General features: G+C 34.4%; 1 protein-coding gene across 1 annotated transcript; it reads right to left on the bottom strand.

Annotated features, from left to right (window-relative positions):
* Nucleotides 1-8,212: 8,212 nt before the first annotated feature.
* On the bottom strand, nucleotides 8,213-40,678 carry LOC125679960 (tyrosine-protein kinase transmembrane receptor Ror-like; the record flags this gene model as incomplete). The annotated part of the gene is made up of 6 exons (XM_048919412.2): nucleotides 8,213-8,425; nucleotides 11,175-11,333; nucleotides 13,822-13,995; nucleotides 39,477-39,595; nucleotides 39,754-39,918; nucleotides 40,294-40,678. Coding segments are annotated over 6 exons (1,215 nt in total), but the record flags the coding sequence as incomplete, so codon positions are not given.
* Between the last annotated feature and the right edge of the window lie 31,411 nt (nucleotides 40,679-72,089).

The raw sequence follows: 72,089 nt of genomic DNA on the forward strand, positions 1-72,089 counted from the left end.
AAAATGGCTAGGTGCAATGTAGCTAGTACTGTATGCAATGGTGTCCCCCCAATATCTTGGGCCTGTTGTTCAATTATGATATTTCATATGTTGGTTGGTTATGAATAGTAGATGACCCTAATGATTTCCAGGTCAAAGGTCAGCAAATACAAGGCAGTACAATGAACAATTTATTGGTATCTGCCCAATGTCTTGAGAAGACTTTTTTTTTTATAGTTATTGATAATAGTTTACATGGCAATAGAGTACATGTAATATAGCTCGTTTATGGAAATGATTGCAAAATCTACTTGGTGCTTGGGGAGGGAGGGTACTACTGGATTACAGTTTATGTTTACATGGGTTTTTTTTAATCACTCTAACTAATTTTTATTAATATGTTAAACTTCTCCATGTTTATTTTTTGAAATATCAATTGCTCATATTGTTCATTTTAACAATATTGATCAAATCTACAGTTTTCGTACTACAATAGATCAATTGTACTACGTTTCACCATTAATCTTTTTATATACATTAGGAGTCTTTGATATGGACATCCTTTGATGACAGTTGATTATGCTGTATGTATTTTCCAAATTATCTAAATTCATGAACGAAATCCAACAAAAAATCCCTATTTGGCAAAATGCCCAAATCTACAGTTTTCGTGCTACAATAAATCTATTGCACTACGTTTCACCATTAATCTTTTTATATACATTAAGAGTCTTTGATATGGACATCCTTTAATGACAGTTGATTATGCTGTATATATTTTCCAAATTATTTAAATTCATCAACGAAATCCAACAAAAAATCCCTATTTGGCAAAATGCCCAAATCTACAGTTTTCGTGCTACAATAGATCTATTGCACTACGTTTCACCATTAATCTTTTTATATACATTAGGAGTCTTTGATATGGACATCCTTTGATGACAGTTGATTATGCTGTATGTATTTTCCAAATTATTTAAATTCATCAACGAAATCCAACAAAAAATCCCTTTTTGGCAAAATGCCCAAATCTACAGTTTTCGTGTTTCAATAGATCTATTGCACTACGTTTCACCATTAATCTTTTTATATATATTAAAAGTCTTTGATATGGACATCCTTTGATGACAGTTGATTATGCTGTATGTATTTTCCAAATTATTTAAATTCATCAACGAAATCCAACAAAAAATCCCTATTTGGCAAAATGCCCAAAATCTACAGTTTTCGTGCTACTACAGATCAATTGCACTACGTTTCACCATTAATCTTTTTATATATATTAAGAGTCTTTGATGTGGACATCCTTTGATGGCAGTTGATTATGCTGTATGTATTTTCGAAATTATCTAAATTCATCAATGAAATCCAACAAAAAATCACTTTTTGGCAAAGTGCCAAATTATAATACATTGGTACAGCGGTAAGTAACACACTCTTTACCATAGGTGGATATAGATATCATAAATAAGGAGGGAATTTTATGGGGAATCGAGATTTATGGAGAAAATTAGTTGTCTTTTTTATTTTATTATATACCACAAGGACAAAACATGGGCAAAACGGGCTGAATTTTGCAGTTCAATTAGCCCTCATTGACTGCTGTCGGTTTCCATGGCAACGGATGGTAGAAATTTGGTGGTGGGGTTGAAATTATGTAAGATGGTGCAAGTAAAGTCAATACTGTGAAAATCAAAGAAATCTGTGACATTGAGTGGCCAGACCCTATCTGATTTCTTTGATTTTTACATAGAATTGATCTAAAAAAATCTTTACAGGATTTGGGTTCTGGGGTCAACTGAGGGTCCACAGTTCTTTTTTAGCATCGGTATTTCCTTCCAATCAATTTTCAAATGTTTCAAAATGGCCGCCATTAAACAAAATGGCGGGAAATATCAAGTCCGTCGGATTTCAGCCAAATTTAGTTTCTAGGGTTCTTTGAGGATCATGAGTGCATATCTGGCATCAAAAATAATTTCTGACATGGGGAGGTGTTCGGAGACATTTGTGTTGGCATCCCAACACAGTTATAGCTCGTTATTATTATTTTCTTCTTCTTATTCTCATTATTCCTCTTCTTTAGTGAGAAATTTGTCCGACCGATTTTGTGAAAGTGCTTCGACAGATCCACTTCAAACTTTGTGAGCTGATAGGGGGTCACTAGGAGGGGTGCATTCAACTTTTCAAATTTTCAAAATGGCCGCCGTTTCAAGGTGGCGGCCAAAAAACGTCAAAAACTCAACGTTGTCGGATTTCAACCAAATTCAATTTCTAGGGGAATTTAGTGACGCCGAGTCCATCTCCACCATCAAATTTTTTTTGAGCCGCCATTTTCAAAATGGCCGCCATATACCGAAATATTTGAAAGTGTTAAAATCTCTACAACGTTTGGGTTCTGGGATAAATGGAGGGTCCACAGTTATTTTCTAGTATCCGTCGTCAAAAACTCAAGGTTGTCGGATTTCAACCAAATTCTATTGTTAGGGTAAATTGGTGACCCCGAGTCCATTTCCACCATCAAACTTTTTTGAACCGCCGTTTTCAAAATGGCCGTCATATTCCGAAATATTTGAAAGTGTTAAAATCTCTACAACATTTGGGTTCTGGGGTAAATGGAGGGTCCACAATTCATTTCTAGCATCAGTATTTCCTTCCAATCAATTTTCAAATGTTTCAAAATGGCCGCTATTGAAGAAAATGGCGGCCAAAAATCAGATACGTCGGATTTCAACCAAATTTACTTTATAGGGTTTTTTGAGGATCCTGAGTGCATATCTGGCATCAAAAACCATTTCTGACATGGGGAGGTGTTCGGAGACATTTGTGTTGGCATCCCAACACAGTTATAGTTCGTTATTATTTTCTTCTTGTTTTTCCTCTTCTTTAGTGAGAAATTTGTCCGCGCGATTACATGAACCTGCTTTGACAAATCAACTTCAAACTTTGTGAGCCGATAGGGGGTCATAAGGAGGGGTGCAATCAACTTTCCAAATTTTCAAAATGGCCGCCGTTTCAAAATGGCGGCCAAAAACGTCAAAAAATCAAAGTTGTCGGATTTCAACCAAAATTTATTTCTAAAGTAATATTGTGACCCCGAGTCCATTTCCACCATCACATTTTTTTTTGAGCCCCTATTTTCAAAATGGCCGCCTTATACCAAAATACATCAAAGTGTTAAAATCTCTATAACATTTGGGTTCTGGGGTCAATTGAGGGTCCACAGTTCATTTCTAGTATCCGTTTTTCCTTCCAATCAATTTTCAAATGTTTCAAAATGGTCGATATTGAAGAAAATGGTGGCCAAAAATTGAGTCCCTCGGATTTCAACCATATTTAGTTTCTAGGGTTTTTTAAGGATCCTGAGTGAATATCTGGCATCAAAAAACATTTCTGACATGGGGAGGTGTTCGGAGACATTTGTGTTGGCATCCCAACACAGTTATAGCTCGTTTTATTATTCTTTTCTTCTTATTTTTCCTCTTCTTTTGTGAAAAATTTGTCCGCGCGATTATATGAAAGGGCTTCGACTGATCAACTTCAAACTCTGTGAGCTGATACGGGTTCATAAGGAGGGGCGCAATCAAGTTTTGAAATTTTCAAAATGGCCGCCGTTTCAAAATGGCTGCCAAAAAATCAAAGTTGTCGGATTTCAACCAAATTCAATTTCTAGGGTAATATTGTGACCCCGAGTGCATTTCCACAATCAAAATGTTTTTTTGAGCCGCCATTTTCAAAATGGCTGATACTGAAACATTTGAAAGTGTTAAAATCTTTAGAACATTTGGGGTCTGGAGTCACTTGAGGGTCCACAGTTTTTTTTCTAGCATCAGTGTTTCCTTCCTGTCTATTTTTGAATGTTTCAAAATGGCTGCCATTGAAGAAAATGGCGGTCAAAAATGAAGTCCGTCGGATTTCAACCAAATATAGTTTCTAGGGTTTTTGGAGGATCCTGAGTGCATATCTGGCATCAAAAACCATTTCTGACATGGGGAGGTATTCGGAGACATTTGTGTTGGCATCCCAACACAGTTATAGCTCGTTATCATTATTTTCTTCTTCTTATTCTTATTATTCCTCTTCTTTAGTGAGAAATTTGTCCGTGCGATTTTATGAAAGTTCTTTGACAAATCCACTTCAAACTTTGTGAGCTGATAAGGGGTCATGAGGAGGGGTGCAATCAACTTTCCAAATTTTCAAAATGGCCGCCGCTTCAAAATGGCGGCCAAAAACGTCAAAAAATCAAGGTTGTCGGATTTCAACCAAACTCTATTTCTAGGATAATTTGATTACCCCAAGTGCATTTCTAACATCAAATTTTTTTTTGAGTTGCCATTTTCAAAATAGCCGCCAATAGGTTTTCCGTTTATCGTGAAAATCGTTTATGTGTAGCTTCGGAAACTATCGGGATTATATATTAAATTTAATGAAAATGTAAGCTACTTTTCGAAAGCTTTATTCGTTTTGTTAAAGAAGCTATTTTTAGAAATCGAGAAAAGACATTATATTCGAAGGAGAACATAAAGTTGTCGATGTTAAGGCAGAAGAAGAGCTATTTGTCTGTTCAGAGAGGGTGAAAATTTATCACAATTTCATTCTAAGTAGTATGAAAAGTAGGCAGTGGTTTGCCGAGCAAAACGGGGACAGTAAATCTGAAAGCTCCTTCATCTGAAGTTCATAAACATTTGCTTGTCTAGAGACAATTATTTGTAATAAACACTAATAGAGAAATATGAAGTTCCGATTTGAAAGAAAAAATCAGTAAATTACATTGTTTATTACATACATTTTAATAAAGGTTCTTTTTCTTTCGATTTTTTTCCACCTGTGTTCTATTTATATACCCACTACTGAACTTGTGCGCGTCTGTGTATCACCCGTGTTTTGACTGCAAACATTCTCAGGGACATTGTATTTCACACATTTAGGAGATTAAGTTTTCAAAGGGTGCAATGGTATTGCATCTCCCAAAAGTCTGCCCAACTGGGCACGACTCAGCTGTCACCGTTGCTTTTTATTTTTCTTTTTTTTATTATTATACTTGTACTTGTACACTTGTACGAGTAGATACTTGAAATTAATGCCGGTTTTGGTGATTATTTGAATTGTTTTTACATACTAAACACAAAATTTTTTAAGCGTTTCAAAATTGTGAATTTAAAAAAGCCGTGTTTTGTTAATATATTTTTTTCTTCATATTTTATTTATTTTTGCTATTAAGATATCAATTCAAATACCTATGTTCCAATTGCTTATGAATATCAATTATCACCCATAGTGTAGAAATATCTAACGTATGAAGAGTTGGGGTAATGCAGTGGATCTTTTTTAAAGCAGTCATGATGAAAATAATTGTAATTGTTGAATGACCCCTTCCTCGCTACCCACAAAATATTACTTGGTTTTATTTCACATTCAAGATAATAGACATTAGAATAAGAGAGCTACTGAAGCATGATATCACTACATTATATTATATTTAGTTAATTCCCTGTATAATTTATATATTAAACATTAGGTGACAATATAATTTTAGAATCATTGGCTGGGAAAATTCATATAGATATCAAATAATGAATTAAATACCGTATATAGTTTAGTTTTCTGATTTTAGCTGTGATGGAGCAAAAATTGAAATGAATTTTTTTTTTAAAGTACCAATGTGTATTAAAGAAATTATACGTTTTAGGTGTATAAAGAATATATAAATCCTTCAGTATTATTATCAACATAATGTATAAATTGCTTCTAAATTGACAACATTTCTATCAGGTTTTCCGTTTATCGTAAAGAACGTTTATCTTGTTGTGCGTTTATCAGGCCTATCATGAAGATTGTTTATCAGGTTTTGCGTTTATCAGGTTTATCTTGTATCCTATCATATCGTGCGTGTATCCTATCGTATCATGCGTGTATCCTATCCTATCGTGCGTGTATCGTGTTCTATCGTTTATGATGTCAAGAATAACGTTTCAAGTACTGTAAAACTAGAGATTTAAAACTTACAAAGATAATAGATTTGTGAATGTGCAAGAAGGTAATTATGTCAACGTGGATCCCCGTCATTTCTGGTGCAGATAAAGTGTTCAAAATACGAGATATTATATTCTCATTTTCTCGGAAATGAAAAATGATACACACTCAAAACTTGCAGTTTGTCAAAATTGGAATTGAGTTGTCATAGAAAACGGAAGACCTTCTTATTGCTCTGTGTTTAGTTGTACTGAACTATTCCTATATTATATGTGGGGCAGAAATGACAAGAAAAATTACATCTTTATATTAGAGACTAACGATACAAAAGTTTCAAATTTGGGGAAAGGAGTCGGTATTATCTATTGACAACGTCTTTCATAAATAATAGGCGTAAAATAATCAGAAATACTTGTCAAATCTGTTTGACATCTGGGCACGAATGTGCATTAAAATGTTGGCATCAGGTTAAGGAATAAAATTGACTTGTCTAAAAATTTTGTCAAGTGAGACAAAATAAAATATAATAGATTGTGCTTTTGCCCAAACTTGAAAATGTTAACTGATACTGTGGAATCGTCATTGTTTGTGGTGGATTGATATTCGTGGATTTCGTGGGGTGACATCGTGTCACTTACCTACGAAATTATGTCACCACAAACAAGCAAAAGTTTGCCTACCCACGAACATTGGCCCCACTGATTAAATTGATTCCACAGTACTTCGGGGAGGGGGATGAGGTATTTATTAACTGAAACTGCTTCATTCTTATACATGTACATGTACAAACGCTCGTTCTTCACTGAATCTACATGTATAACGATTGAATTCATAACTGCGGGCTTTTACATTTTTCTCTCATTTAGAACTTCTCTCAATTTTTAGCCAAACGATAGTTATGTTTTGTAATAATAAAACTGATTTATTATATTCTTTCATATTGGTGAGTGGTCTGCAGTTTTCCTTGAATTTTCGCAGTTGATAATCCTAACATTTGTACTTTATAAATTAAATTTCTGACATAATTAGAAAGTTTACTTTCAATATTACGCACACGTTCCTTTTTATACGTATTATGGTATGGCGTCGTCCGTCTGTCTGTCCGTCTGTCTTGTCTGTCCGGACATTGTGGGCAGGATACAGACTGAACCATAAGCCTAGGACTTTACAACTTGGTACATTTGATCACCATGATAAGAGGAAGATGCCTATTGTTTTTCAAGGTCAAAAGTCAAGATCATAGTATCACTTATTAGGAAAACCTTGTGGGCAGGATACAAACCGAACCGTAAGCTCCAGGATATTATAACTTGGTATATATGATCACCATGATGAGAGGAAGATGCCTATTATTTTTCAAGGTCAAAGGTCAAGGTCGTAGTATCACTTTTTAGGAAAACCTTGTGGGCAGGATACAAACCGAACCGTAAGCTCCAGGATATTATAACTTGGTATATTTGATCATCATGATGAGAGGAAGGTGCCTATTGTTTTTCAAGGTCAGAGGTCAAAGGTCAAGGTCGTAGTATCACTTATTAGAAAAACCTTGTGGGCAGGATACAAACCGAACCGTTAGCATATTTATGAAGTAGCGCATTCTAAGGCTATCCCTCTTTATATCTTGATATCCATTTCTACAAGCATAATAATGAATTAGCTCACAGAGGACAGTGCTAACTTCACTAAAATATGAATCCCACCAAAATATGTTTTCCTTGAGCAAAATCTACGGGCGTATTATGCCACGTTGGCGTTGCTCTTGTTCATTTTTGTCTTACTATGAAAATCGGATCGATTTCACGTTAGTGATTCGAATGACAGTAAACCATGAATGCACAGTGAACGCTTTGTGAACGGTGAGCGCAAAACTGTAAACGGAGAGCGCACGGAGAACGAACAGAAAAAAATGGTAAAGTAGAACGTTTCAAGGAATATATATATATATATATATATATATATATATATATATAGTGTGTGTGTGTGTGTGTGTGTGTGTGTGTGTGTGTCATTGATTACAACGTCGGGTAGATGACGAGATTAACGTCATAACCGTGCACTTATTGTGCCAAAACAATAGCACAAAGTATATGATAATAATAAATGATAATTAATAATGTACATAGAATAAATGCATTCAAAACCTACTTACAATTAAGTTTTCGTTTTCAGCAATGACCATTAAATCTGTTTAATCAAAACAGCTTAATTATGAATTTAAATTGATGCAGAGAAAAATTTCTCTGTTTGTATGGCAAAGAAAATTTTAACAGACATTTTCTGTCGCTGATAAATCTATGCTACAGTTGGAACTTTTCAATATTTCCTTGTTGAAGTCTGTCAGATGCTTGTGTATTCTGAAGAAAGAATGCCTGTCTTTTGGATCAGTCTTCCAGCAACTTAACATGATGTGGTAGAGGATATACGGGCATTCTTCTGGTCGTTGCAAAAGTATACCTTCGTCCAGGAATCGAACAACCTTTAATATGAAGATATACTTATGTTGAAAGGTCCTAAATACAGAGAACCTCGGTCTTTCATTGGCGACAGAACTTCATCTCTGTTATGAATTCTGTAGAAGATTATGCCAAGCGATGGGCTAAATATGAAAAGAACTTGGTACATTGTCAGAATGGATTAAAAGTATCAAAGGCATATTAAAATTTCGCAGTAGACACATCAAAACAAAATTACGTACCATTTATCATTCTATGTTTAGTCAATCAGAAGTGAAAAAGAATTAGATAGGTTACATAAAGAATTTGTTTTGGTTCTAGCTGACAAAGCTTGTAACAACATTCTTTTCGTATGTAAAGCTCATTATCACAACTAGATTTTAAACGAACTTGGCATTAATTTCACTTTTGGTAATCGTACTCCAATTTCCCTTTCAAAAGATGAAATTCTTCAAAACCATGCTTCAGTTTTAGACACATTAAATATGAGTTACCGTACCTATACTGGATTCCTAAACTTCATAAAAACCCTTACAAAGATACGGTAAATGTTCTACCAAGCACCTATCGATGCTCCTCACGAAAATATTAACACCTGTGAAAGAGAACCTTCAAACGTAAAATTGTGCCACTACATATGCCAGAAGTGGTGTAAATCAAATGTGGATTATATTAAAGATTTTTTTTAGTATATTTGAAATCGCAAAACTTTTCTAAATTCAACAATATCAAAACGTTTTACTTTTTTATAATTCACACTTGATTTACACCATTTTAAGAGAATATTACAATGTAACTGTTTGTAGATTTCATTCTAGAAATGAAGTTATAAACAGACGGCATTGGAGTTATTAGGAAGGTACACGTTTTTCAGGATTTAGGCTGTGTGTATGCGTGCTTTCGTTTGATGTGTGTCATTACATGATAATATGATAACATAACGCATTTTACCTCGGAGGTTGACAAAACACGGACAGTCACGGACGCACGGAAATAGATAAAAATAGTACAAATCACGGATTCATTTTGCACGTATGATAAAAATTTCCGTGCATTTTTTAAATATAGAATATGCTATTGATTTGTGACTTCGAACATACATTGAATTTTTTTTATGCATGTAGGTAGGGGATATATGTAGGTAGAATCTACTAGTCACGGATATTTTCCGTGCATTGTGACGTCATTGTAATTGTTATAAACATGCGAAAATTACAATAAATTACAAACAGAAGACTATATTTCTTTCATAATACAAGAATGATATTTTATTTTAATCGTAATTTCTTATAATTCTTCAATAAGAACAATTTACAGAATTTCCGTAACTTTGGAACCCGTGACTAAAAAAATCCGTCCGTGATTTTAAAATCGTCCGTGAATCCGTCACTTAAAAATCGTCCGTGACTTTTTGTTTTTGTTTATGCAATTTCCGTGATTTTATGTGTTTACGAATGTAATAAATAATAATAAATGTGTTTCTAGTTTTCAGTTTTATTGATCCGTAAATTTTGTTAAAAACGGAATGTCAATTTCATATCTTTATCTGTAAAATTTTATGACAGTGCAATGTCAAATTCGATTTCGTCCGCTGTTCAAATGAGCATTGCAAATATAATGCATTCTCCGGAACAACATATTACTGTTCACTTTATGAATTCAGATGTTCAGAAAAATGGAAGTGACTGTGGTGTTTATGCAATTGCAATCGCAGTGGAGTTGTATTTTGGTGGACTCCCAGAACAGTACACATTACGTTTAGTACAGAAGCAATGATACTCCATTTAATGGATTTCATAAACAACAAAATTTTCCGTAAATTCCCTTCATGTTTCACCCACGATGTCAAAATTCAACACTTAGTACTAAACAAATTAGGAAGTCAAATACAAGTCAGTACACATGTAATACATTTTTTTTTTATTTATGGAAATTATCATCATCCGTGCAAAATGAATCTGTGATTTGTATTATTTATCAAATCACGGACAGATATTTTTTTTCAGTCACGGATACCAAAGTTTACGGAAATTCTGTAAATTGAAGAATTTATATGAAATAATGATAAAATACTTGTATTATGAAAAAATATATAGTTTTTACATGTTTATTATAATATAATTCCAATCTTATTTATTACAATTGTTTTGATTGGACAAAAATAAAGCTGAACAAGAGTTTACACATCAATAAATCCGAAAACGCGATGTATTCATACACGCCTGAAAACAAACAACATAGTGCGGGTAACTATTCAAATTTTTGCAATTGTTAATAAAGTCAATGAATTGGAATTATAAGAATCAAACATTCTTTTTGAAGAATTTATCGATGTGTAAACTCCGGACATTTTAATCACAAACTTAACATAAAAGTGCTTCGCACTTTTATTCAGTTTGTGAGTAAAATGTCCGGAGTTTACACATCGATAAATTCTTCCAAAAGAATGTTTAATCCTATAGTAATGAAGGAATCACGGAAATATTGCATACAAATCACGGACAAATGTTTGTGACGAAACAATTACGGTGACGTCACAATGCACTGAAAATTTCCGTGACTGGTAGATTCTAACTATACATATTCCCTGGGGTGTACACAAAACAATTCAAAGTATATTCGAAGTCACAAATCAACTGATTTTATAAATTTAAAACTGCACGGACAATTTTATTATCCGTGCAAAATGAATCCGTGTTTTTGTACTATTTTTTCTATTTCCGTGCATCCGTGCGTCCGTGACTTGTCCGTGTTTTGTAAATGGCGTTTTACCTCTTCGTTTGAGTGTCCATAGTAAGGCTGTCGACCATAACTATAAATCTCCCAGAGAACAACACCGTAAGCCCAGATATCCGACTCGTTGGTGAAGCAGCCGTACTTTACACTCTCTGGAGACATCCACCGGACTGGAAGCATTCTTGAACCTCCGATCTGGTAGAAAATCAAATTTTTGTAAAGTTTTTTACCTATGATTTTAATATATATATATATATATATATATATATATATAGAGAGAGAGAGAGAGAGAGAGAGAGAGAGAGAGAGAGAGAGCTCTAAACACTTTGTAGAAATATTTCGACCGTGTTACCAGTCTTCTTCAGTCGTGTTTATCTCTCATAGTAACGTAACGCACGACTACATGCACGAAAGTACTATGACGTCACAGTAAGTATTATAAACGTCAAAGTTGATATTGCGCGAAAAATATTTGAGAAAGGTAAGAGTCTAATAATAATATGAACAATACTCACCCGACCTCATGGACACATCCTAAAATACGACTATGCGTACAATTAAATAGTTGGTATTAGTAATGAAATAGAATTTTAGAATTGTTTGTTCACAAAGCAGTCAACTACTGGCCTAAGTGAATACAAACAAGAAATATTATAGTAAGTAGTTAATCGTAAATACATCAACATTGTTATAATCAGTTATTATAACACGTTCTTTGCATACAAGTCTTACAAGACATTAATCATTAAAGACAAAAATGTTCCCTTTTGTTTATTCCGTGTGGTACATAAGTATTTAATTTTTTCTTCCATAAATTGTCTCTAAAGCGACGATAAATGTCATCTTTGTAAAGTTTTCCAATTCCTATTATAGAATAATCGTCAATACTATGAGAATCCGTATAGAAATGAATAGCAACAGGGTCATCAGTTTCGTCTAATAAATGACAAATTCAAAAGATGCCTTTGGTATAAAGTTACCCCAGTTTCTCCCACATCTATAATTTTGTTGCATTTTTTTGCAAAACACTCCATAAACTACATTGCTGGATTTACAATTGATGTAATTTTTGATATGATATTTGTTACCGTTGCAGTCCTCAAATTGATTGGTTTTAATGACATATTGACATAAAGTACACTTTTTAGCACCACACGGCTCGCATAAATTTTCTTTTCTAAAAAATAGATTATTGTCCCAGAATGTCTTTTAATTTTTTGTCTCTTTTAAAAGCCACTATGGGCATATCTCTAAAAACGTTTTTGAGGCGGTCAGAATTTTCAAGAATTTTTTGACGGTTTTTTAAAATCTTATGAATATTGGGAAGCCCTTTAGAATAGTCTACCACAAAGGGAATACGGTTACCCTGCTTCATCTTTTTTCTGTAGTTTAGGAGATTTGAGCGGTTGAGTTTATTTACTTTCTTAAGTTCATTTTCTACATCATTATCTAAATAACCGCGTTTTCTTAGATTTTTCTTTATTTCCTTCCGCTGATTTTGATATTTTTCTTCTGTGGAACAAATTCTACGCGCACGGAGCCCAAGTCCAAAGGGAATAGATTTTTTTGTATAAATAAGAATATATATATATATATATATATATAAAGCACTAAAAATGATTAACGACACGAACAGTGAATTTTCAAATTTTCAGGACAACCTGTCCCTTCCTCAGAAAGATAGAATATTTAAATAGAAAAGAAAACTGAATAGAAAAGGAAACTAAAACTACAACTAAACTACAAAAGCTGATAACAAACAAAACGTCTACATATAAAAGATATTGAGTGTAATATGTGGCAATAGAAAAATCGAGCGTCTAGACTGATCTGAACTGACTAGTCCTACGCTGGATCAAGTCAAAAACAAAGCTTTGTGTTGTTGGATTACACACACACACACACACACACACACACACACACACACACATACATATATATATATATATATATATATATATATATAAAAGTCTCTTTTTTTCAAAGTAAAATATATAAAAAAAAAAAGACGACCCGTAACACAGTCGAAATATTTCTACAAAGTGTATATATATATATATATATATATATATATATATATATATATATATATGTATACATACATGCTATTACAGATTATGCTATACTGGAATATGCTATTACAGTTATGTCCTTTGTAACGTATTGCTGCCGCTTCGTCCGTATAATAAAGTATAACAAATACATTCATTTGAAAATGTGTCAGGAAATCTCAATCTTTATATATATAATGTATCATTAACGAGGGTGTTAAAGAGGTAGTAAAGCTCATTTCGGTGAAAAAAATTCTAACACCAAACATGTTATCCCTTTTTACATTGTAACATCAACAACAAAAAAAGAATGGTATTTATCAACTTTGAAATGATTGTATGTGCGTCAAAATTTACACTAGGAGCCAATCTACATAGCAGATTAATTTTTTTCCAGGAAGCCAAAATTCAGGGAATGCAATGTGAAGATTATAATTGTTTTAAATTTAGAATTAAATGCATAAAATTGTCACTATTTACAGAAAATGACTTGTTTGAGTCAATTTGACACATTTTCATCTTTTAGAATATTTTAAACAAACCGACCTTTACTTTCTATAGAGTATTTCCCACATTTTAACACCCTATTCAAAATTCTTAATTGAAAAACCAATTACACTCTCAAAAATCACCTTGTAATAATCGTGAGTATACACATCTCTTGCCATTCCAAAATCGGATATTTTGACAGTAAGACCGTTTCCAACTAGACAATTCCTGGTGGCTAAATCTCTGTGCACAAAATGCTGTGACGTAAGATACTTCATTCCATTGGCTATTTGCAATGCTACATCAATGAGGTCAGTCTGAAAAAAGGACGGGTGAAATTAGAATGAAATGTTTTGTTAATGTGAATCTGGAACTTTTGTGAGGCCTTTCCCCTGTTTGTGAAATAATATACAAAAGTCAGTTTCCTCTGCATTACCCATCTACTGATTGTTTTGTCCGGTCTTTAAAATGCAATCAACAACGACCTGTTACAATTTTCTATATGAAAATTCTCGTTTTCACAATATATCGTGCGACCTTTCCACAAGGGATTGATATAAATTGAAGTGAATTTGAACTACCGTGGTGTGATGTTTGCTAGCGCCCTCGGGCGATAGCATATACGTTATTGTTTTTGCAGTTAATGCAAATGCTTGGGTGCCATAGTTTGGCATTCTGGAAGTTATAAAATCTCGATTTCTATTTTACATTTGAATCCCTTACTATATCAAAACTCTTTACACAAGTAATAATTCTAAAAAAAAAAAAAATGTTAAAAAAAAAATTTACAGGTGCCTATCTGACTTTTGTTTTGCGGGCTAATTATATACATGTAATGCACAGGTTCCATGTAATGATATTGGCACAATAAGTAGCCTGAAAAAATCTTTATTCGTTTTACATGATGACATCATTGATAAAGCTTATACTTGTATTATTTTAGATACAACATTAACAGTAATTAATGCAGCTAGTCTTCAGATTTAAACTGCATTCGCGATACACGTCTCAATATGATTGAAAAATTCTCGATGGAACGTAAAACAAATAAACAATCAATAATTCGCTATACAACCAGCAGACAACACACATGTCACGCTTGTCCGATCAATCGATACATTCTCGACTAAAATAACTGCAGGCTATACACAATACACGCGTGTTACATGTAGCCTGGACTAAAAATAACTTCTTTCCTATGACGATGCGCAGGAAAATTACTGTTCTCAGCAGTTTTCGTAAAGTCACGTGGTAAAAATTCTTCCTTCGCATTGACTGACTTTTCTGTGAAAACAAAGCATAACTTTGATTTTGGATCTTTCCGTGACATTGCGCGGGAAAAATACTGTCCTCGTAAGTTTCGTTCGTCAACAGAAATGATGAAAGAAATCGCAAATTTCAAAAATTTTCTTTTTAATTTGAAACCTATACCAGTTTAGCATCTCTCTATCAAAGTTTCAAAAAATGTTGATCCCACCAGAAGTTGAAACTTCAACTTCTGGTTGTTTCCCAATTTTATTTTCTTCATTTTCATGATATGCTGGATAAATTTTGTTAATTTTTGGCAAGATTTAAATTCTTTTTATGATGTTTTATATAAACAAAGTTTATTGAAATATCTACTTCCCGTCCGGAGATATCTTTGATTTTCGTTTTTAAAAATCCACGGGAAATCTCACTAAAAACTGAAGATAATCTAATAGAAGTTTCAGCGATATTAGATCTATCAAATATTTATGCTTTTTTTTTTATATAGTTTTGTTTGTCGGCGTCACTTCCACTAATCACAGGAAGTGATTAAAAAATTCGCTTTCAACCTATCAAAAGACTAAAAATTACACCTTAACCTTTTTCTTTTGAATTCTATACCATTTTATTAGGCCTCTTTCGAAGTATCTACACATGTTGACCCCACCGGAAGTTGAAACGTTAACTTCCGCCCCCCCCAAAAAAAATTACCATTTCATTTTTGTGAGCTCAATTTCTCAGAAATGTTTGGATAGATTTTAATAATCTATGGGATGAGTATAGGCCTATATATAAAGTTTATATAATAAGCCGATCTTATGAACAATTCACTTCCGGTTAGGATATAGCGTCGATTTTTCTTTTTTCAAAATTAACATTTATTTTATCAATTTTTATCAATAATGACGATAGAAAACAAATGAAGCTTTCAGAAATATTATATCTCTCAATTGTATAATGGTTTTTGTAATTTTGTTTGTCGGCATCACTTCTGGTCGTCACCGGAAGTGATAAAAGAAATCGCAAATTTCGAATTTTTTTTTTTTTACATTGAATTCTGTACAAGTTTGATACATATAGGTAAACCTTATAGTGATTGTACTGTTTATTAAGTTCTTCCGTTTCAGACGGACGACCTTATAGTGATTGTACATTCTCTCACCAGAGGTCGCGTTACGCAAGCTTCACATACACTTCTGTCAACGCTTGGAATCACGTGACAATATAATCACATGATATAAACATCCTTTCCGTTTAAAAGTTCTGGTAACAGGTGATGACATCAGGCTCTTTTCATAGCCCACTGGCACTTTGATAAGTACATATTTACTAATTATAGCTGTTTGTCTTTTATCTTTTATCAGTTATTAGACTGTAACCCTCCGTTCTGAAATTTATTGATCCGAAACTAATTTCACATGGTATTTAATCAACTTCGGATATGTACTTTGTGCTTACTCCACCCCCCCCCCCCTTTCCAACTTTTAAAACTTTGTATCAGTCAAGCCCAAAGCCTACATCAAAGGGGAGGCGAATTTTATTTATATGTGGTAACTTTCACAGGGGCCTAAGATACCATTTTTAATTATTATGATTTAAAAAGTTCGGTTATACATGTACAATCTGTTTCGTTTCGGTGGATTTCGTTTTGTTTCGGTAGATTTCGTTTCGTTTCGTTTCGATTTCGTTTCACACTTTACAGGTACCCCCTTTCTTACTTTTGATTCCATGGTTACATTCAAATCTTCACCACTTGGATGTCCCACATTCATACGCATATTACGAAGTAGTTCCAAATTTATGATAAAAAACCCGGCGATTTTAAACAATTTACAGTATAAGCAACAATTTAATTGCACCAAAAACATTTCATAGTATGACTAAATATTTAGTCGAAAACATAAATGTTGGATATTAGAAACTTTTACAAGATTTCTGTAAAAAACCGTTGACAGAGGTGTAGTGTGAGGAGCGCACGGAACTCTGGGTAGAGAATCTGTTTCTTATTAAGATCTTCCGTTTCCAACAGAAGACCTTATTGTCATTGTAAGTTTATTTAAGGTCTTTCGTTTCAGACGGAAGACCTTCTAGTGATTGCTCGGTTTATTATTAAGGTCTTCCGTTTCCAACGGAGGACCTTATTGTTATTCTTAATTTTTTCTCTATTATTATTTTTTTTCCTTACAATTTTTGTTCACGCGATTTCTCAAATATGCGTCAACTGATTAGCGTCAAATGTTCAGGGATGATAGATATTCACTTAAACTCGATATGTTTTTTGTTTTTGCGATTTTTTCTACGTCAATTATTACGTAAAATATTGACGTTTCAGTGAAATCTAGGGGGGTCACTTTGTCCGGGAGTGTTCTTGGAAACTATTGAAGATATCAACTTCAGATTTTCAGCGTTCGTAGAAGAGACTTCATATTTGTGTATAGCAGCATTCAAATTTGTCTAACGCAAAAAACGTCAGAGCTCGCTAGGATCCGAAAATTTATTTATGGCATTTTTGGACACATTTTCTTTAATATCATTTGATACAGAAATAATTTGACAAGATATATAGAACAAAATTTGTAGATAATGACAAGACCTATTCGACGATATCAAAACTTAGGGGTCAACCCCTCAAATAAAGGGCCGAGAAGGGTCAAAAGTATTTTCCAAATAGCTCAAAAACTAAAGAGATTTTGTAAAGCATTATAAAGTTGTTTATTTTGACGTTTTGCAATTACTTGTGTCAGCGAAATTTACATTGATTACGTAATAAGGGATTTTAAAGGAAATGGTGTACGAAAATTTGATGCCTCCTATCTCTTAAACGAAAAATATTTTGTAAAGCATTATATAATATAAATTGGTCAGAATGTGACTCTAAACAATGTGCCATCTTTAAATTTTGTCTTAAGTTCCCTTTTAAGGAATTCAGGGGATGGCCTGTATAACTGAATATCCCTTCTATCGTGAAAACTAAAAACATTTTGTTGAACGTTTTAGAACAAAAGTCATAGATAATGATGAGACCTACTCGATCATATCAAGTTTTAGTGACCAATCCCTTAAATAAGGGGCCGAGGGGAATTAAATATCAACATACAATGTAAAATAAAATGATTTTTGCTATAGGTTTACAATGACATAACTTTTTAGTTAGGGAGGTTTGGGGAACATATGTAACGGTCCCCGTTACAATTATAACTAGTTATTCCTCTTCTTTAGTGAGAAATTTGTCCGCACGATTTTATGAAAGTGCTTCAAGAGATCAACTTGAATCTTTGTGAGATTATAGGGGTCATGAGGAGGGGTACAATCAACTTTCCAAATTTTCAAAATGGCCGCCGTTTCAAAATGGCGGCCAAAAAAACGTCAAAAAATCAAGGTTATCGGATTTCAACTAAATTCTATTTCTAGGGTAAGTTGATGACCCCAAGTCCATTTCCAACACCAAGAGAAAAAAAATAGCCGCCATTTTCAAAATGGCCACCAATGTACCGATATATTTGAAAGTATTAAAATCTATATGACATTTGGGTTTTGTGGTCAATTGAAGGTCCACAGTTCATTTCTAGCATCAGTATTTCCTTCCATTCCATTTCCCATTTCTTCAGAATGGCTGCCATTTAAGAAAATGGCTGCCAAAAATCAAGTTTTTCGGATTTCAACCAAATTTAGTTCCTAGGGTTTATTGAGGATTCTGAGTCCATTTCTGGCATCAACATTCATTTCTGACAGGGGTAGGTGTTCGGGGACATTTGTGTTGGTATCCCAACACAGTTATAGCTCGTTATTATGTCTCCGAACACATAGTGTCGTAGACATATTGTTTTTGCTCCGTTTCTTATTAAGGTCTTCCGTTACCAACGGAAGACGTTCTAGTGATTGCACTGTTTATTATGTTCCCCAAACAAAGTTTGGGAACATATTGTTTTTACTCTGTTTCTTATTATTATGTCTCCGAACACAAAGTGTCGGAGACATATTGTTTTTGCTCCGTTTCTTATTATTATGTCTCCGAACACAAAGTGTCGGAGACATATTGTTTTTGCTCCGTTTCTTCTTCTTCTTATTATTATTATGTCTCCGAACACAAAGTGTCGGAGACATATTGTTTTTGCTCCGTTTCTTATTATTCTTATTTTCTTCTTCTTCTTCTTAATATGTCTCCGAACACAAAGTGTCGAGCACAAAGTGTCGGAGACATATTGTTTTTGCTCCGTTTCTTATTAAGATCTTCCGTCTCAACGGAAGACCTTATAGTGATTCTTATGTTTCTTTACCTCTATTATTATTAAGGTCTTCCGTCTCAACGGAAGACCTTATAGTGATTCTTATGTTTCTTTTCCTCTATTATTATTATGTCTCCGAACACAAAGTGTCGGAGACATATTGTTTTTGCTCCGTTTCTTATTATTCTTATTATTAAGGTCTTCCGTTCTTCACGGAAGACCTTATAGTGATTCTACTGTTTCTTATTAAGGTCTTCCGTTACCAACGGAAGAACTTCTAGTGATCCTACTGTTTATTATTATGTTCCCCAAACAAAGTTTGGGAACATATTGTTTTTACTCTGTTTCTTATTATTATTATTCTTTTTCTCCGGTACTTTTTTGTCCGGTAGTGATCTCAGAAACTACAAAAGGGATCGATATGAAACTTTCCAGGATGATAGTATAGCTTTTGTAGATGTGCATAGTGATAGTCATTTTGTCTTCACGTGCATGCACGCGCGTGCACGTGAATTGCAATTTTGGTACAAAAAATGGAAAATCAGAATATTGAAGGAAGCGATATAAAACCTAAATAGGATGATAGTATATCATTTGTACATATGAAAAATAATAGTTTTTTTGTCAGCACGCGCACGCATGCGCGTGCACGCGCACGCATGCGCGTGCATTACAAAATTTGTACACTAACTTTGGAATCAGTCTAACTTTTTTGTTGTTCATTGAAATGGCTTGAAATTCATATCATAGGTAGATATTGAGACCCTTAACTGATTTGCATGGTCAAAATTACCAATTTGCACGCGCATGCACGTGCGCTTCATTTTGATTGGATAATACTAAAACGTTTGTAACTATCTTATTTATGAAGCGAATGAGATGATATTCACAGCATACGTAGACAATATGTGTATCTATATATTGGTGTAACAAAAAAATGCCAACGCACACGCGCATGCGCGTGCAACGTTTTTTAAATGTTCAATTTTTAAAGGACAATAACGTTTTTGTTTTTCATCAAATTATATTGATATTAATGGTTTAAATGTGTCTTGGTACTCCTTACAAATTGCTATGGTTAGAAATACTGCTCAGCACGTGCATGCACGTGTGCTGAATTCTGATTGGACGATTTTAAAATCGCTATAACTTCCTTATATTTGGTGGAAACGTTATGAAATTCACACTGTGGGTATATGATACAAATGCCTGATGAACGACATCAACAAAAATTCGGAATCATACACGCGTGCACGTGTATGCGCGTGCAACGCTTTCTTTCATTTTTTGGTACTGAAATGACCATATTGAACGTACTACATGTAATTAAAGGCTAAAATAAAATGATGTTTTGCTATAGATTCACAAGGACATCACTTTTTAATTGGGGGAGGTTTGGGGAACATATGTAACGGTCCCCGTTACAATTAGAACTAGTTTTTTTTTTCCCTTTCGTCTCCGAGACCGTTGGATGGATTTTCCTGAAACTTTCAAAGATTGAAGAGAACGAGTGTACCTCCAGGCAGTTTTTTCCTTTTTTCAAAATTCACTTCCGTTCGTGAGATTCGTCCGATTTTCCGGTTGTTGTCAGCAACTTTGTCCGGGGGTAAACTTGAAAACCACTAAAGATAATCGAATGAAACTTTCAGGGATGATAGATCTATCTTCTGTATGGTGCATGCACGTAATATTTTTTGTCGCCGTCACTTCCGGTCGTCACCGGAAGTGATTAAATAAATCATCAATTTCAAACTTTTTTCTTTCAAATTGAAACCTATATCGGTTTACTAGGTCTCGTTCTAATTCTCAAAAAATGTTGATCCCACAGAAAGTTGAATCTTCAACTTCCGGTTATATCAAAGAAAGCCTATTCATTCTCTCATTTTTCAGTGCCATAAATCTCGATAATGAAACTAGTTAATGAGTTGAGTTTTACATATATTATAGTCACTATAAATGTCTACAGTAAGGTCAAATATTTTTGTAAAATTCACTTCCGGTCGGCAAATACGGCTTATTAGCTGTTTTCGTTGTCCAGCGTTTTTCTCAGAAACGGTAAAAGATAGAGTCACCAAATTTTCAGAGTTAATAGACCTCACTTTGTAGGCGTGCAGTAGGGGGTTAGAATGTCGGCCGTCACTTCCGGTCGTCACCGGAAGTGATTAATGAATCATAAATTTCAAACTTTTTTTTTAAATTGCAACCTATATCAGTTTACTAGGTCTCGTTCTAATTCTCAAAAAATGTTGATCCCACAGGAAGTTGAATCTTCAACTTCTGGTTATATCAAAGAAAGCCTATTCATTCTCTCATTTTTCAGTGCCATAAATCTCGATAATGAAACTAGTTAATGAGTTGAGTTTTACATATATTATAGTCACTATAAATGTCTACAGTAAGGTCAAATATTTTTGTAAAATTCACTTCCGGTCGGCAAATACGGCTTATTAGCTGTTTTCGTTGTCCAGCGTTTTTCTCAGAAACGGTAAAAGATAGTCACCAAATTTTCAGAGTTAATAGACCTCACTTTGTAGGCGTGCAGTAGGGGGTTAGAATGTCGGCCGTCACTTCCGGTCGTCACCGGAAGTGATTAATGAATCATAAATTTCAAACTTTTTTTTTAAATTGCAACCTATATCAGTTTACTAGGTCTCGTTCTAATTCTCAAAAAATGTTGACCCCACCGGAAGTTAAATCTCCAACTTCCGGTTATACCAAAGAAAGACTATTCATTCTCTCATTTTTCAGTGCCATAAATCTCGGTCATAAAACAAGTTAATGATTTGAATTTTATATATGTTATAGACACTATAAATGTCTAGAGTAAATTTAAATATTTTTGTAAAATTCACTTCCGGTCGTGAGATATGGGGTGGACATATTCAAACCTTGTTTTTTCAGTTTCTCAATAATGAATATAGATAGACGCTTGAAACTTGTAGAGTTGATCAACTAACATTAGTCCATTGTACACATACATTCAAGTTTTTCGTCCGTCACTTCCGGTCTATACCGGAAGTATTTGAAAAAATGTCGATTTTCCGATTTCTTCGAGTGATTTATCAGAGGTGACTAGATATATTTTCTTGAAATTTTCAGGAATAATGTCTGATGAAATGACCTTGCTATAATTGTTTTTGTTTTTACAAAATTCACTTCCGGTCGGAAAATATGGCCGATTTTCTATTTCTCAAAAGGTATTTTGTCCAGCATTTTTCTTGGTAAAGGTAAAATATAAGTTCATCAAATATTCAGGGATGATCAATCTACGTTTGTAAGCGTGTATTGATCAGGTCGACCGTCACTTCCTGTCGTCACCGGAAGTGATGGAAAGAATCGCAAATTTCAAACTTTTTCTTTTAAATTGAAACCTATACTAGTTTATTAAGTCTTATTCAAAGTGTCAAAAGAATATTGACTCTGTCGGTAGTCAAAACGACTACTTCCGGTTTCTTGAAAAAATACCTTTTTACTTTTCGTCTCTTTGTCCCCATAAATCTCGCTTATATTTGAAGTCTTTCATATGATTTTCACATGTCTTAATAAAAGTATCAACTTCTAAAGTTTTGACAATTTTGTTTTTCAAAATTGACTTCCGGTCGGTAGTAACCTACTACTTTTTCTTTCTTTAGTCTACTTCTTTTTGTTGAGAACTCTTTCAGATAGAAATGTGAAATTTTCAGGGAATATAGACAGTAAAGAGTCACTGTCATTCTTAGGAAAACACATCTGAATAGTACTTCCGGTCGTCACCGGAAGTTACAAGAAATGAGTAAAAAAATTCGATAATACACTTCTCATTTATTGTTAAAGTACATTCTTTGATATATTTGAATGGTTTTTGTAGGATCAGAAAACTCTTTACCGGAAGTGAACAAACGGAAGACCTACTCATTACTAGTAATGAGTTTCTAGTTATTATTAAGGTTTTCCGTTACCAACGGAAGACCTTCTAGTGATTCTACTGTTTATTAAGGTCTTCCGTCTCCAACGGAAGACCTTCTAGTGATTCTACTGTTTATTAAGGTCTTCCGTTGGACTGTTTATTATTAAGGTCTTCCGTCTCCTGCGGAAGACCTTACTATTATTGTTCGCGTTCTTCTTCTTCATTATTATTATTATTTTTATTATTATTATTATTATTTTCCTTGGTAGTACACGCGTTTTTCTCAGCCATTTCTCGATCGATTTTCACGAAATTTTCAGGAAAGATGTCTTTTGGTGACGAGACTTTGCTTGCAAAATTTCGTGCTTGACGTCACTTCCGGTCAGGAGTTATCTCTCTTTTAGTGACTTTTTGAGGGGCCTTGTTGTCCACACATCTCCTCCGTTAGTTTTGAAGCTAGAGTCTTGAAATTTCTACACAAGATAGAGTAAACATTTTAGAAGATTTGTGGGGGATTCGATTTTACCGGAGGCGATTTGCCTAAACGCTCGCCTGGACCTGAAAAAATGGATGCCAAAATTTTTCGGCGATTTCGGCGATTTTTGACCTTTCATCTCCAATATCTTTTTTTTTGCAAATATTTTGTTAAGACATATAGAACAAAAGTTGTGCACATTTACGAGATCTTTTCGAAAATATCAAGATTTAGGGGCTAGCCCCTTAAATTAGGGATCTAGAAGGGCTCAAAGTCTAGATCAAATATCTCAAAAATCGTTAATATTTTGGTATAAGTCAAAGAACAAAAAATGGTCATCTCAACAATCCAAATCTATTCATATAAAAATTTAGGTCATATGTTACGTAATAAGGGATTTTAAGGGCCAAAACCATAAATTTTTTACCCCTTGTGTCTCGAAAACGACAAATATTTTGAAAAGCAATAAAGAACAAAAGTTGTTCAGAATGATGATCTGAACAATATGCATATTTCGTTTTTACCCTATGTGGCCCCGTTAGGGAGCTACAGTTTGGCCCCGAAAAATTACTTCTAGAAATAACTCGAGAACGGTAAAGAATTTCTAAATACTTGTTGAACAAAAAATGTTTGAAATGTCATGACCTTTCTTACGATATCAAGCAAAAGGGGCTGACCCTTTAAATTAGGGGCCCAGAAGGGTCTAAAGATTTATGAGAATATCTCAGAAACTATTAATATTTTGTAATAAGTCATTGAAGCGGAAATGTTCATCTAAACGAGCTTGTTCTTATCAAATCAAAAAGTAGGTCATATGTTACGTAATAAGGGATTTTAAGGGCCAAAATCATAAATAATTGACGCCTCATATCTTGAAAACGACAAATATTTTGAAAAGCATTATTGAACAAAAGTTGTTCAGAATGATAATCTAAACAATATGTACATTTCGTTTTTTCCCTATGTGGCCCCGTTAGGGAGCTACAGTTTGGCCCCTAAATATTTCTTGTAGAGATAACTCGAGAACAGTAAAGAATTTCTAAATACTTGTTGAGCAAAAAATGTTTAAAATGACAAGGCCTTTCTTACGATATCAAGCAAAACGGGCTGGCCCTTTAAATTAGGGGTTCAGAAGGGTCCAAATGTTTTTGAGAATATCTCAGAAACTGTTAATATTTTATAATAAGTTGTAGAAGCGGAAATGTTCATCTCAACGAGCTTGATCTTATCAAATCAAAAAGTAGGTCATATGTCACGTAATTAGAGATTTTAAGGGCCAAAATCGTAAATATTTGACGCCTCATATCTTTAAAACGACATATTTTTTGAAAAGCATTATTGAACAAAAGTTGTTCAATGTGTCATAACCTATCGATCAATATCAAAAAATGGGTCTGTGGGCCTCATGGTTCGCCTGTAGAGTCGATTTTTGTCGATATCAGTCGATTTCAAAAACTTGTAACTGGTAAATATTTTGTAAGGACATATTGAACAAAAGTTGTTCAGTTTATCGAGATATATCGATTGACATCAAGAAATAGGCCTATGGTCCTAATGGCTCGCCTGTAGAGTCGATTTTTTGTCGATATCGGTCGATCTCAATAACTTTTTACAGGTAAATATTTTGTAAAGACATATAGAACTAAAGTTGTTGAGTCTATAGAGGGCTAACAAATGACATCAAGAAATAGGCCCGCGGGCCTTATGGCTCGCCTGGAGAGTGGAATTTCAAACGAATTTCACCGCAACTTTGCTTCAGAAGCTTATGATATGAAAAATTGATTATATCTAAAGTGTCTTAAAGTCGGAAACTAAATTGGGACTCATTTGTCTTTTTTTTTTTTTTTTTAAACTCCGAGTGCATCAACAAATCGGACGGAAGACCTACTCATTGCTCGAAACGATATCGTGTCTAGTTATTATTATTATTGTTCTTTTTCTTACCGATTTTGTGCACGCGATTTCTCAAAAACCGATGGATAGATTTTCATGAAATTTTTAGAATAGATATAAAATAGGATTGTCTAGAACGGCCATTTTTTGGTTTTGCAAAAATCGCTTCCGGTCGCAAGGTACGGCCGAATTTTCGTTTTTCAGTTGACATTTTGTCCGGGCGTTTTCTCATAAACGGTTAAAGATTGAGTCTTCAAACTTTCAGGGGTGTTAGATGGTGACTTATACCTTTGTAATAAGGTTTATCATTGCCATCCGTCACTTCCGGCCGTCACCGGAAGTGAACAAAAGAAACGTCAAATTTTAAAATTATGCTTTTGAAACAAAACTTGCGTAGATGAATTAAGTCTCTTTTGGCATTTTAGAAAATGTTAGACTTACCGGAAGTTTAACCAGCAACTTCCAGTTTTTAGAGAATAACTTCGAAAAAATGGTCTTTCTTTGTCCTCGTATATCTCGCTTATTTATCAACTTTTTTATACGATATTTACAGATATTATTGACATTATCCGTCTCAAGAGAACCCGTTAATACTATTTCAAAATTCACTTCCGGTCGCAAGTTACGGCCGAATTTCCGTTTTTCAAATGACATTTTGTCCGGGCGTTTTCTCATAAACGGTTAAAGATTGAGTCTTCAAACTTTCAGGGATGTTAGATGGTGACTTGTAGCTTTGTAATAAGGTTTATCATTGCCATCCGTCACTTTTGGTCGTCACCGGAAGTGAACAAAAGAAACGTCAAATTTCAAAATTATGCTTTTGAAACAAAACTTGCGTAGATGAATTAGGTCTCTTTCGTCATTTTAGAAAATGTAAGACTTACCGGAATTTTAACCAGCAACTTCCAGTTTTAGAGAAAAACTTCGGAAAATTGTTCTTTCTTTGTTATCATATCTCTCGCTTATTTATCAACCTTTTAATACGATATTTACAGATATTATTGACATTATCCATATCAAGAGAATCCGTTAATACTATTTCAAAATTCACTTCTGGTCGCAAGTTACGGCCGAATTTCTGTTTTTCAAATGACATTTTGTCCGGGCGTTTTCTCATAAACTGTTAACGATTGAGTCTTGAAACTTTCAGGGAAGATATATATAGTGACCTGTAGCTTTGTAATAAGGTTCATCATTGTCATCCGTCACTTCCGGCCGTCACCGGAAGTGAACAAAAGAAACGTCAAATATCAATTTTAACCTTTTGAAACAAAATGTGGATGGAATAATTAAGTGTCTTTTGGAGTTTCAGAAAATGTAACACTTAACGGAAGTTTAAACAATAACTTCCGGTTTTTAAAGAAAAACTTTCAAAAATTGTTCTTTCTTTGTTATCATATCTCTCGCTTATAAATCAAGTGTTTCATATGATACAGATGTAAATGACATCATCCATCTTTAGAGTATAGTGAATTGTTTTTTTCAAAATTCACTTCGGTTCGATAAATATCTACGATTTCTGGGGTTTTTTCTCCAAGTGTTTTCTCATAAATAATCAAAGATTGGGTCTTGAAACTTTCAGGAATGTTAGGTGGTGACTTGTAAATGTGACATACGTGTTTCAATTTTGTTGCCGTCTCTTCTGTCATCCACCGGAAGTATCTTAAAAATATGTAATTTTTCATTTTTTTAAAATTCTAATGCTCATAACATTATTTGTTAGATTGTAATAAGTCATACCATTTCACCGGAAGTCGGTGGTTAAAAACCGGAAGTTGTTCGAAAACTCAGTATTTTTCATGGGAATTTTTAGTGTGGGTTCCTACGTTTTCCATTTGGAATTTTTAGTCGTTTTATGAACTCCTGAGATACTAGAAAGTGAATATAACAAAACCGAATTTTTTTATAATTGATAAATCATGTCTTACATATACATGTTTATTTCTTTTATGTATAGTCGTTCTTAACTAATTGAATTCTCCCAGTCAATATCCTATCTCGTTAGAAATTGGACGGAAGACCTATTTGTTGCTCGCAACGAGATCATTTCTAGTTATTATTATTATATTTTTTTCCCCCTTTCCTCTCCGAGACCGTTGGATGGATTTTCCTGAAACTTTCACAGATTATAGACAACGATGGTACCTCGAGGTTTTTTTTCATTTTTTCAAAATTCACTTCCGTTCGTGAGATAAGTCTGATTTTCCGGTTTTTGAAAGAAACTTTGTCCGGGGGTAAACTTGAAAACCACTAAAGATAATCGAATGAAACTTTCAGGGATGATAGATCTATTTTCTCTATGGTGCATGAACGTAATATTTTTTGTTGCCGTCACTTCTGGTCGTCACCGGAAGTGATTAAATAAATAATCAATTTCAAACTTTTTTGTTTCAAATTGAAACCTATATCGGTTTACTAGGTCTCGTTCTAATTCTCAAAAAAAAGTTGATCCCACCGGAAGTTGAATCTCCAACTTCCGGTTATATAAAAGAAAGACTATTCATTCTCTCATTTTTCAGTGACATAAATCTCGGTCATGAAACTAGTTAATGAGTTGAGTTTTACATATATTATAATCACTATAAATGTCTACAGTAACGTCAAATATTTTTGTAAAATTCACTTCCGGTCGGCAAATACGGTTATTAGCTGTTTTCGTTGTCCAGCGTTTTTCTCAGAAACGGTAAAAGATAGAGTCATCAAATTTTCAGAGTTAATAGATCTCACTTTGTAGGCGTGCAACAGGGGGTTAATAATGTCGGCCGTTACTTCCGGTCGTCACCAGAAGTGATTAAATGAATCATAAATTTCAAACTTTATTCTTTCAAATTAAAACCTATATCGGTTTACTAGGTCTAGTTCTAATTCTCAAAAAATGTTGACCCCACCGGAAGTTGAATCTCCAACTTCCGGTTATATAAAAGAAAGACTATTCATTCTCTCATTTTTCAGTGACATAAATCTCGGTCATGAAACTAGTTAATGAGTTGAGTTTTACATATATTATAATCACTATAAATGTCTACAGTAACGTCAAATATTTTTGTAAAATTCACTTCCGGTCGGCAAATACGGTTATTAGCTGTTTTCGTTGTCCAGCGTTTTTCTCAGAAACGGTAAAAGATAGAGTCATCAAATTTTCAGAGTTAATAGATCTCACTTTGTAGGCGTGCAACAGGGGGTTAATAATGTCGGCCGTTACTTCCGGTCGTCACCAGAAGTGATTAAATGAATCATAAATTTCAAACTTTATTCTTTCAAATTAAAACCTATATCGGTTTACTAGGTCTAGTTCTAATTCTCAAAAAATGTTGACCCCACCGGAAGTTGAATCTCCAACTTCCGGTTATATCAAAGAAAGACTATTCATTCTTTCATTTTTCAGTGCCATACATCTCGGTCATAAAACAAGTCAATAATTTGAATTTTACATATGTTATAGACACTATAAATGTCTAGAATATATATAATTTTTTTTGTAAAATTCACTTCCGGTCGTGAGATATGGGGTGGACATATTCAAACCTTGTTTTTTCAGTTTCTCAATAATGAATATAGATAGACGCTTGAAACTTGTAGAGTTGATCAACTAACATTAGTCCATTGTACACATACATTCAATTTTTTCGTCCGTCACTTCCGGTTTATACCGGAAGTATTTAAAAAAAATGTCGATTTTCCGATTTCTTCGAGTGATTTCTCAGAGATGGTGGATAGATTTTCTTGAAATTTTCAGGAATAATGTCTTATGAAATTGCCTTGCTATAATTATTTTTGTTTTTACAAAATTCACTTCCTGTCGGAAAATATGGCCAATTTTCTGTTTCTCAAAAGGAATTTTGTCCAGCATTTTTCTTGGAAAAGGTAAAATATAGGTTCATCAAATATTCAGGGATGATCAATCTCCGTTTGTAAGCGTGCAGTAGGGGATTGAACATGTCGACCGTCACTTCCTGTCGTCACCGGAAGTGATGGAAAGAATCGCAAATTTCAAACTTTTTCTTTTAAATTGAAACCTATACTAGTTTATTAACTCTCTTTCAAAGTGTCAAAAGAATATTGAGTCTGTCGGTAGTCAAAACAACTACTTTCGGTTTCTTGATAAAATACCTTTTTAATTTTCGTCTCTTTGTCCTCATAAATCTCGCTTATATTTGAAGTATTTCATATGATTTTCACATGTCTTAATAAAAAGTATCAACTTCTAGAGTTTTGATAATTTTGTTTTTCAAAATTGATTTCCGGTCGGTAGTAACCTACTACTTTTTCTTTCTTTAGTCTACTTCTTTTTGTTGAGAACTCTTTCAGATAGAGACGTGAAATTTTCAGGGAATATAGAGAGTAAAGAGTCGCTGTTATTTATAGGAAAACGCATCTGAATAGTACTTCCGGTCGTCACCGGAAGTTACGAGAAAGGAGTAAAAAATTCGATAATACATTTCTCATTCATTGTTAAGGCACATTTTCTGATACATTTAAATGGTTTTCGTAGGAATAGAAAGCTCTTTACCGGAAGTGGTCTAACGGAAGACCTACTCATTACTAGTAATGAGTGTCTAGTTATTATTTTTTTTCCCCTTTCGTCTTCGAGACGGTTGGATGGATTTTCCTGAAACTTTCACAGATTATAGACAACGATTGTACCTCGAGGCAGTTTTTTCATTTTTTGAAAATTCACTTCCGTTCGTGAGATACGTCCGAATTTCCGGTTTTTGAAAGCAACTTTGTCCGGGGGTAAACTTGAAAACCACTAAAAATAATCGAATGAAACTTTCAGGGATGATAGATCTCTTTTCTCTTTGGTGCATGCACGTAATATTTTTTGTCGCCGTCACTTCCGGTCGTCACCGGAAGTGATTAAATGAATCATCAATTTCAAACTTTTTTCTTTCAAATTGAAACCTATATCAATTTACTAGGTCTCGTTCTAATTCTCAAAAAAATGTTGACCCCACCGAAAGTTGAATCTCTAACTTCCGGTTATATCAAAGAAAGTCTATTCATTCTCTCATTTTTCAGTGCCATAAATCTCGGAAGTTAATGAGTTGAGTTTTACAGATATTATAGTCACTATATATGTCTAGAGTAACGTCAAATATTTTTGTAAAATTCACTTCCGGTCGTTAGATATGGTGTGGACGAATTCAGACTTTGTTTCCCTGATATCTGCAGAACGAGTATAGATACACACTTGAAACTTGCAGGGGTTATAGATTAGCAATAGTCCATTTTAAACATGTATATGAGTAGACGTCACTTCCGGTTTCAAGAGGAAGTAGTTGAAAAATTTACTATATTCAAATTTTTTCAACACGATTTCTCAGAGATGGCTCAATGGATTTTCTTGCAATTACGAAGATGATTGAGAATTGTAGTACCCTTAGACACGATCTTTCATTTTTACAAAATCTACTTCCGTTCGTAAGATATGTCCGATTTCCATTTTTAAAAAAATCATCTTATCCGGGGGTAATCTCAAAAACGACTTAAGAGGAACATATGAAACTTTCAGGTATTATAGATCTCTCGATTGTATAGTGCATGCACATTAATTTGTTTTTCGTAATCACTTCCGGTCGTAACCGGAAGTGATTGAAAGAATCACTAATTTCAAACTTTTTCTTTTAAATTGAAACCTACACTAGTTTATTAAGTCTCTATCAAAGTATTCAAAGAATGTTGACCCCGTCGGTAGTCAAAACGGCTACTTCCGGTTTCTCGATAAAATACTCTTATACCTTTCGTATTTGTGTCCCTCATAAATCTCGTTTATATTTCAAGTGTTTGATATGATTTTCAAATATCTTAAGAACAGTATCAACATCTAAAGTTAAGACAATTTTATTTTTCAAAATTCACTTCCGGTCGGTAGTAAGACACTACTTTTTCTTTCTTTAGTCTACTTCTTTTTCTTGAGAACTCTTTCAAATAGAGACGTGGAACTTTCAGGGAATATAGACAATAGAGAGTCGCCGTGGTTTATGGGAAAACACATCTGAATATTACTTCCGGCCGTCACCAGAAGTGACGAGAAATGGGTGAAAACTTCATTAACACATCTCTCATGTCTTGAAAAGGCACATTCACTGATATATTTGAATGATTCTTGTAAGAACAGAAAGCTGGGTACCGGAAGTGTTCAAACGGAAGACCTACTTATTACCAGTAATGAGTGTCTAGTTTCTAGTTATTATTCTTTCTTTTTTTTCTTACCGATTTTGTGCAGAGGATTTATCGGAGATGGCTGGATCGATTTGATTTAAATTTTCAGGGTTGATGCGTTGCTATCTGAAGCTTGTACCGTCATTTCTATTCTTGAAAATTTACTTCCGGTCGCAGGTTACGTCCGATTTATCGTTTATAAAATGAGATTTTGTCCAGACGTTTTTTCATAAACGGTCAACGATTGAGTCTTGAAACTTTCAGGGATGATAGCTGGTGACTTGTAGCTTTGTAATAAGGTTTATCATTGCGATCCGTCACTTCCGGTCGTCATCGGAAGTGAACAAAAGAAACGTCAAATTTCAAACGGATGCTTTTGAAACAAAACTTGCATAGATGAATTAGGTCTCTTTTGGCGTTTCAGAAAATGTTAAACTTACCGGAATTTTAACCAGCAACTTCCGGTTTTTAGAGAAAAACTTCGAAAAAGTTGGTTTTTCTTTGACCTTGTATATCTCGCTTATCTATCAACTGTTTCATAAAATATTTACAGATGTTATTGACATTATCTATATCTAGGATATCCTTTAACACTTTTGCAAAGTTCACTTCCTTTCGTTCGTTAGGGCCAAATTTCCGTTTTTCAAATGACATTTTGTCCGGGCGTTTACTCATAAACGGTCAAAGATTGAGTCTTAAAACTTTCAAGGATGATAGATGGTGACTTGTAGTTTTGTAATGACATTTATCATTGTGGTCCGTCAATTCCGGCCGTCACTGGAAGTGAAAAAAAACCCCGTCAAATATGAAATTTACGCTTTTGAAACAAAATGTGCATGGAATAATTAAGTGTCTTCTGGAGTTTCAGAAAATATTACACTTATCGGAAGTTTAAACTTCCGGGTTTTAGAGAAACTTCGAAAAATTGTTCTTTCTTTGCTATCCTATCTCTCGCTTACAAATCAAGTGTTTGATATGATTTTCGCAAATATAATTGATATTACCCACCTTCAGAATATAGTGATTTTTTTTTTTTTCAAAATTCACATCCGTTCGTTAAATATCTAAGATTTCCGAGGTTTTTTTCAGTCATACCATTTCCACCGGAAGTTGTTCGAAACCGGAAGTTTTCCGAAAATTCCAATGCGGTAAATGTGGAATTTTTAGTCGTTTTATGGACGCCATAGATACTCAAAGTGAATAAAACAAAACCGAAATTGTTTGTAATTGATACATCACGTCTTACATGTACATGTTTATCACTATTTAAAAAAAAAGAAGAAATACCTGTTTATTCCTTTCATGTATACTTGTTCTTCACTAATTGAATGTTCCCAGTCAAGATCCTATCTCGTCAGAAAGTGGACGGAAGACCTATTCGTTGCTCGCAACGAGATCATTTCTAGCTATTATTATTATTATTATATTATTACAATTATTCATAAAGTAATTTGTAAACGGTGGAAACATTACTACATATACAATATGTAAAACAAGCCCGTGGTCTGAATTTAATGGGTTAGGGAATTTCATGATCTTATATGAAAAAATGCATTGATTTTGATATTGTTTTTTACTAATAGAATTAAATACTTGCGAGATACAAATATTCAGAACACTGCATAGATAGCCCAGGTGGGAGATCAAACCCTTTGGACCTCATCCCTCATTTTGAAATTCAATAATGATGATATGCAGGTTTGACACAATTTATCAAAAATCATAATAGCATTGTGTAACCTCTTTAAATATACGATTTTTGCAGTACTGAAAGTTGTAGTGAAAAACATTGAAAACCAGCAAGTCTTTTGTGTGTTACAAGCAAACGCGTTGAAGTGGTAATTTTTTTCTATCGTATGAAACGTTTTGAGCGCTGGTAAAGACACGCACACTTTTCCGATTGAAACCACAGGTAGCACGTGAGTTTTGCTGATAAGGAAGATGTTCGAAAAGAGTATAAATAAACACAATGAAAATAAGCCTAGTTTTTACCTAAATATATTTATATGTATAAACATTTCCATGCAGAATTGTCAAGTAACGTTGAGATATCCGGTGTTACGGTAAAACCCTGTGATATTGCTTTCTGAAATGCCTTTCAATGCACGCGTTATTTCAAGTTTTACACACAGCAACATGTGCCGAAGAGGAAGAACAAAATGATCTGCCCATTAAAAAAGAAAACTGTAATATTATATTTTATATTTTGCGTATATCTGACATTTGAGGTGTTTCTGAAAGAATATCGAATTTCATGTAAAATACTTAGAAATAGGAGCCAGCGATGAGTTAGTATCCGCCTATTGCATTGGCCTGTAAACAAGCGTTTGACAAAAAATAAGTATTACAAAAATTCAAATTTTCAATATACAAATTAAGTCAGGTAGTGATGAGCAAAACTAAGTATTTTTATTCATTTAACTGTTATAATAAAAACAGAAGAAATTTGCCAAGTTGATTTTCAATCCACTTTTACATAAACATATTCTCCTTTGCATAGTCCCTTTCATATTCTTAATAAAAATACGTTTGTAAAAGTATTCATTTATGTACAAAATGAGGATGAAACTAAGTGGATTTTAAATCAATTTAGAAACAGCACATTAATATTGGAATTTCAATCCAATGTTTTCCAATCATCCGCAATGAGTTACATTTAGTACCCAGTTTCGCCGTCTTCAATTGAGTATGTTACAAGAAATCATCAATACATCACCATCGGGTAGATAAAGCGGGGCAAGATAGACACTGTAACACGACAAATTCTTTGAAGTGTGAATGTCACTAGTCGTTCATAATGTTCAATACGAGCATTCACCGGGCGGTACTCGCGGGATGGAGAAGAGCTCGGGAAGAACTCATGTTAATTTGCTTGCTAGGGATTTTTTTAACATGCAAAGAACTGTTTCATATTTAACATCCCTTACTTACTGTTTAGACCAAAATGAGTAGGGGGTGAGCGAAACGATACGCTTACCTACACATTAAAGGGGACTTGAGACCCCCACCCCTGCATTACTGGAATTACACCAGTGAGATATATGTGTACATAATTCCTCGTTGCCTTAAATGTTCATAAAATTTCACGTGGTCTTTGGTGATATAAGGGGTGTATCCGAGTATAGTTTACCTATACCGGGGTAGTTCTGTGAAAATGGGCGTGTCATTGCTTAACATCAAACGTCCAATAGAAAGCTCGTAACATTCCGTACAAACGAAAATTTTGACCACTATATGTACGTCATATAAACTGATAAAAAATTTACTAATTAGAATAAGCGAAAGTATCATCGCCTCCGCGAAAGCGAAGAAACAGAAAAAGACTGGTTTACTGAAATTGTTTTAACTATGATAATTCTCTTTCACCATCTCTCTCTCTCTCTCTACGAAGAACACATCCTGTTTCTTTCTCCATGCACACATCTTCTCGAGGATCACACACACACACACACAACACACACACAACAACACACACACACACCACAACAACCCACACACACACCAACAACCCACACACACACCAACAACCCACACACACACCAACAACCCACACACACACCAACAACAACAACAACAACACACCAACAACAACAACAACACACAACACACACAACACACACACACACACACACACACACACACACACACACACACACACAATCTTTCTCCTTTTTAAATCGTCTTTTGATGACGATTTCAGACATATGGGTCATGGAGAGACGTCATATCTGGCTAAAGTTGTGCCTATTTGGCAATTCAATGAACAAAATCTGTTTTTTAGAATAACGAACATTTATCATTAATTTACATACTACTCTATTAGCTAACAAAATCTAAAAAGCAGATGGCTAAAAAGAGAATTGTAATACCATCCATTTATTTTTAAGGTGGCTCACTACATCCTGAAATAGTTTCTCAAATCAATACGAATTGATTTAATCATAAAAGATATGATGATATATAATATGTATACATGTATGACAAAAGGCAGAAAATGCAAATTCGGGTAAAAACATGATTTTCAAAACAATTTTTTTAAAAACATATATGAACAAAAGACTCGAGATCTGCGGTTCTTCAGCCCAATGCTTTAAAGGGACTGGTTCACGATTTTTGATAAAAATATTTTTCATTTTTGATGTTAAACATTAGAAATATAACTCATTTAATGTTGACAGCCAAAATTTTGACCTTCTGAATGCATGAATGAAAGCAATATTTTAGCCTTAAATATGTGTTATGTAAACAAAGACTCGAGTCTTTTTATGTAAACAAACAAACAAGTGAAATATTGATTTTGTAATATAATGCATCTTAATTTTACATAGTCACAAATTTTAACTTTTAGATAACACTTTTCACCCCAAAAATGCTTGAAAAATGAAAGATATAATAATACTTAGATCGATATCCATTTCTTTTGAAAATTCCGTAAACAATAACATATCGCAATCTTTGTTTACAAAACAAATAATAAACTCTCTAAAATGAGCTTCTGTGATGATGTATAACCTTAATTTTCATGTGAAATCTTTCAAACACATTAGACAGTAGATTTTGATCATTAAAAGTGAAAAACAAAATTTTGGGTAAATCGTGAATCAGTCCCTTTAACCACTGAGCTACGATGATATACAAATTGATCGATACAAATTATTTTACAAAACATTTAAATCGCGATCTTGTGACATGGTGTCATAAAGAGGAAAAGCTTTAGTGTAGTGAGCTACCTTAAGGGATTTAATTTTTTTATGGTTTTTTTTTTATGGTTTAAGCATCGGGATCGGGATGTATCAGTTTCATGTTTGTTCCATATCGGATCCATGTTCATCTTCATATTCGATTCATGTTCAGAAACATCTCTAATTGTAAGAACCGGCCGAAGCTGAAAGTAAATTTCCAGACATGAATTATAAAGGACTGCTCCGAGATTCAGTGAAGGCGTCAGTCCAAATATTCAGTCTAGCCGAATCTCAGCCGAGATTAGGGCAAACCGAGTACGATCCCATTTGTTAAAACATTGTTGTGACGTCAGTCCTTTGTCTTGACAGTACTTTATTTTTCATACTGTACTGAACATAGTCCAGTATTATTAAGAGCAGGCCAATATTATGAGAAATACTGGACTGACAGTAAAAACCAGGAACAAAGACCACTCTTCGTTGTGCGAGAAAACATATTTATCAAATACAATATTCAAAGCGTGAAATATTCCAGTAAATTATACGAAATGAGTGTTTCGTGTATAATCCGATTTTACTGTATATGAAATCGTTTAGTACCACAGTTATAAATCCATGTCACATTCATTTAAACATATGCACATTAAAATCGCAAATTCACTGTTACATCCCCGGTAGTGATGTTTATTTCTTTTCTCGATCCAAAGGAAACACTTTCTTTGAGCTTCACTTTCTTCGGCTCCGGCAGGGACACTGTGGACGGTTTCTGAATCAAATCACTTTACACTCTGTAATTGTTCCTCGGAGGTGCGTTTGTAGTTGCGAATCGCTGATGACCTGTCACCAGTTTTGCCCGCTATAAGTTGCTCGTCAACACCCGCAGCATATAGGCGTGTGACGGCAGTAGCCCGAAAAGAGTGATTTGTAAAAAAAAAAAAAAAAAAAAAAAAAAAAATAAAAAAAAAAAACCCCCATCAAATCCTGCCTCTCTACACATTTTGACCACAATATGTTGCAGTTGATGTACCCCGACTGGGACGTCGTCGTACCATACATTCCCCTTAGGAGCGATTTTTGGTCTGAGATATAATGCATTGCATTTTCCACTGTTGGGGCTACAAATGATTAAAAAGAAATTTGTATACAACAAAAATGAAACAAACAAAATAAACAATGTGAAAAAAAAATGTTAATATATTTAGGAGACTTAGTAGAAATAATGAATAATCTTACCGCAAACTCATGTACTTTTCAATCATCTGAATCCATTTCTTCAAGGCACTCGGACTAAATGCTAAATAGGGCTTCGGCTTCTGTTCTTATACCAGTTATAGGCCTACGTGTCAGTACCGTATTATTAGGGTTCCCAGAAAGGAACGTGGGGAATCAGTGTTTTGTTTTATCTAAAAGATTCTTTCCGAACACCTTTACGTACCCTCATTCACCCAAAAAAGACATCCTGTTTTGTTGAGTACAGTCTTCAGACAATAAAAGCGTTCGAATCGCTTTCCATGAAGAACAAAACCCTGTTTTGAGGAGTATCGTATTATGACAATTGAAATGATGAGCTAACAGTTTTTTTGTGAATTAAAGACAAGAGTTGACCTTTAAAGTTTATGAATTCCTAATATAATAAATATTAAAAACAAATCAGAAACGAAAGGTGTAAATATATTTGTCTATACCAATGTATATTTGTAGTGGGTTTTTTTTGGGGGGGGGGGGGGCGTTTAAATGCATTTGTTTTTAGATAGAACAATGTTTTAAGTAAGATACAAGACTCCGATGGTCTATTGTGTCAGATACGGGACTGATCACTCGCCGCTACCCGGCTCGTACCAGTCCCGTATCTGACATAATAGACCATCTTCGTCTTGTATCCATTACTTAATAGACCGCTCAGGTCTCGCACGTTAAAATACATAATTTAAGTTGTGCAATGCACAGGCACCTGAAGTGTGGATAGCCGGTATACATGTAGATGGCATGCATGTTGTGTCTTAGCATATGCAAGTACTATTCATGTCCCACCATTTACCCTTAAAAAGTACTTTGACAGATTATATGTTGCAGGATTTATTGTAGATCTTCAACAGAATCAATTTTAAAAGTTATACTTGTAACTTTGATTAAACATTAAAACTTCAAAATTTAATCAACATTTATCCAATGTCAAACTTCAACATTTAATCAATGTTGAATTCAAACATCGATTAAACGTTGAACTTCAACGTTGATCAAACGTTGAAGTTCAAAGTTGATTCAAATTTCAAAATCAACGTTGTTTTAACGTTGAAGATAAACGTTTAATCAACGTTTATTCAACGTTTAGTGCCTGCTGGGATGGGCCTAGTCAAAACTATCATAAATGTAACTAACACTGAACACCAACATAAATTTTTGCTGATCATATTGTAAATTTCTTATTTATTTATTATTGATCATACTGTAAATTTATTGCAGCTTCTCGGGTTGTTTGTCGTCTTGCCGAAAAGGCCCGAGAATGTGTAATTGGTTATATACCTAAGCATCTATGATATTGCCTCGTTATGGGCGCTTTATTCTGGAGATTTCCATAAGGCTGATTCAATGCTAAAATTACGAATTGAAGAAAGGAACAGGCATATTTTATTTATTTAACAATTATCAAAACTTATTTCCTCTACAAAATCAAAATCAAGCATCGATAAACAACGGATTTACTTCATATCGTATTATCTGTAGCTGTAATAAAAAAAAATGGCTTAGATCCGCCAAAGTGTGTCCAAACACTTTACTCTCGTTTTTGCTATTTTCGGGTATTTTATTGAAAACTAATAAGAATATGAGCATCTGCCTCAGGGTGGTAACACAGGGTGGCAACATAACAAATCAAGACTAGGATAATACATTTAGGATAAAAATGGCATCATCCAAAATAGAAAATATGTAGGCGACATTGTCTATTAGTCATTTCTTAGTATTATCCTGTTTACCGTTAAGTAAGATATTTCAAAGCCAACAAAAAGGTAAATTACTTTATTGGCAACGCGGAGAGAAACTGTGATAATCAATATTTTTGGTATTAACGAACGTGTTTATTCAAAATGGGTACCTTCATTGTGGATTAATACAAGGACTTCAACCAAACCCATTATGTCTTGAATTAACGTAATTATACACACTGGACAAAGTCAGTTGTAAGGAATCTGACGTGAATAGGAAATCACACTTGTAGAAAACATACTTTTTGAAGTTTGAAATCATGTTCGTTCTTTCGCATCACCGGATCATTTCTGCGAAGAAGTTCAGCAAGATCCCCATGAATCATGTATTCGAATATCATGTGCGGTGAATCGCCAACATCTGTAATGTAACAATACGTAGTCAACATTTTCTCGGGTATTTTGTGGGTTGGAAATAGTGATGTTATTATATTTCATGATTTGCTCACTACTAGTGCCGTTTCACCTGTGTTTGCCCATAAGATTTAGGTGGGGTTTTTCCATAGTTAAAAATTATACCCTTTGTAATAATTCCGAGAAGACTCAAAATATTATCGTGATGAAAGTTGCTCATGATTTCAACTTCTCTTTCAAAGTCTTCTTTGACTTCGTTTGACATTCCTTCTTTCAAAATTTTTACTGCCACATCATTTGCACTAGGGGGATCTGAGGTGTAATATAAACCTACAAGTAAAGACAAATTACATGCACAAGCACCTGCATTTGAATGAGCATCTGATGTGTACTTTTTGGTGAACATTGCCCGTATCATACCAGTGCGATTCAGTAATTGCCAAAACTAAAAATATTCATGAACGCACACTATTTCAATTTTTTTCTACTTTCATTCTTATATTTGAACATGAGCCCCATCTGATTGAATTATGTAAAACAACTACCGGTATGTCATGAATGGATCCGCTTTGCAGTGGAATTCAATTGTCGATTTTAATCAACCGGTATATTTAAAAGTACCATATTAAAAGAATTAGACCTACATGTATATCTGATCTTTGCATGGAATATACATATAGTCATGATGACTTTAAAAATCCTTACCCTTATAAACATGACCAAAGGCCCCTTCTCCTACCGTCTCTAAAATCTTCACTTTTTCGAATGGGATCTCTGTTATTGACATCTTTTTGTCTTCTGCTTTCTCTTGTGAAGTCATGAAATATGTCGGATTTTTGTTCACAAAGTTCATTCTATCTAACAACTGTATGTCCTCATTATTTCGGATGATGACGTCTCTCCTCTTTCTTTTGGGACACGTGTGTGATCTTCGCGCGAAAACGAGAATGAGTACCATAATTAGGGTAATGATAAACGACAAGGGAATGAAAATTTGAAGAAGGGTCTGTGTGTCTGGAACTTCTTGTTTTGTAGACCACACAGGGTTCTGCGTCTGGAAAGACAAAAGGATAATGTCCATATTCATGAAATAAATTCATATCTCGACAGATGCATATGTGTTTACAATATTTGTGAAACAAAAGCAAGCACTGTCCGTTAGATCAGAATTAGTGCATGTTTGTAAAGTATATTCGCTTGCCCAAGTGATCAATGGTCTGGACATTGATTGTCAAAAACATTTTATAATACAAAAATTAAAGAATATACATGTATACAAAAATATAATGGTCATGATCTGCCTGTGTACCGAGTCCAGATGAAGCTCATTCATCCCTGGAAGACGATTTGCATTGACAGTCTACATTCTTTTCCCCGCAATACAACTAGTGATACGATTGTTATATACATGTAACTGGGGTGTATGCTTGGAGAACTATGTGACTTGTATCATACAGTGACAAAATAACAAACGAATGGCACTTTGATATGGCAATGTGTAAACTTATCATAATGATATATAAAACGTTGTAATATTCAATCTTTTCCACTGGTATTCTATAAATGTCCCTATGTATTGTATATTTCACAATTTATCTTGTAAAATCGGTCCTTTTCCATTGTAATTAAGTTCCCCAAACAAAGTTTGGGAACATATTGTTTATACTCTGTTTCTTATCATTAAAGTCCTCCGTCTTCAGCGGAAGACCTTATAGTGATTGCATTGTTTCTAGTTAAGGTCTTCCTTCTTCAGCGAAAGACCTCTTAGTGATTGTATTGTTTCTTTTTATCATTAAGGTCTTCCGTCTTCAGCGGAAGACCTTATAGTGATTGTATTGTTAAGGTTTTCCGTTTCAGACGGAAGACCTTATAGTGATTGTACTGTTTATTATTATTAAGGTTTTACGTTTCAGACGGAAGACCTTACAGTGATTGTACTGTTTTTATTAAGGTCTTCCGTCTCAACGGGAGATCTTATAGTGATTGTATTGTTTCTTTTTAAGGTCTTCCGTCTCAACGGGAGACCTTATATTGATTGTATTGTTTCTTTTTATTATTATTATTATTAAGAGGCTGTCTACGATAAAACCATGCAAAACCAAAAAATTATTATGTAAGGTGTTATCAAATTTTCAAAGCTTTTTATGATATTTCAAAAGTATTTTACAAGTTAAATCATATTTTGTGGCAAAATCGATGAGAACCCCCCGAACTAACACCTAATGGGTCGTTCTATTTTTAGCACAATATACACATCAATGTCATGCATAAATGGGGTAATTTCAGCTAGTCATTAAAATATCAAAAGCAGAATAATAACATATAATTTCAGTTCCTCATAGTCTTTTCGAACGGTATCTTTGAATTAGTGAACATAACTTTTAAGTTTATTATCCAGATTTAAGTCGTATAGTGTTTTAAGTAGTAAGATCATGTAATTCTCAAATTAAATGCTATTTTTAGTGAGTTATAAAACCCAAAGAAACGCTTAGAATAAATAGTTTCATGGTTTAAAACACAGAATTATGCATAAATTATCACTAGTAAACAGGAATTCGGTTGCAAATAAAAAGAAAGTCATTTATTTTGGGGATAAAATTCGGTAATTTTATCAGAAAATTATCTCCCTTTGTGGAACTCTCATGTGAAGAAGGTAAGAAAGAATGATTCACAACAACATGTGGGTGGAAAGTGGTGGAAGATAAATAGCCTTGGTGAAAATTTCAAGGAAAGAGGGAGTTTATTTACATCAGGATTGCAAGAAGTATACTTCATCACACTTGAGGATTCTCAAATGTCCATAAGAAATTGTGTAAATTCCAGAATCATTGTTAATTGTTAACCGAACTGGTGTGCATCAGCATAGACTTAACATTCATCTGCATGCCTATGCCAGTCATGGACAAGGACTTTGAATAAAGAACAACATGTTGTTACCCATTACATGACAAATCTGACTCGGATGTCTCGGGTACTCCAAAGCGGATAGATCTGTCATATTGTTCAAGCTGACAACATGTTCCATTGCATTGGTTCTGGTAAGTTTAATATTTTTTGATCTTCCTGCACTAGCAGATATTGAAATATGTACTTATGCATAAATACGTATGGATGTAATTGTTGAAATTTTACTCCTATTTGAAATTTTTAAGACATCAATTTGCTCGGTGCACAATTTTCTTGATTAAAATACTGTTACAATATATTTAGGATATATAATGAAATATAGGTGTTTGGTGTTTGCAGACAAGACAATGCATTGAGAAGCACAAAAGTTGTGTCCAGATTAAGACAGATGTAAAGAAAGAGTTGAAAGGTATGATATAAAAAAGTGTCTGAATAAAATCTAATATGAGTTTAAGTGACACGTAATATACCTTCTAACAACATGACTAACATATAAGTTGATAGAATTATGAATGGAACCTGAATTAAGTCAAACAAATAAAGTACAAATTCAGGTCCAGCCCGCCAGGATTTTGTTGGAGAATGTAACAGCAATTTATATTTAGTTTTTAAACATTTTTAACTGTTAAAGAAAATTATAAAAGAACTGATTGAAGACCGCAGGGTTGGCAAAAAAGTGGTCAATATCAGTATTAACCAGGCAGGTGGTCAATACTGGTTAAAACTGGTCAATACTGGTTAATTGAAATTTGTTTGGTGATTATAGTATGTGTTATTGGTCATTATAGTCTGTGTTATTGGTCAATCTAAATGTTTAAGTGGCCATTATGGTAAATACTGTTATTCATCACATACATTATCAGTTTATACATGTAATATACTTATAAGTCATCATACTAAATAAATAATGTACAAATGACTCTGTTGAATTGGTGAAGATGTAACAGTTTCTGTTCAACTTCCCTAATTTAACAAGAACTACCTACTGTTTCAAATCTTCACTTTAACTGTTACTTAAATATTTGAGGGGGTGGATTGGTGATGTTTTCTTAACGATAACATGCACACTGGTCATCACTGGTGCCAGAGTATGCTAATTAACACCTGTGTGTCAACCCTGCTTCCTGTGCTCAGGTATAATGTCCAGTTACTTGTTATTCTTACATGAGATACATCAAGGTACATGTATAAACAGGTCAGTCTCCACTTGTCAAGCTTTGCTATCTGTGACCCTCTAGTAGAGTACTGAAGATATTTTGGTCTGACTGTTTCAGCAAAGGAAATGTATTAAACTTATGATATATTATTATTTTTGTTTTCCCCTTGATTTCTCAGAGATGACAGGATGGATTTTCTTGAACTTTTCAGGGGTGATAGAGAATGAGAATACCCCGAGACGTTTTTTTTCTTTCATTTTTTCAAAATTCACTTCCGGTCGTCAGATGTGTCAAATTTTCCGTTTTTTAAAAAGAGATCTTGTCCGCAGAAGATCTCGGAAACGGTTAAAGATTAAGGCACCAAACTTTCAGGAATGATAGATCATGACAAGTAGGTTTGTCGAATATGGATAACTCCGTCAGCCGTCACTTATGGTCGTCACCGGAAGTGATCAAAGAAATCGAAAATTTCAGATTTTTTTCCTTTGACGCAAAACCTACATGACTTTATTGTTTCATTCTTGTAGTTTTGAAATATGTTGATCCTACCGGAATCAAAAACGGCAACTTCCGGTTTTAAGAGAAAAACTGGAAGAATTGAGTTTTTGAGTTTGCCTTAAATCTTGCTTGTATATTACAAATGATTTTCTTTTATGTTATTGACATTGCAAATGTCTAGAATAATGTAAAATATTTTGGTGAAATTTACTTCCGGTCGCGAGATTTCCAGTCTTCAAAATGAGAATTTGTTCAAGCTAATACTCTGGAAATGTGAACGACTGAAGTCTCAAGTTTTCAAGACTGATAGTCAGTCATCAGTGTGTTGGCATCATGTGAGAATCATACGTAGCCGTCACTTCCGGTCGTGACTGGAAGGGATATAAAAATGTAGTTTTTAAAAGCTTTTTTTTTCTTTTGACAGATATTGGGGCTAAAATGGATGATGATTAGGTCTTGTTCATGTAAAATATGTCCACTGGAAGTGCCGACCGAAAAACCGGAAGTTGTCTCAAACATGGGTATTTTTGTCGAAGGTTAAGAGTATGATTACCTGAGAATTATTAAGGTGTAGAATGAAATATTTATTCGATTGGAGCTCTTCAATCTCGACAGGAAGTAGTATAACGGAAGACCTTCTCATTACTAGTTATGAGTTTCTAGTTATTATTATTATGTCTCCTAACACAAAGTGTCGGAGACATTGTTTTTGCTCCTTTTCTTATCATGTCTCCGAACACAAAGTGTCGGAGCCATATTGTTTTTGCTCCGTTTCTTATTATTAAGGTCTTCCGTTTCAGACGGAAGCCCTTATAGTGATTGTACTGTTTATAATTATTATGTCTCCGAACACAAAGTGTCGGAGACATATTGTTTTTGCTCCGTTTCTTATTATTCTTATTAGGGTCTTCCGTCTTCAGCGGAATTAGGGTCTTCCGTCTTCAGCGGAAGAACCTTCTATTATTCTATTGTTGATTTTTCACTTTTCTTTTTATTATTTTTATTCTTTTTTTGTCCTAAACGATTTTGTGCAGAGCCTTTCTCAGAGATGGCACGATCGATTTGCTTCAAATTTTCTGGGGTGATGCGTTTTCACCTGAAGTTTATATATCCATTTTAATTTTTGAAAATTCAATTGCGATTGTAAGTTTCGTCCAATTTTCTGTTTTTAAAATGACATTTTGTCCAGACGTTTTTTCATAAACGGTTAAAGATTGAGTCTTGAAACTTTCAGGGATGATAGATGGTGACCTGTAGCTCTGTAATATGGTTTATCAATGCGATCTGTCACTTCCGGTCGTCACCGGAAGTGAAGAAAAGAAACATAGAATTTCAAAATTATGTTTTTGAAACAAATCTTGCAAAGATTAATAAAGACTCTTTAGGCGTTTCAGAATATGTTAGACTTACCGGAAGTTTAACCAGCAACTTCCGGTTTTTAGAGAAAAACTTCGAAAAATTGGTTTTTGTTTGTCTTCGTATATCTCGCTTATTGATCAAGTTTTTAATACGATATTAACATACTTACTATGTCTCCGAACACAAAGTGTTGGAGACATATTGTTTTTGCTCCGTTTTTTATTATGTCTCCGAACACAAAGTGTCGGAGACATATTGTTTTTGCTCCGTTTCTTATTCTTCTTATTATTATTTTCTTCTTATTTTTCCTCTTCTTTAGTGAGAAATTTGTCCACGCGATTTTATGAACATCCTTCGACTGATCCACTTCAAACTTTCTGAGCTGATAGGGGGTCATTAGAAGGGGTGCAATCAACTTTTCAAATTTTCAAAATGGCCGCCGTTTCAAAATGGCGGCCAAAAAACGTCAAAAACTCAAGTCCATCGGATTTCAACCAAATTCAGTTTCTAGGGTTTTTTGAGAATCCTGAGTGCATATCTGGCATCAAAAAGCATTTCTGACATGGGGAGGTGTTCGGAGACATTTGTGTTGGCATCCCATAGCTCGTTATTCTTATTATTATGTCTCCGAACACAAAGTGTTGGAGACATATTGTTTTTGTTCCGTTTCTTATTATTATGTCTCCGAACACAAAGTGTCGGAGACATATTGTTTTTGCTCCGTTTCTTATTATTCTTATTATGTCTCCGAACACAAAGTGTCGGAGACATATTGTTTTTGCTCCGTTTCTTATTATTATTATTTTCTTCTTCTTATTCTTATTATTCCTCTTCTTTAGTGAGAAATTTGTCCGACCGATTTTGTGAAAGTGCTTCGACAGATCCACTTCAAACTTTGTGAGCTGATAGGGGGTCACTAGGAGTGGTGCATTCAACTTTTCAAATTTTCAAAATGGCCGTCGTTTCAAGATGGCAGCCAAAAAACGTCAAAAACTCAAGGTTGTCGGATTTCAACCAAATTCAATTTCTAGGGTACTTTAGTGACCCCGAGTCCATTTCCACCATCAAATTTTTTTTTTCAGCCGCCATTTTCAAAATGGCCGCCATATACCGAAATATTTCAAAAAGCTGAAATCTTTACAACATTAGGGTTCTGGGGTAAATGGAGGGTCCACAATTCATTAATAGCATCAGTATTTCCTTCCAATCTATTTTCAAATGTTTCAAAATGGCCGCCATTGAAGAAAATGGCGGCCAAATTACAAGTCCGTCGGATTTCAACCAAATTTAGTTTCTAGGGTTTTTAGAGGATCCTGAGTGCATATCCGTTATCAAAAACCATTTCTGACATGGGGAGGTGTTCGGAGACATTTGTGTTGGCATCCCAACACAGTTATAGCTCGTTATTCTTAATCTTTTCTCCTTATTTTTCCTCTTCTTTAGTGAGAAATTTGTCCGACCGATTTTGTGAAAGTGCTTCGACAGATCCACTTCAAACTTTGTGAGCTGATAGGGGGTCACTAGGAGGGGTTCATTCAACTTTTCAAATTTTCAAAATGGCTGCCGTTTCAAGATGGCGGCCAAAAAACGTTAAAAAACTCAAGGATGTCGGATTTCAATCAAATTCGATTTCTAGGGTAATTTAGTGACCCCAAGTCCATTTTCACCATGAAATTTTTTTTGAGCCGCCATTTTCAAAATGGCCGCCATATACCGAAATAATTCAAAGTGTTGAAATCTCTACAACATTTGGGTTCTGAGGTAAATGTTGGGTCCACAATTCATTTCTAGCATCAGTATTTCCTTCCAATCAATTTTCAAATGTTTCAAAATGGCCGCCATTGAAGAAAATGGCGGCCAACAATCAAGTCCGTCGGATTTCAACAAAATTCAGTTTTTAGGTTTTTTTGAGAATCCTGAATGCATATCTGGCATCAAAAAGCACTTCTGACATGGAGAGGTGTTCGGAGACATTTGTGTTGGCATCCCAACACAGTTATAGCTCGTTTTCTTCTTCTTCTTCTTCTTCTTATTATTATTATTATGTCTCCGAACACAAAGTGTCGGAGACATATTGTTTTTGCTCCGTTTCTTATTATTCTTATTATTCTTTTCTTCTTATTTTTCCTCTTCTTTAGTCAGAAATTTGTTCGACCGATTTTGTGAAAGTGCTTAAACAGATCCACTGCAAAGTTTTTGAGCTGATAGGGGGTCACTAAGAGGGGTGCATTCAACTTTTCAAATTTTCAAAATGGCCGCCTATTCAAGATGGCGGCCAAAAGTCAAGTCCGTCGGATTTCAACCAAATTCAGTTTTTAGGGTTTTTTGAGAATCCTGAGTGCATATCTGAAATCAAAAAGCATTTCTGACATGGGGAGGTGTTCGGAGACATTTGTGTTGGCATCCCAACACAGTTATAGTTCGTTATTCTTATTATTTTCTTCTTATTTTTCCTCTTCTTTAGTGAGAAATTTGTCCGCACGATTTTATGAACATGCTTCGACTGATCCACTTCAAACTTTGTGAGGTGATAGATGGTCATTAGGAGGGGTGCACTCAACTTTTCAAATTTTCAAAATGGCCGCCGTTTCAAGATGGCGGCTAAAAAACGTCAAAAAGTCAAGGTTGTCGGATTTCAACCAAATTCTATTTCTAGGGTAATTTGGTGACCCCGAGTCCATTTCCACCATCAATTTTTTTTTTGAGCCGCCATTTTCAAAATGGCCACCATATACCGAAATTTTTGAAAGTGGCGGCCAAAATTCAAGTCCGTCGTATTTCAACCTAATTTACTCTCTAGGTTTGATGGAGGATTCAAGTCCGTCCGATTTCAACCAAATTTAGTTTCTAGGGTTCTTTGAGGATCCTGAGTGCATATCTGGCATCAAAAACCATTTCCGACATGGGGAGGTGTTCGGAGACATTTGTGTTGGCATCCCAACACAGTTATAGCTCGTTATTATTCCTCTTCTTTCCTGAGAAATTTGTCCGCTCGATTGTATGAAAGTGGTTCGACAGATCCACTTCAAACTTTGTGAACTGATAGGGAGTCATGAAAAGGGGTGCAATCAACTTTTCAAATTTTCAAAATGGCCGCCGTTTCAAGATGGCGGCCAAAAAACGTCAAAAACTCAAAGTTGTCAGATTTCAACCAAATTTTATTTCTAGAATAATATTCTGACCCCGAGTGCATTTCAAGCATCAAATTTTTTTTTGAGCCGCCATTTTCAAAATGGCCGCTATATACCGAAATTTTCGAAAGTGTTAAAATCTCTACAACATTAGGGTTCTGGGGTCAATTGAGGATCAACAGTTCATTTCTAGCATCAGTATTTCCTTCCAATCAATTTTCAAATGTTTCAAAATGGCCGCCATTGAAGAAAATGGCGGCCAAAATTCAAGTCCGTCGGATTTCAACCTAATTTACTCTCTACGTTTGATGGAGGATTCTGAGTCCATTTCTGGCATCAAAAACCATTTCTGGCATGGGGACATTTGTGTTGGCATCCCAACACAGTTATAGCTCGTTATTCTTATTTTCTTCTTATTTTTTCTCTTCTTTAGTGAGAAATTTGTCCGTGCGATTTTGTGAAAGTACTTCGACTGATCCACTTCAAACTTTGTGAGCTGATACGGGGTCACTAAGAGGGGTGCAATCAACTTTTCAAATTTTCAAAATGGCCGCCGTTTCAAGATGGCGGCCAAAAAACGTCAAAAACTCAAGGTTGTCGGATTTTAACGAAATTCTATTGTTTGGGTAATTTCGTGACCCTTAGTTAATTTCCAACATCAACAATTTTTTTTGAGCCGCCATTTTCAAAAAATAGCCGCCATATACGGAAATTTTTGAAAGTGTTAAAATCTCTACAACATTAGGGTTCTGAGGTCAAATGAGGGTCCACAATTCATTTCTAGCATCAGTATCTCCTTCCAATCAATTTTCAAATGTTTCAAAATGGCCGCCATTGAAGAAAATGGCGGCCAAAAATCAAGTCCGTACGATTTTAGCCAAATTTCGTTTCTAGGGTTCTTTGAGGATCCTGAGTGCATATCTGGCATCAAAAACCATTTCCGACCTGGAGAGGTGTTCGGAGACATTTGTGTTGGCATCCCAACACAGTTATAGCTCGTTCTTATTATTATTTTCTTCTTAATTTTCCTCTTTTTTAGTGAGAAATTTCTCCACGCGATTATATGAAAGTGCTTTGACCGATTCACTTCAAACTTTGTGAGCTGATTTAGGGTCATTAGGAGGGGTGCAATCAACTTTTCGAAATTTTCAAAATGGCAGCCGTTTCAAAATGGCGGCTAAAACAACTCAAAAACTGAAGGTTGTCGGATTTCAACCAAATTCTTTTTTTAGGGTAATTAGGTGACCCCGAGTCCATTTCCACCATTAAATTTTTTTTTGAGCCGCCATTTTCAAAATGGCTGCCATATACCGAAATATTTGAAAGGGTTAAAATCTCTACAATATTTGGGTTCTGGGGTAAATGGAGGGTCCACAATTCACTTCTAGCATAAGTATTTCCTTCCAATCAATTTTCTAATGTTTCAAAATGGCCGTCATTGAAGAAAATGGCGGCGAAAAATCAGATCCGTAGGATTTCAACTAAATTTAGTTTATAGGGTTTTCTGAGGATCCTGAGTGCATATCTGGCATCAAAAACCATTTCTGACATGGGGAGGTGTTCGGAGACATTTGTGTTGGCATCCCAACACAGTTATAGCTCGTTATTATTATTTTCTTCTTATTTTTCCTCTTCTTTAGTGAGAAATATGTCCGCACGATTTTATGAACATGGTTCGACTAATCCACTTCAAACTTTGTGAGCTGATAGGGGGTCATTAGGAGGGGTGCATTCAAGTTTTCAAATTATCAAAATGGCCGCCATTTCAAAATGCCGCCCAAAAAACGTCAAAAAATCAAGGTTGTCGGATTTCAACCATATTATATTTTTAGGGTAATTTGATAAGCCCGAGTCCATTTCCACCATCAAAAGTTTTTTTTGAGCCGCCATTTTCAAAATGGCAGCCGTATACCGAAATTTTTGAAAGTGTTAAAATCTCTACATCGGATTTCAACCAAATTCAATTTCTTGGGTAATTTGGTGACCCTGATTTCATTCCTACCTTAAAGAAAAAAATAATTTGAGCCGCCATTTTCAAAATAGCCGCCATATACCAAAGTATTTGAAAATGTTAAAATCTCTACAAAATTTGGTTTCTGGGGTAATTGGAGGGTCCACAGTTCACTTCTAACATCAGTATTCCCTTCCAATGTATTTTCAAATGTTTCAAAATGGCCGCCATTGAAGAAAATGGCGGGCAAAAATCAGGTCCGTCGGATTTCGACCAAATTTAGTTTCTAGGGTTTTTTGAGGATCCTGGGTGCATATCTGGCATCAAAAACCATTTCTGACATGGGGAGGTGTTCGGAGACATTTGTGTTGGCAACCCAACACAGTTATAGCTCGTTTTTATTATTATTATTTTCTTCTTATTCTTATTTTTCCCCTTCTTTAGTGAGAAATTTGTCCGCGCGATTATATGAACGTGCTTCGACTGTTCCACTTCAAACTTTGTGAACTGATAGGGGGTCACTAGGAGGGGTGCAATCAAGTTTTCGAAATTTTCAAAATGGCCGCCGTTTCAAGATGGCGGCCAAAAAACTTTAAAAACTCAAGGTTGTCGGATTTTAACCAATTTCAATTTCTAGAGTAATTTAGTGACCCCGAATCCATTTCCACCATCAATTTTTTTTTTTGAGCCGCCATTTTCAAAATGGCCGCCATATACCGAAATATTTCAAAGTGTTGAAATATTTACAACCTTTGGGTTCTGGGGTCAATGGAGGGTCCACAACTCATTTCTAGCATGAGTATTTCCTTCCAATCAATTTTCAAATGTTTCAAAATGGCTGCCATTGAAGAAAATGGCGGCCAAAAATCAAGTCCGTCGGATTTCAACCAAATTTAGTTTCTATGGTTTTTTGAGGATCCCGAGTGCATATCTGGCATCAAATACCATTTCTGACATGGGGAGGTGTTCGGAGACATTTGTGTTGGCATCCCAACACACTTATAGCTCGTTATTATTATTACTATTTTCTTCTTATTTTTCCTCTTCTTTAGTGAGAAATTTGTTCGCGCGATTATATGTGTCGGAGATATATTGTTTTTGCTCTGTTTCTTATCATTCTTATTATTATTAGGGTCTTCTGTCTTCAGCGGAAGACCCTTCTATTATTCTATTGTTGATTTTTCACTTTTCTTATTATTATGTCTCCGAACACAAAGTGTCGAAGACATATTGTTTTTGCTCCGTTTCTTATTATTCTTATTTTCTTCTTCTTCTTCTTCTTATTATTATTCCTCTTCTTTCCTGAGAAATTTGTCCGCTCGATTGTATGAAAGTGCTTCGACAGATCCACTTCAAACTTTGTGAACTGATAGGGGGTCATTAGGAGGGGTGCAATCAACTTTTCAAATTTTCAAAATGGCCGCCGTTTCAAGATGGCGGCAAAAAAACGTCAAAAACTCAAAGTTGTCAGATTTCAACCAAATTTTTTTTCTAGGGTAATATGGTCACCCTGAGTCCATTTCCACCATCAATTTTTTTTTTGAGCCGCCATTTTAAAAATGGCCGCCATAAACCGAAATATTCGAAAGTGTTAAAATCTCTACAACATTAGGGTTCTGGGGTCAATTGAGCGTCAACAGTTCATTTCTAGCATCAGTATTTCCTTCCAATCAATTTTCAAATGTTTCAAAATGGCCGCCATTGAAGAAAATGGCGGCCAAAATTCAAGTCCGTCGTATTTCAACCTAATTTACTCTCTAGGTTTGATGGAGGATTCTGAGTCCATTTCTGGCATCAAAAACCATTTCTGGCTTGGGAAGGTGTTCGGAGACATTTGTGTTGGCATCCCAATACAGTTATAGCTCGTTATTATTATTTTCTTCTTATTCTTATTATTCCTCTTCTTTAGTGAGAAATTTGTCCGACCGATTTTGTGAAAGTGCGTCGACAGATCCACTTCAAACTTTGTGAGGTGATAGGGGGTCACCAGGAAGGTTGCATTCAACTTTTCAAATTTTCAAAATGGCCGTCGTTTCAAGATGGCGGCCAAAAAACGCCAAATACTCAAGGTTGTCGGATTTCAACCAAATTCAATTTCTAGGGTAATTTAGTGACCCCGAGTCCATTTCCACCATCAAATTTTTTTTTTGAGCCGCCCTTTTCAAAATGGCCGCATTATACCGAAATACTTGAAAGTGTTAAAATCTCTACAACATTTTGGTTCTCGGGTAGATGGAGGGTCCACTATTCATTTCTAGCATCAGTATTTCCTTCCAATCTATTTTCAAATGTTTCAAAATGGCCGCCATTGAAGAAAATGGCGGCCAAAAATCAAGTCCGTCGGATTTCAACCAAATTTAGTTTCTAGAGTTCTTTGAGGATCCCGAGTGCATATCTGGCATCAAGAACCATTTCTGACATGGGGAGGTGTTCGGAGACATTTGTGTTGGCATCCCAACACAGTTATAGCTCGTTATTATTATTATTAAGGTCTTCCGTTACCAATGGAAGACCTTCTAGTGATTGTACTCTTTTTTAAGGTCTTCCGTCTTATGTTTCTTTTCCTCTATTATTATTATTAAGGTCTTCCGTCTCAACGGAAGACCTTATAGTGATTCTTATGTTTCTTTTCCTCTATTATTAAGGTCTTCCGTTACGAACGGAAGACCTTCTAGTGATTCTACTGTTTTTTAAGGTCTTCCGTTACCAACGGAAGACCTTCTAGTGATTCTACTGTTTTTTCTTCTTCTTATTATTTTTTTTCCCTTTCGTCTCCGAGACCGTTGCATGAATTTTCATGAAACTTTCACAGATTATATAGAACGATGGTACCTCGAGGCTTTTTTTTATTTTTTCAAAATTCACTTCCGTTCGTGAGATACGTACGATTTTCCGGTTTTTCAAAGTAACTTTGTCCGGGGGTAAACTTGAAAACCACTAAAGATAATCAAATGAAACTTTCAGGGATGATAGATCTATTTTCTCTATGGTGCATGCACATATTATTTTTTGTCACCGGAAGTACTTAAATGAATCATCAATTTCAAACTTTTTTCTTTTAAATTGAAACTTATATCGGTTTAGGAGGTCTCGTTCTAATTCTCAAAAAATGTTGATCCCACCGAAAGTTGAATCTCCAACTTCCCCTTATATCAAAGAAAGACTATTCATTCTTTCATTTTTCAGTGCCATCAATCTCGGTCATGAAACAAGTTAATGAGTTGAGTTTTACATATATTATAGTCACTATAAATGTCTAGAGTAACGTCAAACATTTTTGTAAAATTTACTTCCGGTCGTTAGATATGGTGTTGACGAATTTCCCTGATATCTCCGCAACGAGGATAGATATACACCTGAAACTTTCAGGGTTTATAGATTGGCGATAGTCCATCTTAAAACTATTTTGTATATAAGTGTATGTCACATCTGGTTTCAACAGGAAGTGGTTGAAAATTTTACTTTATTCAATTTTTTTTCAACACGATTTCTGAAAGACGTCTAAATGGATTTTCTTGTCAATTATGGAGATGATTGAGAATTGCAGTACCCTTAGACACGATCTTTCATTTTTACCAAATCTACTTCCGTTCGTAAGATATGTCCGATTTCCAATTTTCAAAAAAAATCATCTTATCCGGGGGTAATCTCAAAAACGACTAAAGAGGAACAAATGAAATTTTTAGGTATTATAGATGTCTCGATTGCATAGTGCATGCACATTAAGTTGTTTTTTGTTATCACTTCCGGTCGTAACCGGAAGTGATTGAAAGAATCACTAATTTCAAACTTTTTCTTTTAAATTGAAACCTCCACTAGTTTATTAAGTCTCTTTCAGAGTATTCATAGAATGTTGACCCCGTCGGTAGTCAAAACGCCTACTTCCGGTTTCTCGATAAAATACTCTTATACCTTTCGTATTTGTGTCCCCATAAATCTCGTTTATATTTCAAGTGTTTGACATGATTTTCAAATATCTTCAGAACAGTATCAACATCTAGAGTTAAGACAATTTTATTTTTCAAAATTCACTTTCGGTTGGTAGTAAGGCACTATTTTTTTTTTTTACTCTGCTTCTTTTTCTTGAGAACTCTTTCAAATAGAGACGTGAAACTTTCAGGGAATATAGACAATAAAGAGTCGGTGTGGTTTATGGGAAAACACATCTGAATATTACTTCTGGTCGTCACCGGAAGTTACGATAAATGGGTGACAACTTCATTAACACACCTCTCATGTCTTGAAAAGGCATTCTCTGATATATTTGAATGATTCTCGTAAGAACAGAAAGCTGTGTAACGGAAGTGTTCAAACGGAAGACCTACTCATTACTAGTAATGAGTATCTAGTTAAGGTCTTCCGTTTCCAACGGAAGACCTTCTAGTGATTCTACTGTTTATTATTAAGGTCTTCCGTTCTTCACGGAAGACCTTATAGTGATTCTACTGTTTCTTATTATTATTATTATTTTTTTTTGACCAAATTTATCTCGAAAACTATACAGTGGTTTTCAATGAAACTTTCAGGACAAATGCATTATCTTATGAAAGTTGTTAATCAGAAAAAAAAATTGGAAAATTCCATTTTGGTTCCAAGTTATGGACAATTTCCTGATTTTCAAATGAAACTTTGTCCGCGGGTGATCTACAGGAAGGGCTAAAGATATGAACTGGAGACTTATTAGAGATGATAGAACATAACTTATAGATTTGCGTGAGCACTATTTTGTACGTCGTCATCACTTCCGGTCGCTACCGGAAGGGAATTTAAAAAATTGATTTTTTCAACTTATTTGTTTTTTAATGTTTTTCTTTGATAAAGGTAAGATAAATAGAGACTCTTTATAGAATGCTGAATATGATATTTGTTTTTAAATTGATCAAACCAGCAACTTCCGGTTTTTAGAGAAAAACTTCGAAAAAATGGTCTTTTTTTGTCTTCGTATATCTCGTTTATTGATCAAACTTTTAATACGATATTTACAGATTTTAATGACATTATCCATCTTAAAAGAACCCTGTAACACAATTTCAAAATTCACTTCCGGTCACAGGTTACGGCCGAATTTCCGTTTTTCAAATGATATTTTGTCCGGGCGTTTTCTCATAAACGGTTAAAGATTGAGTCTTCAAACTTTCAGGGATGATAGATGGTGACTTGTAGCTCTGTAATAATATTTATCATTATTATCCGTCACCGGAAGTGAATAAAAGAAACGTCAAATTTCAAAATTATGCTTTTGAAATAAAACTTGCACAGATTAATTAGGTCTCTTTCGGTGTTTCAAAAAATGTTACACTTACCGGAAGTTTAACCAACAACTTCCGGTTTTTAGAGAAAAACTTCGAAAAATTGATATTTCTTTGTCTTCGTATATCTCGCCTATCTATCAACTTTTTACGTGCATGGAATAATTAAGTCTCTTTCGGAGTTTCAGAACATGTTAGACTTACATCCTATCTCGTCAGAAATTGGACGGAAGACCTATTCGTTGCTCGCAACAAGATCATTTCTAGTTATTATTATTTATTATTGTTCTTTTTCTTACCGATTTTGTGCACGCGATTTCTCAAAAACGGTTGGATAGATTTTCATGAAACTTTCAGGAAAGATGTAAAATAGGATTGTCTAGAAGGGTCTTTTTTTGGTTTTGCTAAAATCACTTCCGGTCGCAAGTTACGGCCGAATTTCTGTTTTTCAAATGACATTTTGTCCGGGCGTTTTTTCATAAACGGTTAAAGATTGAGTCTTCCAACTTTTAGGGATGATAGATGGTGACTTGTAGCTGTGTAATAAGGTTTATCATTGCCATCCGTCACGAAAGTGAATAAAAGAAACGTCAAATTTCAAAATTATGCTTTTGAAATAAAACTTGCACAGATTAATTCGGTCTCTTTCGGTGTTTCAAAAAAATGTTACACTTACCGGAAGTTTTACCAACAACTTCCGGTTTTTAGAGAAAAACTTCCAAAAAATGGTCTTTTTTTGTCGTCGTATATCTCGTTTTTTTTATCAAACTTTTAATACGATATTTACAGATTTTAATGACATTATCCATCTTAAGAGAACCCTGTAACACTATTTCAAAATTCTCTTCCGGTCACAAGTTATGGCCGAATTTCCGTTTTTCAAATATTTTTCCGGGCTTTTTCTCATAAACGGTTAAAGATTGAGTCTTCAAACTTTCAGGGATGATAAATTATGAATTGTAGCTGTGCAATAAGGTATTATTTTTGCCATCCGTCACTTCTGGCCGTCACCGGAAGTGAACAAAAGAAACGTCAAATTTCAAAATTATGATTTTGAAACAAAACTTACATTGATTAGTTAGGTCTCTTTCGGCGTTTCAGAAAATATTAGACTTACCGGAAGATTAACCAGCAACTTCCGGTTTTCAGAAAAAAACTTTAAAAAAACGGTCTTTCTTTGTCCTCGTATATCTCGTTTATTTATTAATCATTTAATACGATATTTACAGATATAATTGACATTATCCATCTCAAAAGAACCCTGCACCACTATTTCAAAATTCACTTCCGGTCACAAGTAGCGGCCGAATTTCTGTTTTTCAAATGATAGTTTGTCCGGGCGTTTTCTCATAAACGGTTTAAGATTGAGTCTATAAACTTTCAGGGATGATAGATGGTGTCTTGTAGCTCTGTAATAAAGGTTTATCATTATCATCCGTCACTTCCAGCCGTTACCGGAAGTGAACAAAAGAAACGCCAAATTTCAAAATTATGCTTTTGAAACAAAACTTGCATAGATTAATTAGGTCTCTTCTTGCATTTCAGAAAATGTTTGTCTTACCGGAAGTTTAACCAGCAACTTCCGGTTTTTAGAGAAAATTTTCGGAAAAATGCTTTTTCTTTGCTATCATATCTCTCGCTTATAAAACAAGTGTTTTTGTGATTTTCAAATATATAATTGACATTATCCATCTTCAGAGTATAGTGATTTATTGTTGTTTTTTTCAAAATTCACTTCCGTTCGTTAAATATGTACGATTTCCGGGGTTTTTTCTCCAAGTGTTTTCTCATAAATACTCAAAGATTGAGTCTGGAAGTTTTCAGGAAAGTTAGATAGTGACTTGTAGATGTGACATGCGTGTTTCAACTTTCTTGCGGTCACTTCCGTCATCCACCGGAAGCACCATAAAAATATGTAATATTTCATTTTTTAAATTCTAATCCTCATAAAATTATTTAATAAAGTGTAATAAATGATATCATTTCCACCGGAAGTTGGTTGTTCGAAACCGGAAGTTGGTTGTTCGAAACCGGAAGTTGTCCAAAAATTCAGTATGTTTTATTGAAATTTTTAGTGTGAGTTTCTACGTGGTTCAACTGACATTTTTAGTCGTTTTATGGACTACAGAGATACTTGAAAGTGAATGAAACAAAACCGAAATTGTTTACAATTGATAAACCATGTCTTACATGTATGTGTTTATTTCTTTCATGTATAGTCGTTCTTCACTAATTCACTAATTGAATTCTTCCAGTCAAGGTCCTATCTCGTCAGAAATTGGACGGAAGACCTATTGGTTGCTCGCAACGACATCATTTCTAGTTATTAAGGTCTTCTGTCTCCTGCGGAAGACCTTACTATTATTGTTCGCGTTCTTCTTCTTCATTATTATTATTATGTTCCCCAAACAAAGTTTGGGAACATATTGGTTTTACTCTGTTTCTTATTATTATTATTATGTTCCCCAAACAAAGTTTGGGAACATATTGGTTTTACTCTGTTTCTTATTATGTTCCCCAAACAAAGTTTGGGAACATATTGGTTTTACTCTGTTTCTTATTATGTTCCCCAAACAAAGTTTGGGAACATTTTGGTTTTACTCTGTTTCTTATTATTATTATTATTATTATGTTCCCCAAACGAAGTTTGGGAACATATTGGTTTTACTCTGTTTCTTATTATTATTATTATTATTATCATTCTTTCTTTCTTCTTGGGACTTTTTTGTCCACGAGTGTTCTCAGAAACTACTCAAGGGATCAATCTGAAACCTTTTTAGGATGATAGTATAGCATATGTAGATGTGCGGAACGAATGTCATTTTGTCTGAAAATGCATGCATGTGCATGCACGTGCATTGGATTTTTTGTTGACAAACTTTGGAATGAGTCTAACTTTTTTATTTTTCAATGAAATCGTTTGGTATTTATATCGTAGGTATAACAAGGGACCCTTAACTGTTTGGCATCGTCAAAATTTCAATTCTGCACGCGCATGCACGTGTGCTTCAATTTGATTGGATAATACAAAACCGTTTATATCATTCATGCCAATCAAGGAAATTGAATGATATTTACAGGATAGGTAGACATGTCAAATATCTACAGAACAATGTAATAAAAATTGCAAACGCGCATGTGCACTCACGTGCATTGTCTTTTGAAGGTTCAATTCTTTCAATGACCCTAACTTTTTTGTTTTTTTGTCCAAATCTTTTCAAACTTGTATTGTATATGTATCTTGATATTCTTAACAAAAGTTTATAGTCATAATTAACATCCGGCACGTGCATGCACGTGTGCTAAATTGTGATTGGACGATTTTCAAATCGCCATCACTTTCTTATAAATGATGGAAACAATATGAAATTTATACTGTAAGTATATCTATCAAATGTCTATTGAATGACATCAACATTGATGCTGAGTCATACTCACGTGCCCGTGTATGCACGTGCATAGCTTTTCTTTCATTTTTCGGGTACTAAAATGGTCATAACTATTGAATTAAAAACTGAAATGAATTCAAATTTACCCTGAGGATCTATGATATGAATGTCTGTGAAATGGTGTCAACAAATTTTCCATTATCAAAATCGCGTGCGCGTAAATGCGCGTGCATTGTAATTTTTGACGTCTAAATTTATGTATTGGTCTATAACATTTTTAGATTGCAATGAATAGGTTTGAAATATAGGTTTCAGGTATCTTTGGTACCTTTCAATTTATTGCTAGGGTCAAAATCACTTTCCTGCACGCGCATGCACGTACGCTTAATTCTGATTGGACAATTTTGAAATGCCAATAACTTTCTTATGAGTGAAGCAATCGATACCAAATTCATTTAGTAAGTATATTGTTCAAATGTCTATTGAATAGCATCAAAAAAATTGCTCTGTGGTACTCCCGCGCACGTGTATGCACGTGCATTGATTTCGGTCTTTGTAGTTTTGAGTTGCCGTTAATTTCTCGTTTTTCATTGAACAGTTGTGAAACTTCTTTTGTACTCATATAGTCAGACTTGTAATGTATCGAGATGGTCGAATTATTTATCTGCACGTGCATGCACGTACGTGCACGTGCACAAAACTCTCAGATCTTTATAATTGATTTGAACTAGTATGAAATGGACTGAACGTTATAAGATAGTTATATATTCACATGCTACACAGTTTGCAATGGTCAAAAGCACTTGTACTGAAATAAATGTCACCACTTACTAAATGGGGGAATGTTTGGGGAACATGTGTAACGGTCCCCGTTACAATAAGTACTAGTTATTATTATTATTATTCTTTCTTTATTCTTGTCACCCTTTTTTGTCCACGAGTGTTCTCAGAAACTACTGAAGGGATCAAGATGAAACCTTTTTAGGATGATAGAATACTCTATGAAGATGTGCGGAACGAACGTCATTTTGTCTGAAAATGCATGCATGTGCATGCACGTGCATTGGATTTTTTGTTTAGAAACTTTGGAATTCGTCTAACTTTTTTATTTTTCAATGAAATCGTTTGATATTTATATTGCAGGTATAACTTGAGACCCTTAACCGTTTGGCATCGTCAAAATTTCAATTCTGCACGCGCATGCACGTGTGTGCTTCAATTTGATTGGATAAGACAAAACCGTTTATAACTTTGATGTAAATTAAGACAATTTAATGATATTTGCAGGATATGTAAAGATTTTAAATATCTACAAATCTGTATTATAAAATTTGAAAACGCGCATGCGCACGCACGTGCATTGACATTTGAATATTCAATTCTTTCAATGACCTTAACTTTTTTGTTTTTTGTCAAAATCTTTTCAAACTTGTATTGTATATGTATCTTGATATTCTTAACAAAAGTGTATAGTCATAATTACCATCCGGCACGTGCATGCACGTGTGCTAGATTCTGATTGGACGATTTTCAAATCGCCATCACTTTCTTATAAATGATGGAAACAATATGAAATTTATACTGTAAGTATATCTATCAAATGTCTATTGAATGACATCAACATTGATGCTGAGTCATACTCACGTGCCCGTGTATGCACGTGCATAGCTTTTCTTTCATTTTTCGGGTACTAAAATGGTCATAACTATTGAATTAAAAACTGAAATGAATTCAAATTTACCCTGAGGATCTATGATATGAATGTCTGTGAAATGGTGTCAACAAATTTTCCATTATCAAAATCGCGTGCGTGTGAATGCGCGTGCATTGTAATTTTTGACGTCTAAATTTGAGTATTGGTCTATAACATTTTGAGATTGCAATGAATAGGTTTGAAAATTAGGTTGCAGGTATGTTTTAGGCCTCTCAATTTATTAATAGTCTCAAAATCACTTTCCTGCACGCGCATGCACGTGCGCTTAATTCTGATTGGACGATTTTGAAATCCCAATAACTTTTTCAAGAGTGAAGCGATCGATACCAAATTCATATAGTAAGTATATTGTTCAAATGTCTATAGAATAGCATCAACAAAATTGTTGTGTGGTACTCACGCGCACGTGTATGCACGTGCATTGATTTCGGTCTTTGTAGTTTTAAGTTGTTGTTAATTTCTCGATTTTCATTGAACTGTTTTGAAACTTCTCTTGTACTCATATGGAAAGACTTCTAATGTATCGAGATGGTCAAATTACTTATCAGCACGTGCATGCACGTACGTGCACGTGCACAAAATTTTCAAATCTTTATAACTGATATGTACTAGCATGAAATGGACTGTACGTTATGAAATAGTTATATATTCACATGCTAGACAGTTTGCCATGGTCAAAACCACTTGTACTGAAATAAATAGCACCGCTTGCTAAATGGGGGAATGTTTGGGAAACATGTGTAACGGTCCCCGTTACAAAAAGTACTAGTTAAGGTCTTCCGTTTCCAACGGAAGACCTTCTAGTGATTCTACTGTTTATTATTATTATTATTTTTTTTTTTCCCTTTCGTCTCCGAGACCGTTGGATGGATTTTACTGAAACTTTCACAAGTTATAGGGAACGATGGTACCTCGAGGCTTATTTTTCATTTTTTCAAAATTCACTTCCGTTCGTCAGATACGTCCGATTTTCCGGTTTTTGAAAGAAACTTTGTCCGTGGGTAAACTTGAAAACCACTGAAGATAATTGAATGAAACTTTCAGGGATGATAGATCTATATTCTCTATGGTGCATGCACGTAATATTTTTTGTCGCCGTCACTTCCGGTCGTCACCGGAAGTGATCAAATAAATCATCAATTTCAAACTTTTTTCTTTCAAATTGAAACCTATTTCGGCTTACTATATCTCATACTAATTCTCAAAAAATGTTGACCCCACCGAAAGTTGAATCTCCAACTTCCGGTTATATCAAAGAAAGACTATTCATTCTCTCATTTTTCAGTGCCATAAATCTCGGTCATGAAACTAGTTAATGAGTTGAGTTTTACATATATTATAGGCACTATAAATGTCTAGAGTAACGTCAAATATTTTTGTTAAATTCACTTCCGGTCGGCAAATACGGCTTATTAGCTGTTTTCGTTGTCTAGCGTTTTTCTCAGAAACAGTAAAAGATAGACTCACCAAATTTTCAGAGTGAATAGATCTCACGTTGTAGGCGTGCAGTAGGGGGTTACGAATGTCGGTCGTCACTTCCGGTCGTCACCGGAAGTGATTAAAGAAGCATAAATTTCAATTTTTTTTCTTTCAAATTGAAACCTATATCGGTTTACTAGGTCTCGTTCTCATTCTCAAAAAATGTTGACCCCACCGGAAGTTGAATATCCAACTTCCGGTTATTTCAAAGAAAGACTATTCATTCTCTCATTTTTCAGTGCCATAAATCTCGGTCATAAAAGAAGTTACTGATTTGAATTTTACATATGTTATAGACACTATAAATGTCTAGAGTAAATCTAAATAGTTTTGTAAATCTCACTTCCGGTCGTGAGATATGGGGTGGACATATTCAAACATTGTTTTTTCAGTTTCTCAATAATGAAGATAGATAGACACTTGAAACTTGTAGAGTTGATCAACTAACATTAGTCCATTGTACACATACATTCAATTTTTTTGTCCGTCACTTCCGGTCTATACTGGAAGTATTTGAAAAAATGTCGATTTTCCGATTTCTTCGAGTGATTTCTCAGAGATGGCTGAAATTTTCAGGAATAATGTCTTATGAAATGACCTTGTTATAATTATTTTTGTTTTTACAAAATTCACTTCCGGTCGGAAAATATGGCCGATTTTCTGTTTCTCAAAAGGAATTTTGTCCAGCATTTTTCTTGGAAAAGGTAAAATATAGGTTCATCAAATATTCAGGGATGATCAATCTCCGTTTGTAGGTGTGCAGTAGTGGGTTGAACATGTCGACCATCACTTCCTGTCGTCACCGGAAGTGATGGAAAGAATCCAAAATTTCAAACTTTTTCCTTTAAATTGAAACCTATACTAGTTTATTAAGTCTCTTTCAAAGTGTCAAAAGAATATTGACTCTCTCGGTAGTCAAAACGACTACTTCCGGTTTCTTGATAAAATACCTTTTTAATTTTCGTCTCTTTGTCCCCATAAATCTCGCTTATATTTGAAGTCTTTCATATGATTTTCACATCTCTTAATAAAAGTATCAACTTCTAAAGTTTTGATAATTTTGTTTTTCAAAATTGACTTCCGGTCGGTATTAACGTACTACTTTTTCTTTCTTAGGTTTACTTCTTTTTTTGAGAACTCTTTCAGATAGAGACGTGAAATTTTCAGGGAATGTAGACAGTAAAGAGTCGCTGTCATTTATAGGAAAACGCATCTGAATAGTACTTCCGGTCGTCACCGGAAGTTACGAGAAATGAGTAAAAAATTCGATAATACATTTCTCATTTAATATTCAAGTACATTCTCTGATATATTTGAATGGTTTTCGTAGGTTCAGAACACTCTTTACCGGAAGTGAACAAACGGAAGACCTACTCATTACTAGTAATGAGTGTCTAGTTATGTTCCCCAAACAAAGTTTGGGAACATATTGGTTTTACTCGGTTTCTTATTATTATTATTATTATTTTTCTTTCTTTCTTCTTGGGACTTTTTTGTCCACGAGTGTTCTCAGAAACTACTCAAGGGATCAATATGAAACCTTTTTAGGATGATAGTATAGCATATGTAGATGTGCGGAACGAATGTCATTTTGTCTGAAAATGCATGCATGTGCATGCACGTACATTGGATTTTTTGTTTACCAACTTTGGAATCAGTCTAACTTTTTTATTTTTCAATGAAATCGTTTCTATTTATATCGTAGTTATAACTTGGGACCCTTAACTGTTTGGCATCGTCAAAATTTCAATTCTGCACGCGCATGCACGTGTGCTTCAATTTGATTGGATAATACAAAACCGTTTATAACATTCATGCCAATCAAGGAAATTTAATGATATTTACAGAATAGGTAGACAAGTTAATTATCTACAGATCGATGTAATAAAAATTGCAAACGCGCATGTGCACGCACGTGCATTGTCTTTTGAAGGTTCAATTCTTTCAATGATCATAACTTTTTTCTTTTTTGTCCAAATCTTTTCAAACTTGTATTGTATATGTATCTTGATATTCTTAACAAAAGTGTATAGTCATAATTACCATCCGGCACGTGCATGCACGTGTGCTAAATTGTGATTGGACGATTTTCAAATCGCCATCACTTTCTTATAAATGATGGAAACAATATGAAATTTATACTGTAAGTATATCTATCAAATGTCTATTGAATGACATCAACATTGATGCTGAGTCATACTCACGTGCCCGTGTATGCACGTGCATAGCTTTTCTTTCATTTTTCGGGTACTAAAATGGTCATAACTATTGAATTAAAAACTGAAATGAATTCAAATTTACCCTGAGGATCTATGATATGAATGTCTGTGAAATGGTGTCAACAAATTTTCCATTATCAAAATCGCGTGCGCGTAAATGCGCGTGCATTGTAATTTTTGACGTCTAAATTTATGTATTGGTCTATAACATTTTTAGATTGCAATGAATAGGTTTGAAATATAGGTTTCAGGTATCTTTGGTACCTTTCAATTTATTGCTAGGGTCAAAATCACTTTCCTGCACGCGCATGCACGTACGCTTAATTCTGATTGGACAATTTTGAAATGCCAATAACTTTCTTATGAGTGAAGCAATCGATACCAAATTCATTTAGTAAGTATATTGTTCAAATGTCTATTGAATAGCATCAAAAAAATTGCTCTGTGGTACTCCCGCGCACGTGTATGCACGTGCATTGATTTCGGTCTTTGTAGTTTTGAGTTGCCGTTAATTTCTCGTTTTTCATTGAACAGTTGTGAAACTTCTTTTGTACTCATATAGTCAGACTTGTAATGTATCGAGATGGTCGAATTATTTATCTGCACGTGCATGCACGTACGTGCACGTGCACAAAACTCTCAGATCTTTATAATTGATTTGAACTAGTATGAAATGGACTGAACGTTATAAGATAGTTATATATTCACATGCTACACAGTTTGCAATGGTCAAAAGCACTTGTACTGAAATAAATGTCACCACTTACTAAATGGGGGAATGTTTGGGGAACATGTGTAACGGTCCCCGTTACAATAAGTACTAGTTATTATTATTATTATTCTTTCTTTATTCTTGTCACCCTTTTTTGTCCACGAGTGTTCTCAGAAACTACTGAAGGGATCAAGATGAAACCTTTTTAGGATGATAGAATACTCTATGAAGATGTGCGGAACGAACGTCATTTTGTCTGAAAATGCATGCATGTGCATGCACGTGCATTGGATTTTTTGTTTAGAAACTTTGGAATTCGTCTAACTTTTTTATTTTTCAATGAAATCGTTTGATATTTATATTGCAGGTATAACTTGAGACCCTTAACCGTTTGGCATCGTCAAAATTTCAATTCTGCACGCGCATGCACGTGTGTGCTTCAATTTGATTGGATAAGACAAAACCGTTTATAACTTTGATGTAAATTAAGACAATTTAATGATATTTGCAGGATATGTAAAGATTTTAAATATCTACAAATCTGTATTATAAAATTTGAAAACGCGCATGCGCACGCACGTGCATTGACATTTGAATATTCAATTCTTTCAATGACCTTAACTTTTTTGTTTTTTGTCAAAATCTTTTCAAACTTGTATTGTATATGTATCTTGATATTCTTAACAAAAGTGTATAGTCATAATTACCATCCGGCACGTGCATGCACGTGTGCTAGATTCTGATTGGACGATTTTCAAATCGCCATCACTTTCTTATAAATGATGGAAACAATATGAAATTTATACTGTAAGTATATCTATCAAATGTCTATTGAATGACATCAACATTGATGCTGAGTCATACTCACGTGCCCGTGTATGCACGTGCATAGCTTTTCTTTCATTTTTCGGGTACTAAAATGGTCATAACTATTGAATTAAAAACTGAAATGAATTCAAATTTACCCTGAGGATCTATGATATGAATGTCTGTGAAATGGTGTCAACAAATTTTCCATTATCAAAATCGCGTGCGTGTGAATGCGCGTGCATTGTAATTTTTGACGTCTAAATTTGAGTATTGGTCTATAACATTTTGAGATTGCAATGAATAGGTTTGAAAATTAGGTTGCAGGTATGTTTTAGGCCTCTCAATTTATTAATAGTCTCAAAATCACTTTCCTGCACGCGCATGCACGTGCGCTTAATTCTGATTGGACGATTTTGAAATCCCAATAACTTTTTCAAGAGTGAAGCGATCGATACCAAATTCATATAGTAAGTATATTGTTCAAATGTCTATAGAATAGCATCAACAAAATTGTTGTGTGGTACTCACGCGCACGTGTATGCACGTGCATTGATTTCGGTCTTTGTAGTTTTAAGTTGTTGTTAATTTCTCGATTTTCATTGAACTGTTTTGAAACTTCTCTTGTACTCATATGGAAAGACTTCTAATGTATCGAGATGGTCAAATTACTTATCAGCACGTGCATGCACGTACGTGCACGTGCACAAAATTTTCAAATCTTTATAACTGATATGTACTAGCATGAAATGGACTGTACGTTATGAAATAGTTATATATTCACATGCTAGACAGTTTGCCATGGTCAAAACCACTTGTACTGAAATAAATAGCACCGCTTGCTAAATGGGGGAATGTTTGGGAAACATGTGTAACGGTCCCCGTTACAAAAAGTACTAGTTAAGGTCTTCCGTTTCCAACGGAAGACCTTCTAGTGATTCTACTGTTTATTATTATTATTATTTTTTTTTTCCCTTTCGTCTCCGAGACCGTTGGATGGATTTTACTGAAACTTTCACAAGTTATAGGGAACGATGGTACCTCGAGGCTTATTTTTCATTTTTTCAAAATTCACTTCCGTTCGTCAGATACGTCCGATTTTCCGGTTTTTGAAAGAAACTTTGTCCGTGGGTAAACTTGAAAACCACTGAAGATAATTGAATGAAACTTTCAGGGATGATAGATCTATATTCTCTATGGTGCATGCACGTAATATTTTTTGTCGCCGTCACTTCCGGTCGTCACCGGAAGTGATCAAATAAATCATCAATTTCAAACTTTTTTCTTTCAAATTGAAACCTATTTCGGCTTACTATATCTCATACTAATTCTCAAAAAATGTTGACCCCACCGAAAGTTGAATCTCCAACTTCCGGTTATATCAAAGAAAGACTATTCATTCTCTCATTTTTCAGTGCCATAAATCTCGGTCATGAAACTAGTTAATGAGTTGAGTTTTACATATATTATAGGCACTATAAATGTCTAGAGTAACGTCAAATATTTTTGTTAAATTCACTTCCGGTCGGCAAATACGGCTTATTAGCTGTTTTCGTTGTCTAGCGTTTTTCTCAGAAACAGTAAAAGATAGACTCACCAAATTTTCAGAGTGAATAGATCTCACGTTGTAGGCGTGCAGTAGGGGGTTACGAATGTCGGTCGTCACTTCCGGTCGTCACCGGAAGTGATTAAAGAAGCATAAATTTCAATTTTTTTTCTTTCAAATTGAAACCTATATCGGTTTACTAGGTCTCGTTCTCATTCTCAAAAAATGTTGACCCCACCGGAAGTTGAATATCCAACTTCCGGTTATTTCAAAGAAAGACTATTCATTCTCTCATTTTTCAGTGCCATAAATCTCGGTCATAAAAGAAGTTACTGATTTGAATTTTACATATGTTATAGACACTATAAATGTCTAGAGTAAATCTAAATAGTTTTGTAAATCTCACTTCCGGTCGTGAGATATGGGGTGGACATATTCAAACATTGTTTTTTCAGTTTCTCAATAATGAAGATAGATAGACACTTGAAACTTGTAGAGTTGATCAACTAACATTAGTCCATTGTACACATACATTCAATTTTTTTGTCCGTCACTTCCGGTCTATACTGGAAGTATTTGAAAAAATGTCGATTTTCCGATTTCTTCGAGTGATTTCTCAGAGATGGCTGAAATTTTCAGGAATAATGTCTTATGAAATGACCTTGTTATAATTATTTTTGTTTTTACAAAATTCACTTCCGGTCGGAAAATATGGCCGATTTTCTGTTTCTCAAAAGGAATTTTGTCCAGCATTTTTCTTGGAAAAGGTAAAATATAGGTTCATCAAATATTCAGGGATGATCAATCTCCGTTTGTAGGTGTGCAGTAGTGGGTTGAACATGTCGACCATCACTTCCTGTCGTCACCGGAAGTGATGGAAAGAATCCAAAATTTCAAACTTTTTCCTTTAAATTGAAACCTATACTAGTTTATTAAGTCTCTTTCAAAGTGTCAAAAGAATATTGACTCTCTCGGTAGTCAAAACGACTACTTCCGGTTTCTTGATAAAATACCTTTTTAATTTTCGTCTCTTTGTCCCCATAAATCTCGCTTATATTTGAAGTCTTTCATATGATTTTCACATCTCTTAATAAAAGTATCAACTTCTAAAGTTTTGATAATTTTGTTTTTCAAAATTGACTTCCGGTCGGTATTAACGTACTACTTTTTCTTTCTTAGGTTTACTTCTTTTTTTGAGAACTCTTTCAGATAGAGACGTGAAATTTTCAGGGAATGTAGACAGTAAAGAGTCGCTGTCATTTATAGGAAAACGCATCTGAATAGTACTTCCGGTCGTCACCGGAAGTTACGAGAAATGAGTAAAAAATTCGATAATACATTTCTCATTTAATATTCAAGTACATTCTCTGATATATTTGAATGGTTTTCGTAGGTTCAGAACACTCTTTACCGGAAGTGAACAAACGGAAGACCTACTCATTACTAGTAATGAGTGTCTAGTTATGTTCCCCAAACAAAGTTTGGGAACATATTGGTTTTACTCGGTTTCTTATTATTATTATTATTTTTCTTTCTTTCTTCTTGGGACTTTTTTGTCCACGAGTGTTCTCAGAAACTACTCAAGGGATCAATATGAAACCTTTTTAGGATGATAGTATAGCATATGTAGATGTGCGGAACGAATGTCATTTTGTCTGAAAATGCATGCATGTGCATGCACGTACATTGGATTTTTTGTTTACCAACTTTGGAATCAGTCTAACTTTTTTATTTTTCAATGAAATCGTTTCTATTTATATCGTAGTTATAACTTGGGACCCTTAACTGTTTGGCATCGTCAAAATTTCAATTCTGCACGCGCATGCACGTGTGCTTCAATTTGATTGGATAATACAAAACCGTTTATAACATTCATGCCAATCAAGGAAATTTAATGATATTTACAGAATAGGTAGACAAGTTAATTATCTACAGATCGATGTAATAAAAATTGCAAACGCGCATGTGCACGCACGTGCATTGTCTTTTGAAGGTTCAATTCTTTCAATGATCATAACTTTTTTCTTTTTTGTCCAAATCTTTTCAAACTTGTATTGTATATGTATCTTGATATTCTTAACAAAAGTGTATAGTCATAATTACCATCCGGCACGTGCATGCACGTGTGCTAAATTGTGATTGGACGATTTTCAAATCGCCATCACTTTCTTATAAATGATGGAAACAATATGAAATTTATACTGTAAGTATATCTATCAAATGTCTATTGAATGACATCAACATTGATGCTGAGTCATACTCACGTGCCCGTGTATGCACGTGCATAGCTTTTCTTTCATTTTTCGGGTACTAAAATGGTCATAACTATTGAATTAAAAACTGAAATGAATTCAAATTTACCCTGAGGATCTATGATATGAATGTCTGTGAAATGGTGTCAACAAATTTTCCATTATCAAAATCGCGTGCGCGTAAATGCGCGTGCATTGTAATTTTTGACGTCTAAATTTATGTATTGGTCTATAACATTTTTAGATTGCAATGAATAGGTTTGAAATATAGGTTTCAGGTATCTTTGGTACCTTTCAATTTATTGCTAGGGTCAAAATCACTTTCCTGCACGCGCATGCACGTACGCTTAATTCTGATTGGACAATTTTGAAATGCCAATAACTTTCTTATGAGTGAAGCAATCGATACCAAATTCATTTAGTAAGTATATTGTTCAAATGTCTATTGAATAGCATCAAAAAAATTTCTCTGTGGTACTCCCGCGCACGTGTATGCACGTGCATTGATTTCGGTCTTTGTAGTTTTGAGTTGCCGTTAATTTCTCGTTTTTCATTGAACAGTTGTGAAACTTCTTTTGTACTCATATAGTCAGACTTGTAATGTATCGAGATGGTCGAATTATTTATCTGCACGTGCATGCACGTACGTGCACGTGCACAAAACTCTCAGATCTTTATAATTGATTTGAACTAGTATGAAATGGACTGAACGTTATAAGATAGTTATATATTCACATGCTACACAGTTTGCAATGGTCAAAAGCACTTGTACTGAAATAAATGTCACCACTTACTAAATGGGGGAATGTTTGGGGAACATGTGTAACGGTCCCCGTTACAATAAGTACTAGTTATTATTATTATTATTCTTTCTTTATTCTTGTCACCCTTTTTTGTCCACGAGTGTTCTCAGAAACTACTGAAGGGATCAAGATGAAACCTTTTTAGGATGATAGAATACTCTATGAAGATGTGCGGAACGAACGTCATTTTGTCTGAAAATGCATGCATGTGCATGCACGTGCATTGGATTTTTTGTTTAGAAACTTTGGAATTCGTCTAACTTTTTTATTTTTCAATGAAATCGTTTGATATTTATATTGCAGGTATAACTTGAGACCCTTAACCGTTTGGCATCGTCAAAATTTCAATTCTGCACGCGCATGCACGTGTGTGCTTCAATTTGATTGGATAAGACAAAACCGTTTATAACTTTGATGTAAATTAAGACAATTTAATGATATTTGCAGGATATGTAAAGATTTTAAATATCTACAAATCTGTATTATAAAATTTGAAAACGCGCATGCGCACGCACGTGCATTGACATTTGAATATTCAATTCTTTCAATGACCTTAACTTTTTTGTTTTTTGTCAAAATCTTTTCAAACTTGTATTGTATATGTATCTTGATATTCTTAACAAAAGTGTATAGTCATAATTACCATCCGGCACGTGCATGCACGTGTGCTAGATTCTGATTGGACGATTTTCAAATCGCCATCACTTTCTTATAAATGATGGAAACAATATGAAATTTATACTGTAAGTATATCTATCAAATGTCTATTGAATGACATCAACATTGATGCTGAGTCATACTCACGTGCCCGTGTATGCACGTGCATAGCTTTTCTTTCATTTTTCGGGTACTAAAATGGTCATAACTATTGAATTAAAAACTGAAATGAATTCAAATTTACCCTGAGGATCTATGATATGAATGTCTGTGAAATGGTGTCAACAAATTTTCCATTATCAAAATCGCGTGCGTGTGAATGCGCGTGCATTGTAATTTTTGACGTCTAAATTTGAGTATTGGTCTATAACATTTTGAGATTGCAATGAATAGGTTTGAAAATTAGGTTGCAGGTATGTTTTAGGCCTCTCAATTTATTAATAGTCTCAAAATCACTTTCCTGCACGCGCATGCACGTGCGCTTAATTCTGATTGGACGATTTTGAAATCCCAATAACTTTTTCAAGAGTGAAGCGATCGATACCAAATTCATATAGTAAGTATATTGTTCAAATGTCTATAGAATAGCATCAACAAAATTGTTGTGTGGTACTCACGCGCACGTGTATGCACGTGCATTGATTTCGGTCTTTGTAGTTTTAAGTTGTTGT

Source organism: Ostrea edulis, chromosome 2 (assembly GCF_947568905.1).
Source record: "Ostrea edulis chromosome 2, xbOstEdul1.1, whole genome shotgun sequence".
NCBI lineage: Eukaryota > Metazoa > Mollusca > Bivalvia > Ostreida > Ostreidae > Ostrea > Ostrea edulis.